We start from the raw sequence: 70,146 nt of genomic DNA on the forward strand, positions 1-70,146 counted from the left end.
AGTTGGTAGAGCATTGTCCTGCTACACCAAGGGTGCAGGTTTGATCCGTGGTCAGGGAACATACAAGAATCAACTAATAAATGCATAAATAAATGGAAAGACAAACTGATGTTTCTCTCTCTCTCTCTTTCCCTCTTTCTCTTTAAAATCAATAAAAAATTAAATAAACTATCATTAACTTTGTTCATTAGGTGATCATTCAATATTATTGTCATGTTGCAGAACGTTCTTTTATCTCAGGTCCCTGTAAAGTCCCATTCATTATTGTGATGCCCAGAAAACTCCCTTCAAATGTCCAAAATGCCCCCGGAGGAGCAATACTGTCCCCTTGAGAACCACTTGAGAACCAAAAAATAATGGCCCTCAATAATTTCCAAAATGTCCTCTAGGAGGCAACATCATCTCCTTAAGAACCAAGTAGAGCCTGACCAGGTGGTGGTGCAGTGGATGGAGCATCGGACTGGGATGCGGAGGACCCAGGCTCGAGACCTCGAGGTCGCCAGTTTGAGCATGGGCTCATCTGGTTTAGGCAAAGCTCACCAGCTTGGACCCAAGGTCGCTGGCTTGAGCAAGGGGTTACTCGGTCTGCTGAAGGCCCACAGTCAAGGCACATATGAGAAAGCAATCAATGAACAACTAAAGCGTCGCAACAAAAAACTAATCTCTCCGTTCCTGTCTGTCTGTCCCTATCTGTTCCTCTCTCTGACTCTCTCTCTGTCTCTGTAAAAAAAAAAAAAAAAAAAAAAAGAACCAGGTAGACTAATGATCACCTCCTAGCCTGGACTTCATTACTCCCTATCTTCCCAATAAATCCAAGGTTGGAGTAGCAAGGAAGAAAGGGGAAATATTATAGTTACTGGGTTGGCAGTCAGCAGGATGCAACACACCATAATGCCTCTCTTTGGCCAAAGGTCTCCTTTATTCCCCAGGGATTTCCAGAAGTTGGAGCCAGCTGCTGGTGTCTATAATCTGCTGAGTGTCTTCTCTGTAAAAAAAAGCTCAACCATGGCCACCTAGAGCAACCGAAGAATCTAGAAAAAGAAAACCCGTTGTCAGAGTCATGATGTTCCAAGAGCAAAAGGGAACAGCTACCACGGATGCATTGGTCAGACTTATGGGCATTATAGAAAGTTGCATCTCTGGAAAATACAGGGGCTGCCCTGGCTGGATGGCTTGGTTGGTTAGAGCGTCATCTACATACACAAAAGTTGCCAGTTCGATTCTGGTCAGGGCACAAACAGGAACAGATCATTGTTTCTGTCTCTCTCTCTCTCAAAATAAATAAATAAATAAAAATTATTATTATTAATAATAAATTTTTAGGTCTTGTCTCGTTGACTCAGTGGTAGAGTGTTGGCCCAGTATGTGGATGTCCTAGGTTTAATCTCTGGTTAGGACATACATGAGAAGTGACAACCTGCTTCTCTTTCCCTCCCTCTCCCCCTTCTCTCTCTCTTGACCCCTCTTGCAGCCAGTGACTTGATTGGTTCAAGGGTAAGTTCCAGAAGGGCGTTGCCAGTGAATCCTGGTCCGGGTGCATGCAGGAGTCTGTCTCACTATCTCCCCTCCTTTCACTTAAAAATGAATAAATAAATAAAATTTAAAAAATAATTAAAAATAACCTGAAATCGGCCTGACCTGTGGTGGTGCAGTGGATAAAGCGTCAACCTGGAACACTGAGGTTACTGGTCCAAGATCCTGGGCTTACCTTGTCAAGGCACATACAGGAGTTGATGCTTCCTGCTCCACTCCCCCCCCCCAAATGAATAAATAAAGTATTTAAAAAAAACCCTGAAACTCCTTTGTTAACCGGTGTCACCCCAATAAATTCAATAAAAATAAAAAGTACAGGGACCTGCCAGTTCAGAAATGTTTTGGAGATCCAGAGGAAGAGGTATATGAGAATATTTTTTTTCAAGATGAAAGTTGTTGAAACTTGAACTTTTACACACACATACAAAGAAAAAGCCACAATGCTTGGTAGTCCACTTGGAATTTTGGAGGCAATTTGTATCATGTTTGCTAGGTTTGCTCTCACTCATAAGCAAAGAAAGCTCTAACATGGGGCCTTAGCAAGAGGAGATTCTGTAGTTGGTCCAAGATGTAGTGCAAAGGATTTTGCTATTTGGGTCTTCTAACCGAGGTGATGCAGTCTATCGAAAACAGTGAATATGCTACAATTTACTGTCTGTTCTCCTATTGATGGGCACTTGTTAGTTCCCAGATAGGGTCTCTCTTTCTTTCTCTCCTTCTCTCTTTTTTTCTTCTTTTATTTTAGCATGTGTGTGTGTGAGAGAGAGAGAGAGAGAGAGAGAGACAAAGACAGGCAGAGAGACAGAGACAGAGACAGACAGAAATGGAGAGAGATGAAAAGCATCAGCTTTTTTGTTGTGGCACCTTAGTTGTTCATTGATTGCTTTCTCATATATGACTTCACCAGGGGGCTCCAGCTAAGCCAGTGACCCCTTGTTCGAGCCAGTGACCCCTTGCTCAAGCCAATGACCTTTGGGCTTAAGCCAGCGACCATGGGGTCATGTTTATGATCCCATGCTCAAGCTGGCAACTGTGCACTCAAGTTGGTGAGCCTGTGCTCAAGCCAGCAACCTCAGGGTTTCAAAGCTGGGACCTCAGCGTCCCCGGTCGACACCCTATCCACTGTACCACCACGGGTCAGGCAAGAGCAAATTTTTTAAAATATAGTTAAAAATTTGTCCATTGATTAGAGAGAGAGAGTAAGAAGGGAGAAAGAGAGAGGGCAGTGAGGGGGAAAAGGGGGAGAGAGAGAGAGATCAATTAATTGCGTTGTTCCATTTTATGGTGCACTCACGGCTTCTCTTACATATCCTGACTGGGGATTCAAACCACGACTGGACCTTGGTGCACTGGGAATACGCTTTTTTCACTGAGCCACCTGGCCAGGGCCTAAACTTTTATAAACTTATTTTAGAGAGAAAGAGAAGGACGGCGGGAGAGAGACATCCACTTGTTGTTGTACCTATCCATGTGCCCATTGGTTGTTTCTTGTATGTGTCCTGATAGAAGATTGAACCTGCAAACTTGGTGTATTGGGTTGATGCTCTAACCCACTAAGCTATTTGGCCAGGACAAGAGCAAATCTTTGAAAACAAATTTTTTTAAACAATCTTTTTTTTTTTTTTTTTTTTTTTTTTTTTTTACAGAGACAGAGTGAGAGTCAGAGAGAGGGATAGATAGGGACAGACAGATAGGAACGGAGAGAGATGAGAAGAATCAATCATCAGTTTTTCCTTGCGACACCTTAGTTGTTCATTGATTGCTTTCTCATATGTGCGTGCCTTGACCGTGGGCCTTCAGCAGACCAAGTAACTCCTTGCTCGAGCCAGCGACCTTGGGTCCAAGCTGCTGAGCTTTGCTCAAACCAGATGAGCCCGCACTCAAGCTGGCGACCTCGAGGTCTCGAACCTGGGCCTTCCACATCCCAGTTCGACGCTCTACCCACTGCGCCACTGCCCGGTCAGGCAAAAAAAATTTCTTTTTTAATTTATTGATTTTAGAGATAGAGGAAGGGAGAAAATGAGAAACATCAATCTGTTTTTCCACTTATTTATGCATTCATTGGTTGACTCTTGTATGTGCCCTGAATGGAGATTGAACCCACAACCTTGGTGTATTAGGATTTCTTTCTAATCAACTGAGCTACCTGGCCAGGGAAAGAGCAAGTCTTTTTTTTTTTTTTTAAGTGAGAGAAGAGGAGACAGGGGTTAGGCATATGCCTAACCAGGATCCACTTGGCAAGCCCCCAACAGGCAATGCTCTGCCCATCTAGGAATGTTGCTCAGCAACCAAACCTAAGTGGAGGTTCACCAAGCCATCTTCAGCACAGGGGGCCAATCTGTTTGAATAAATTGAGCCATGGCTGCAGGAGGGGAAGGGAAAAAGTGAGAGAGAGGAGGGGATGGGGGAGAACTTCTGTTTGCCCTGACCAGGAATCAAACCTGGCACATCCACACACTGGGTTAATACTCTACCACTGAGGAAACCAGGAAGGGCAAAGATTTTTTTAAATTTTTATTTATTTATTTTAGAGAGTGGAGAGAGAGAGAGAGGAGAGGAAGAAGCAGAAAGCATCAACTCCCATATATGCCTTCACCAAAGCACATCTTTTAATTGGTCTATAAGAGGGAGACCTTTCTTTCCCTGGCATGCATGATTGTAATAAAATGTTGGCACATTCTCATAACTAAATGGTTCCAAAAAAAATTTTTTTTAACCCACTAAGGGCTAGTAGAGCAGGGTTATGGGAATAGAAAGGAAAAATGCTGTCAATGGGTCATTATAGGAAAGTGTAAATGGTGTCATTCTATGCTTTGATTTCTGAACCCCATGTATTCTAATTACGGATAAAACAACACTGGTGAGACCATAGCCCACATCTAGGAGGACAGCACCTGTTCTTTCAAGATGTGGCCTACATCAGGTGCCATATTTGAAGCTTCAACAGGCCATCCCATAATTCTGGAGGGCCACCTCCTTTTAGGTAATGAGGAAAATGAAAACTAGTAAATCCCATTAGGCAAGATTTCTTCATGCTTTAACAATACCAAGGCCTTTGGACATTCTAGATGTTATTCTTACTACTCAATTGCCAATTAGGGTATAGACTTGTTAAAGTTATGGAAGCTTCTCAAGTTTCAAAAGATTTTTGTCCATCAGAAAACACAACCCTGAAAGACATTAGAGTTTTGTATCAAACTTTCCCACTTCATTTTGGCATTCTTTTTTCTCCACTGTCTATACATATGCATTACTCAGGGTCCTCCCTTGAACCAGCTTTATTTTTCTACTACTTCTTTCATTAATGGAAATAACATTATTGATGCATGCCCATAGTGTTTTTGTGTGAGGGGCATGCTTTTAACTTTTAAAAAGTTTTACCACATGACCAGGCGGTGGCTCAGTGTATAGAGCGTCAGACTGGGACACGCAGGATCCAGGTTTGAGACCCCGAGGTTGCCAGCTTGAGCGCGGGCTCATCTGGTTTGAGCAAATCTCACCAGCTTGGACCTAAGGTTGCTGGCTTGAGCAAGGGGTTACTCGGTCTGCTGAAGGCCCACGGTCAAGGCACACATGAGAAAGCAATCAATGAACAACTAAGGTGTCGCAACGAAAAACTGATGATTGATGCTTCTCATCTCTCTCTCCATTCCTGTCTGTCTGTCCCTATCTATCCCTCTCTCTGACTCTCTCTGTCCCTGTTAAAAATAATAATAATAATAAATGTATGTATATATTGTATTTTTCTGAAGTGAGAAGAGGGGAGGCAGAGACAGACTTCCACATGGACCTGACTGGGACCCACTCAGCAAGCCCACTAGGGGGCGATACTCTGCCCATCTGGGGCATTGCTTTGTTGCAACCTGAGCCTTTCCAGTGCCTGAGGCCAAGGCCATGGAGCCATCCTCAGCACCAGGGCCAACTTTGCTCCAGTGGAGCCTTGACTGTGGGAGGGGAAGAGAGAGATGGAGAGGAAGGAGAGGGGAAGGGGTGGAGAAGCAGATTGGCGCTTCTCCTCCATGCCCTGGCCGGAAATCGAACCTGAGACTTCCACACGCAGGGCCGACACTCTACCACTGAGCCAACCGGCCAAATAAAATCTTTTTTTTTTTTAATTTTCTTTTTTTTTTAATATTTTATTTATTGATTTTTAAGATACATTTATTTATTTATTTATCCATTTTTAGAGAGGAGAGAGAGAGAGAGAGAGAGAGAGAGAGAGGAGAGAGAGACAGAGAGAGAGAGAAAGGGAAGGAGCTGGAAGCATCAACTCCCATATGTGCCTTGACCAGGCAAGCCCAGGGTTTCGAACCGGCGACCTCAGCATTTCCAGGTCGACGCTTTATCCACTGCGCCACCACAGGTCAGGCTATTTATTGATTTTTAGAGAGAAGGGAGAGAGAGAGAGAGAAAGGGGAGTAGCAGGAAGCATCAACTCCCATATGTGCCTTGACCAGGCAAGCCCAGGGTTTCGAACCAGCAACCTCAGTGTTCCAGGTCGACGCTTTATCCCACTGCGCCACCACAGGTCAGGCAAATAAAATCTTTTTTTAAAAATCTGTTATGCTTATGGCTAACCCTATAACCTTGAGCCAAATATTTAAATACCAGGTTCAGTCTGCACTCATTAAATTAGCTCCCCTAAATATAGTTGTGTCAAAGGATTTTACGTTTTTATAATATTCCAACTGGCTCGTTAGTGCTTCTAAGTCTAGCATTTGACAATCTTCCACCTAAGACTCGCTTCAGGTTCTTGAACTCCAAGGCCCTACCAAAGCCCGCCCCTCTTGCACCGCCCAGGATGACGTCATCCACCGAGGTCCCTAATGACATCATCTCCCCGCCTGCCCGGCTCTATCCTCCCATTCTCCGGAACCTACAACTCCAGCACCCGGCCTCCGGTTTTAGGTTATTTTTTTCTTCCCGTAGCCCGAATTCCTTCCCTCCCATCTCCCCACCTAAAGCTTTCTACTCTTCCTGCCTTTCCTCAAGCTAGCAATTTTCGGTTCTTTCCGCTTTCTCTTGGGCAAACTACTCAAAATCGTTTACTCTTAATTAATCGCCTCCCTAGCCTGCTCTTTAGCTCCTTCCTTCTAAATCTCATTACTGGCGTGCGGCCTCATTCGGCTGTTTCCGCATCTTGCTACCCGCCCCGACGCCACCTTCGGCTCTTTCCGGATTACTGCAGTTCCTTGTTTCCATGTCCCGGTCCGCTTCGGCTCTTTCCGGCTTTCTGGGTCCGCCCACTTCTGTAGCTCCACCCCCACCAACACCTTCGGCTCTTTCCGTCTTTCCCTGTCTCCCGCTCAGCTTTTTTCGGCTTTTTCCGCCTTCTCTCGCTCTCACTCAGCCTTCGGCTTTTTTCGCCGGCCTTCGGGAGAGTGGTCTGTACCCCTCTCTTCCACGTGATGCGACCTCCGCCTCCTAGTTCCCCCTCCCACCTCGCCCTTCCTCCCTTCTCAGCCTCCCAGCCTGTCCAGGCCTCGCCGCCATTTTGTGTGAATTTCTGACTGCGGCGGGGGCTGGACAGCCGGGGCACCGAGGGAGGGCAGGCAGACAGACAGTCAGCCCGCTTCTCTCTCCCTAAAATCCCTTTTTTCTTAACTCCCCCCTCGCTCGCTTTCCTCTTTCCTCCTCCCCCCCCCTCGCTTGCTCCATCGCGCGCGGCCCGCGCTAATTACATCCAACCACCCACCAGTGTCCGTATACCCCGGGTGTCCCACTCCCGGGCCCGCGGGTGTTTTGGGAGGGGGGCTCTCGCCCCAATGAGAGCCCCGCGCCCGTGAGCGAGTGACCCAAGGGACGGGCTGCGGAGAAAATAGGCGGCGAGCGGCCCACCGAGGCCTAGGCCGCGCGGCTTACGAGGAGGTCGGCGCAGAGGTGATTCCGAAACCGAAAAAATATATACCCGTTCCTATCAGGAGCCCTCAGAGCTGAAGTGTGCCCCTCCCGCCACGCCCAAGCAGTCCTTTTTCGTGCATTAACATCCCCTCCCCCCCCAAAGGAACTATGGAGGCCGCGCCCGGGACCCCCCCGCCGCCGCCATCAGAATCGCCGCCGCCGCCATCGCCGCCATCAACGCCTTCGCCTCCTCCGTGTTCCCCCGACGCCTGCCCGGCCACCCCGCACCTCCTCCACTGCCTCCCGCTCCCTGACGACAGGTCAGGCCCCCGGCCCGGCCGGGGCAGCGTCCCCGGGGGGAGGAGGAGGAGGAGGAGGAGGAAGGGGGGCTGCCGCCATGTTGGGCCGGGCCACGGAGGAGGAGGAGGAGGAGGAGAGGGAGGAGGAGAGGGAGGGGGAGGGGGAGGGGGAGGGGGGGAGGAAGGGCGGGGTCGGTGGGTGTCTCTCGCTCGCTCGCTCTTTCTCGCTTGCTTTCTCTCCCGGCCTCATGCGTTCCCCCCCCCCTTCGCGGCGCTCGCCCGCTCTCCCTCGCTCTCGCTCTGTCTTTTTTGGGCGCCATGCTGAGGGGAAGGTGAGGAGGCGCCCCCCGGACCCCCCGTGCCCGCCCTGGGGAGGGGGCGCCGGGGGGCGCTGCGGAGGCCCACGGGGGGTTCAGGCTGCCCCTGCGCCCGGAGCTGGCAGCCACGGGCCCGCCTGCTGGTCGCCTGGCTTCAGGGAAAGGGAGGGGGGAGGGGCCCCCGGACCCTTTTTCGGCGCGGGGGGGGGAATCTTGAGCGACAGCCCCGCTCGTAGGGGTTTGGAGTTGGGGGTCTCCCAGCCCCCGGCAGTATCCTTTCTCCTGGGGGAGGTGTGCCTTACCTACTTGAAAAGGAGTCCTAGCTATCTTAGGAGGCAGAAAATGGGGCGTCGTTCAGTCCTTTCTCCATCCCCCTGCTGGGGGTGTTCCAGGAGGGGCTCTCTTGTACTTTTTTTTTTTTTGGCGGGAGGTGTTTCCTAGCTTTTCCTAGAGGGCAAAAGTGGGGGGATCGCTAGTCCCTTTGATGGCAGCCCCGGCCTCTTTTGGGGAAGAAGACCCTTTCCCATGTTTTTCCTTAAAGGGAGGGTTCCTTGCTTTTTTTTTTAGGTAGGTGATGCGGGTTTGGGGGGGAAGGGGGAGCGGGAGAGGTTTGGTGTCCCTGCCTTAACTGGAAGAGGAAGTTGGTCCCCTTTCTTCTGGGGTTCCCTCCTCTTTCGGACTGAAATGCGGCGCCATCCCTTCCGGGAGAGAAAACGAGGGTTCCTTGTGCTTTGGCACGGGTGAAAGAGAGCGCCCCCCTCCCGCGTATTAAGTGCGAAGTGGGCTCGCCCCACGTCCCTCTCTGGAGGGCGGTAAAGGGGCCAGCCCCACGCTGTCAGGGCTGGGTGAGGGCCTCGATCTCCTGCGCCAGCACAAAGTTGGGGAGCAGGGTTCGCTTACCCTTCCCCGGGAGGACGGAGAGCTGGAGTGGGGATGATTTGGAAATAAAGGAGGGTTTCAGCTGGCAGGAAAGCGCGTGTTGGAGGGGTGGGGAGGGGAAGGGAACTCGCTGGACAGATGTCTGCCCGTTGCTTCCCGGGCTGGGGAGTCGCCGAGGACCCTCCCCGAGGTAGGGGTCTCAGCGAGGGCTTCCCTGCAGGCACCACGGCCCCTTCTCCCCGCTCCCACCTCCCCGTTTCCCTTTCTCCTTCACAGACCATACTTTGCATTTTAAAAGAAATGCCACCCACATTCAAAGACACAAGTGCAGCAGTTTGGTGAGCTTTTACAAAAAAAAAATTTTTTTTTTTGGTTTTGTTCTGTTTTGTTCTAATTAAATGTATCGTCCTGGGAATCGCAGCCCATCGCAGCCTGACTCCAGTTCCAGGAAATAAACAGATTAGCAAAGGTCTGTTCCGCTAAGCCCACCTTGGGCTTCCTGGTCCCCTCTTGGGGGCAGGTGCTTTACTCAAAGGTGCTCACAGGCTTTATTCGACCTCTAAGGAGTTCTCTTATGTCAGAAGTGTATGTCTTACAATGGGGGGATGGTAAGTAGCTTCTTTTATTGAGTAATTCAATTATCTCCCTCTTTTTGTCCCTTTCTGCCTGCCTTCCTCCTCGCCTTTAGATCAAAGTGATGCTTGAGAGAGTGAATTTATGTTCAAATCAGGATTCGAACCCTGTTGAGCCCTTTTAGACTTGCACATCCTCTCATGGTTTAATTTTTAAAGTTTGATGTACACAGTTTTCTCCAAAAAAAAAAAAAAAAGTGTGTTACTGTAACATGACAAAAACCTATTTAAAAGGCCCATGTGTTTTCAAGCCCTTGGTATATCCCTCCTGTCATCTCAATTCATTACTTTGTCTCCAGCCTTCATCTTTGAAGAAAGTGGATCCTTCCAAGTCCATTTGTAGGAAACAAAGTTACTGAATTTGATTGATGATACTTGCCTTCAAGTTAATGCTCTCCCCTCTGTCCCCACTCCCCAAAAAAGACTGTTGTTCAAGTAGACCCAATTTTCTCATTTTACTCCAATGTCTCTTATGGTGATGGACGTTTAAATTAAGCAAGTCATTTGTAAAGTACTGTTTAAGCACCAAATCTGTAAAGTGTGTCAATACCCAATCTCTTCTCCTTGTCTCCACTGTTATTTGTTCGAAAGCACATGCCTGACCATGAAAAGTTGATGCAAACGTGTTACACGCCCAGTCATGGTGGAGAGAACACTTCCTTCAGCTCCCAGTCCCCCTCTCCTTCACGTACAAGGAAAAAACAGCAACAGAAATGACTTGCAGAATGAAACACTATACTTCTGATGTGTTTTACAAGCATAAGTTCTCCTGTTAAAAGACAAAACACGTTGAAGTTCCATTTTCCCCCTTGCCCACTTTTGGTCCCTGACATACTTTGTTAGAGAAAGCTTTTTAACACACAGCCTTCTTCCACTCCAAAAGCTCCTATTTCCTTTTTTCCGTTCTGAGAAGAAAAAGTTCACTCATGTTCAGATGAGAAAATGTGTAAATTGCAATTCAGTGGGCCACTTGTTCTTCCTCTCAATGTGTTCACAACTGCTTGGAAGTGGTGGTCTAGGTGTGTAAAGTCAGATGTGGGAGGAAGAAGTGTTCACACACTACAGTATCCTGCAAAAAAATGTCTGAAGCACAAACTGAACACACTTTTCCAGTGCTCAGGGTCAGCTGAAAATGAATTGCATTTGAAGTTTCCCCTCTAAAATTCCTCCTCTAGGAGCCAAGTGCAGAAACTGGATGCTAATGGATGACCTTCCAAGTTTCAGGAGCTACTAAGTTGTAGAGGGATACAAACTTTACTTTGAAATGTTAAGGAAATGGGATTTCTTTTTGTCTGAAAATTTGAGCAATTATTTATTGAACTTAAAAATATTTCCCTAAACATTTATAAAGTACTCAGGCATATTAACACAAGGGTTTATTGTTTTTTCATTCTCAAAAGAATCTCATGTATCAAATCTGAGAAACCCCAGTAATTATGTCAAACTGTATTTTGATAGCCTTTGTTTTTGAAATGTCACAGTACTGCCTTTTTTCTCCCCAAAACTGATGTACCAGTATTAAAATTCAAATTAATGGATGTTGCAAAAAAAAAGGAAAAAAAAGGGTGTCACTTAGAATCCCTGATTTAACAGGAACTCTCACATACTTGTAATCTTTAAAATTTTTATATGCTCTGGGGAGAGGTTTACTCTGAAAGCAAATAAAAATCTCCCAGTAGAAACAAAATCAGTTGTGACCAGGAAAACTTGGATATTCTGGTCTATCTCCCAGATAGGGTTTCAGTTTGCTCTGAAGGTTTAAAATGAGTTAAACACGTCAAAAAAAAAAATTATTTTTTTTAATGTAGAGCTATTTTTGAAAGCCACAAAGGTGACTTTTCCTTCGCCAGGATGGCTGATCCCAAGGGAAAAACTGTTTTGCACCTGTGGATGAAGGCTTCCCAGCTGTTGACTACCTGGCAAGTTAGAGATGAATGGTCAGCTCTGAATTTCTGTCCAGTTGAGTATAGACAGTTACATATTGGGCTGGTTCAGTAGTTTAACTTTGATAATGCCTTGACTTCTCCTTTTTCTTAGATATTATCTCTTCACTGACAGGAGAGAAATGGATGTCTCAGGGTTCCCTTATTCTGTTAACTTGTGTATATAGAGTCCCAAAACCCTCAAGTGTAGGCCTGATTCAGTTACAGTAAATACCTCTGTGGTGAAAATTGCTACTGAAACTATTTCCTAACCTATGTAGATGTGTTATATTCCAGAGAACCTAATTTTGGTCCCTGTGGATTAAATCCTTTAGTACCGAAGAGACTGGTTCTGACCCAGATTAGGAGTTTAAGTGACAGCAAATAATTCAGAGCCAATAGTGAAATGGCTGAGTTTCTAAGTGAACAGGCCTGTACTGTGGCAGCATCACTGACACAATAAGGAGAGAAAAGGATGGTGTCTGATATTTGTGGCACTTGGTATTTAATAAGCTGATTCAAGGACCCGCAGCAGCTGTCTGCTCAGAGGTGGAGGGGATCCTGTCAGAATCAGTGGTTTGAGGCCGGTTTCATAATTGAAACCTGATGGAAAGAGCGTACAAGCTGCCTCATTGTCCAGGTGGCGTATAATGTTCATTTGGATGAATTAAGGTACATTGTTTGAGGGGAGCCAGATTTCATGGGTTTGGCTTTCTAAATATCGGCCTGCTCTGCTGTAGACCCCTTTTGCTTTTGGTAGTTCATGGAGATGCAGTCTTGAAGGCAGTGTATGAGGTCTTTTTTATTCATTTAGTAAGGATGTGAGGTTACGTGGGCAGTTTTTAAATAAATTTCTAACTCAGTTGTGGTGAAATGAACATCCTGCTGTTGGAATAATTGTGTAGCAGAACACAGGCTCTTTGCTCAGAGCATAGTTTCCTTCTGGTCAAATTGCTCTGGTCAAGGTATATGAGAAGACCATGTACTTTTTTTGTCATTTCATATGTGTGTGATTTGGTGACTCAGCTCCCTATTTGTAAGGCAAGTGGTGGCGTCTTCAGAACATCGGAGGGGCAACAGGATATGAAGGAAGAGTGTGGGCTGTGGAGGCAGATAAGCTTATGCTCAGGCCTGGCCCTGCCCGCAGTGTACAGTGGGCTCTGATAACGCTCACTTCTCAGGGTCATTGCTGCCAAAGAAGAATAACACAGGACACTCAGACAAAGCCTGCATTCAGTGAGTCTTGGTTTGTGTCCCTGTTGTCCCTCCTAGTGAAAAATTCTAATTAGAAATTAAAGTTGGGTATGTAAACAGAAGTAAGAATATCATATGTATTTTTTAAGGAAGTCAGTTTATCTTTCATTTTGTCGGCTTCTGGTCAGCTGATTCAAAGGTGAGGAGCCAATTTGTGTTGAAACTAAGTGGAAGCCATCTTAAGGCATTTCTTGCTTGTGTAATGTACTCATAGATGCTAGAACAATCAGGCTGTTTTAAGCTTATGCTGACTGCCTTCCTGTACTCATTTTGCAGTTAGGATCTGAGTCAGTGCTACAACCTTGGTAGGCCTCCTGAGAACTGGGAAAGCAGGGCGGTAGCATCTCACACACTGCTAGCCAGTCACGACAGTGTAAGAAGTCCTTTACCCTCTCCAGAGCCTCTCAGAGAAAAGGGCCAGGTCTCTCCCAGCTCCAGGATTCTCCGACCCCTTGGTAATTTTGGCTGAGCCAGTTAAGGTTTTGTTCGTCCATTCAGTAGCCAGGCTTGTCCCGTGCTTTTCTTGGAACAGAAAAGTTTTTGGCGTGTGTGAGGAGCCCTTCTCTCCTGAGGACTTTAGAGTCAGGCAGAGGTTGGTGCCTACTTTCCCAGGCCTCATGTTTCCTCCCTATGTCTGACTTGATTTCTGCAGTTTCTGGCCACAGTAAAGAGTTGCAGCTACTATTGCAGCTCCAGATACCCAGCTGCAAGGTAGATCCTTTAGAAATAAATTGTAAGGTTAGATTAAGTGGCTAATCCCAGGCAGATCCATCAGCAAGAAGCTTAGTACCTGGTTCCCTACTCCCAGTTGTCCCTGTCCTGAGGTCCCAGAAACTCCAGGGCCATAAAGCTTGATAGAGTACGGGTGCTAGCTGTCCCTGCCACACCAGGATTGGCTCTCTTCTAGTAGAGAGAGGGCAAGGAGTGGGGGAGGGCCATGGATGTTGGAGGCAGGCAGGCCAGAAGTGACTCGTGAGTCAGTCCCCTGGCCCAGAGGTGTGACAGTGCCCAACTGTCATGTGAAGATTAGAGATTACCTGCCAGAGGCCTTCTGAGTGCTTCTGCATTGACTCATGCCAGCTCTATGCTGAGAAACTGAAACAAGTGAAGTCACTTGTCCAAGGTCACAGAACTAGTGGGTGTGCAGGCAGAGTTAGAACCCTGGTAACCAGTACTCAGAACTGAGCTCTATACCCATATGCCGTCCTTGATTTCTGCAGTTTCTGACCACAGTAAAGAGTTGCAGCTACTATTGCAACTCTTGGGTCTGGTATATTTTTCAAACTGCCGCATGCAGCTGTGAGTGGGGATGTGAAGTCCATTTATTGATGTGTCTTGTATTTGAAAAACAAAGAAATGAAAGAGGATATAAAAATTAGAGTACGGCAATGGTTAAATGTGACATCATGAACCTTGAGAGAAGTGTGAAGGAGGAGATGTGGGAAGGTCAGGATTTGAAAACCACTGCATATAGAACAAGATTGGGCAAACTATGGCTCTCTGGCCCTAGGCAGCCCACCTACCCGGTTACTGTAAGTTTTATTGGTACACAGCCATACCTATCGGTTTCTATCTTCCGTGGCTGTTTTTGTGCTCAACAGCAGAGTTCAGTAGTTGGGACAGAAACTTCCAAACCTAAAGTATTTATTTACTCTCTGGCCCTTTAAGAAAAAGTTTGTGTTGTTGCCTGACCAGGCAGTGGCGCAGTGGATAGAGCGTCAGACTGGGATGCAGAGGACCCAGGTTCGAGACCCTGAGGTTGCCAGGTTGAGCGCAGGCTCATCTGGTTTGAGCAAAAGCTCACCAGCTTGAACCAAGGTCGCTGGCTCGAGCAAGGGGTTACTCGGTCTGCTGAAGGCCCACGGTCAAGGCACATATGAGAAAGCAGTAAATGAACAACTAAGGTGTTGCAATGCGCAACGAAAAACTAATGATTGATACTTCTCATCTCTCCGTTCCTGTCTGTCCCTCTCTCTGACTCTCTCTCTGTCTCTATAAAAAAAAAAAGAAAAAAAAAAAGAAAAAGTTTGTGGCCCTGGCCAATTGGCTCAGTGGATAAAGCATCAGCCCAGCATATGGACGTCCTGGGTTCAATCCCTGGTTAGGACACACATGAGAAGCAATCGTCTGCTTCTCTTCCCCTTCTTCTCCCCTTTTTCTCTTCCCCTTTTGCAGCCAGTGGCTCAATTGATTGTCAGTCCCAGGCACTGAGGATAGCTTAGTTGATTCGAGCATTAGCCCCAGAGGGAGGTTGCTGGGTGGATCCTGGTCAGGGCACATGTGGGAGTCTGTTTTACTATCTTCCCTCCTCTCACTTAAACAAAAAAATTTTTAAAGTTTGCTGGCCCCTGCACTGGTATGATGTGCCCAGTGCCTGGTGTACCTTCACGGCAGCTGTGGTCATTTTTGTTGTGATTGAGGTGGAAAAGAATGGGAGGAAATATACATATTGCCTTTAAAGTTGGCCCCAGAAAGAATGGCGTGTGCTACTGCACCTCCGGGACCTGCTGCAGGTCTGTCATCCCTGTGTTCCATCCCTTCTGATGGATGTAGACACTCAAGCCTGGGCTTTCAAGCTTTTAAATTGAAGGGATTTTCGTTCATTAAAAGTAACTGGAGCCTGACCTGTGGTGGCACAGTGGATAAAGTGTTGACCTGGAATGCCGAGGTCACTGGTTCGAAACCCTGGGCTTGCCTGGTCAAGGCACATATGGGAGTTAATGCTTCCTGGTCCTCCCTTCTCTCCCTCTCTTTCTCTCTCTCTCTCTCTCTCTCTCTCTCTCATAAAATGAATAAATAAAGTCTTAAAATTAAAAAAAAAAAATAACTGGAGACTCTTGAAGCCCAGTATAGAAATGGATCATAACTAACATCCCCCACATGGCCTGACCCAAGGGAGCTGGGCCCAGACACAAGTGTCACTTGACTAAGTGTCTGTTGCAGGTGGTTTGGAGTATTGCCCTCTTCATTTTCTTAACAGACACAGGGCTTAGGTTTCCTTGGGATTTCAGGCCCTGCCATTGCTTGGGCCACCAGAACAATCTTGGGAACTGCAGCAGCCTCAACAATAAAGGTGGGCCAAATCCCTGAGGTGGGGGAGACTGATGGCCACTTTCGCCTATTCTGTTGATACACTGATCATGGATGGTATCTCCTCAGTCACCCTCTGGCCAATCAGAAAGCCCCAGTAAACACTTTGCAGCTAAGACAACCCCTCAATGACCTCATGAGAGTTTTGTGATCCAGGTTGCTGCCTGGGAAATGGTCCAATATCTGTGTTGATGAAATTGACAAAGAGGGTGTGGGCACCACCCAGTCTGTACCTGGCCCTGTGCTGGGAAACTTGGGGGTGACTGCCAGTCTTTCTTCTCGGCCTCCAGGAGCCCACAGGTGACCAGAAGTTAACAAATAGTTGTATACAGATAATTGCAGGGTTTTTTTTAAGGTTTCAAACGTACTTTATTTCTTCAGTCATACCATATTTAAGGGATACACAGTGCTTTCACTTGTTATCAATTATGAGTTGGCTTTGAGACAATTCATTATTACGCCAGCTGGATGACACAAATCTCTCCATTCCTTTGGGATAGCTCTGCCAATAGGGGACAGGCTCCATTCTATTCCAATTTGTGTTGCTGTAGAGGTCCACATAGCAATACGGAAAGTGACCCCACTAGCTAATCCAGAGTTATGGAAATCAGGTGTCTGTTTCTGGTGAATCTGCCTTGCCATTGTCTGCTGAATGCTTCCAACTGGGAGACGATTTAGTGTGTTTTTGGCCAATGGAGACATTGTAAAGCTGGAGACAGAACTGCAGCAACTGCAGCTGCTGGTTTGTTGGAACTTCATGTCAAGTACCCTTGCAAAGAACCAACTGCAGTTTTCACAAGAAACTCTTTAGAAGTGTATGGCGTCCTAGGCAGGAAGTCTTTTTTTTGTTTTTTGTGTTTTTTTTTTGTATTTTTCTGAAGCTGGAAATGGGGAGAGACAGTCAGACAGACTCCCGCATGCGCCCGACCGGGATCCACCCAGCACGCCCACCAGGGGCGACGCTCTGCCCACCAGGGGGCGATGCTCTGCCGCGACCAGAGCCACTCTAGCACCTGGGGCAGAGGCCAAGGAGCCATCCCCAGTGCCCGGGCCATCTTTGCTCCGATGGAGCCTTGGCTGCGGAAGGGGAAGAGAGAGACAGAGAGGAAGGAAGAGGTGGAAAAGCAAATGGGTGCTTCTCCTATGTGCCCTGGCCGGGAATCGAACCCGGGTCCCCTGCACGCCAGGCCGACGCTCTACCGCTGAGCCAACCGGCCAGGGCCTAGGCTGGGAGTCTTTCAAGAGGAAAATATTAGTACTTTGTCTTGGTTGAATGGAATAAAATTAATTCTTCTATGAAAATTATAGACAGAAGTCTTAGTTGACTAGATTTTTCTTTCTGGAATAATAGACATTTTGTGTCCTTGGATCTGAACCAGCATCTTTCTAGCTTTAAGCAATCTTACGCGTGGTCAGCATGAGAAGGTTAAGAAACTTTGTTGCTGAGAAGCAAATTTCAGGGGTTGATTGTCAGGAGAAACTTGGATAAGAGAGATTACCTTTATCAAGCACATGAGCTGTTTTCAAAACGAGTGGGAATGGAAGAAAAGCTACTCAGGCAAAGACTATGACACTGAATTTCTTGTAGCAGGCCAGGTTTTTTTCTTGGTCAGCTTGTTTGAAGTACAGAAATGTTTTGTACAAGTGGTTTGCATGCTTGGTTGGACAAACCCCAGTGTGGATGCGCACTTGGGGGTGAAGCATTCCTTCTAGCATTTAGGGGGCTTTGAATTTCTTTCCCTTGGATTCTCATTGCTTTCTGCTCATCTTGGGAAAGTCCCATTTTGTTTTTCACTGGGATTCCTTGGGCCATTCTGTGTACCGCATAGTCTCTTAGTGACCCACATGTCTTTGTTCAGATTTTTAATGCCCTAATTCCCCTTATTTGATTGTTGGAAGGACCGTATGTATTGGCCTCACGTCTTTGTATAGGGATAATTTTTACTCCAAAGCATTTATTTTGGGCCTGGTTGGTGCTATGCGCTTGACTCACATGGTCTCGGAAAGTCTTCCCACAAGAATTCCATTCATTCTGGAGGAACGACCACTGCCTTCTCTTCACAACTGAAATGGGAGCCCAGAGTGTTTAAGGAACTTGTCTCAGTACCTTACTTTGGCATTTCTTGGGATACTGTTTTATTTAATGTTTTCTGTATCTATGTCTTACTTTTTCCAACTCAGTTATAAATTTTAGGGGAGCAGTTATTTTGTCAGTTGGCCTAATTAATAAATTACACTTCTTTAAGTACTTTCTAATTGTTTCAAGGGTCGTAGTTAAAAGCTGGACCTGGATTTAGAAAGTTCTAGACACAGGTTCTGGTTCTGCTGCTTCCAGCATTGACCCTATGGGCAAAAATTTTCATCTCTGCACCTCAGTTTTTCTGTGAAATGGACTACTAACGAATTACTGTGGAATAGGTTAATGGGTTTCAGTAGAAGTGGAGAACTCAGCAACCTGGTGCCTGCAGGGAAGTTGCTACCACAAAATGTTTGGGATGAATGCTTCCTTCTGCACTCGGACTTTCTAAAACTCTCGAGTGCCCACCCAGGCAGTTGTTTTTTCTTTGTTTTTTTTTTTCCCTGGCAAGTGCTGTAGTTAAAGAAGCCAGGGCAGAGAGGTGAGTCCTTAGTGAGGAGTGGTAGAGGCCCCCACCCAGGACTCTAGCTCCCTGCTGGGAAATTCACTTCCTTGACACTCTCCATCTTGCTGAGATTATTCCTACATAGGGCATCTTTTTTTAAACTTTTTATTATGCAAATTTTCTAACATATTCAAGGGAAAAGAAAATGTCATCATAGATCACCAAATATTCTTCATCCAGCTTCAACAGTGATGTACACTCTGCCAGTTTGGGTTCATGTCACTTACCTCCATTTTCTTTGTGCACATTTTAATGTAGATCCGAGATCTTACCTCACTTCACCTGTAAATTCTTCAGAGTGAACCTCTAAATTAAAGATTTTTTTTTTTTTGTATTTTTCTGAAGCTAGAAACGAGGAGGCAGTCAGACAGACTCCCACATGCGCCCAACCGGGATCCACCTGGCACGCCCACCAGGGGGCCATGCTCTGCCCATCTGGGGCATCGCTCTGTTGCAACCAGAGCCACTCTAGAGCCTGAGGTAGAGGCCATGGAGCCATCCTCAGCGCCCGGGCCATCTTTGCTCCAATGGAGCCTTGGCTGCGAGAGGGGAAGAGAGAGACAGAGAGGAAGGAGAAGGGGAGGGGTGGAGAAGCAGATGGGTGCTTCTCCTGTGTGCCCTGGCCGGGAATCGAACCCAGGACTTCTGCGCACCTGGCCGACGCTCTACCACTGCGCCAATTGGCCAGGGCCTTAAAGATTTATTTTTAACATAACCAGGCTACCTGACTGGCAGTGGCACAGTGGATAGAGCGCTAGCCTGGGATCATGAAGACCCAGGTTTGAAACCTTGAGGTTGCCGGCTTGAGCATGAACTCATCCAGCTTGAGCGTGGTGTATTGGTTTGAGTGTGAGATCATAGATATGATCCCATGGTCACTGGCTTGAGCCCAAGGTCACTAGCTTGAGTAAGGGGTCACTGGCTCAGCGGGAGCCCCTCAGCCAAGGCACATATGAGAAAGCAATCAATGAACAACTAAGGTGCCGCACAAAGAATTGATGCTTCTCATCTCTCTACCTTCCTGTCTGTCTGTCCCTGTCTGTCTCTCTCACAAAAGACAAACAAACAAATAAAACCCATAACACTATAGTCATACCTAATGAAATTAGCACTAATTAATAACTCCAATACCCAGTTGGTTTCAGATTTCTCCAGTTGGCCACACTGACTTCTGGCAGTAGGTGTGTTCATCTCCAGGTCCTGGCACTGGGCAGACTGTCCTGCTCACATTGAAGTGGCGCGTTCAAGGTGCTCGTGGTAGGGCTTCTCTTCTGTCATTGGTCTGTGCTTGCAGCCTGGGTGGTGTCCGTGATGTGAGCATGTTACCATGGAAATGGTGTGATGTCACAGAGCCAGTTTTGACCACAGCTGGGAATGTTGAGGGAAAGGGAGACATAGCCCATTTGCTCTTGATTTCTGGTCGATGAACCTAGGTTGTAAGGACACTGAAAAACATGTGTAAGACCCAGAAGTTTATTTCAAGAATTTTCATGCCTCTGAAAATCCCTCAGTGAGATTCCCCTCCTGGGGTTGCTTCGCATCTTAAATTGAGGGAAGGTCTCTGGGGCCTTCCTCAGGCACGAGCCCTGAGCAGATTTTCTAAAGGAAAGTCTTTGCTCCTAGTAAAGGATTGTCCCGCCAGATCGGATTTGGGTTTCCTGAACGTCTGCATTTAATCCTGTCCTTAACCATTTGAAGAGGCAAAGTCTCCTTGTAATTTTTGTAATTTTGTCCCTAGTTAATGGGTCATTCAGAGCCTACTCAGGCAATTTGTTGAGAGTTTGGACAGTTAATGATCCTAACCCTGACCTTCACATTAACCTAACTGCCTCTTGTCAAGGGCTCTCATGATCATCAGGTAATAGTCACTGGTCTCATGAGTTTACATCTTTTTTGTTGTTTCTCTCTCCCTCGCCCTCTCTTTCTCTTTTATTTTTTTGGTATTCCAGGTGGATCCACAAGTCTAGGCACCTTTCAACATCCAAATCTGTTTTCTAGAGAATTTCCATGTTGACAAGCTTTGTTTCTGTAAGGCACTTTGTTCCTTCTGCCTGGCGCTCAGTCTCCCTGTGCCTTTCCCTCCTGGTCAGCTACTTGGTTACTTTCTGGTACCACTAGATTAGAGCTGAGGAAGGGGAGATGCGCATTTGTCAGTTTCTTCAGGATTTGTTGGGAGAGGACCCTGGATGCACAGTTGGATCAAGAGAAATGGGACCTTGTTGGCCAGCACTTAGCAGTGGTCCTTAAGGGAAGTTGGCTATAGCTTTTCTTTAGAGAAAATGCTTCCCAATTTGCATTCAGCCAGTAATTTAGGGTTCTGTACAGAGGTACACTCATGCTAGCTAGTCCTTAAAGCAGTGCCTACTGTTTGTCTGGTACTTTGTGCCTGCCCCTGCATCAAGGTCTTTATCCATTATTATTATCTCCTTTAACCTTCACAACCCCTGGAAGTGGGTACTAGTTATCCCATTCTATGATGAGAAAACCAAGGCTGAGGTTATGTGTATTGTGAACAGTAGGGAAGAGGAAGAGTTAGTTGAGTTATTGGTCTGCAGGAAAAAGTCAGATGTCCAAATCTGTAGGGTGGTGGGTAGGGCCAGCCTACTTTGAAACAGTAAAAGTACTGTTTTTGCCAAGCCCATGGTTTGAATTGAACCCAACATGCTTCTGTGACCTGTGCAATTGGCTGGATAGACATTCCTTTGACCCAAAGGTGGAGCTGGCTGTTACCAGCTCTGTGTCTAGCAACTTAAATGCCCCAGAAGCTTACAAAGGCAGATCTGACTCCAGGCAAAGTGCTGGCCTCTTTCTTGGTGACTGGCACGCCGGCCCTGGTGCAGCCATCCTGGGGCATTGCTCTGGGAATAGGTGTTCTCTGCCCAGGCCAGCACTGCAGGGTTTCTCCCACATGCTGGTCTCAGGAGGGCTTGGCAGCTCTTGATTGAAATGATTAGCACAGTGGGGCTTCCCCCACTTTTCTTGGGGGATTATGTCACGGTCTATTAAGCGTGTTCCCTCGGTATTTAATCCCGCTCTGACACGGATTTTGCTAGCAGCCTGTTAAGTGGTGCCACTTAAACCTGGTTGCTGTTTTGTGGAGACTGCCTTTGTGCAGCTGTGTCCATGGCCCACAGGGTTTCTACCCTCTGTCCCAGTTGCTTTGATTTTCTTTCTGTTGAATATTCGAGTCTGAAGAAAATAGACCCCATATTCATATAGGATGTTTAGCTGGGACTCCACTGTTAGCAAAGGGCATCCCTTCAAGTGACCTGGGGTTAACCCAGGGCTCTGAGGAGTTTGAGAGTATAGTGTGGCCAGATGTCACTGAGAATGCGCAATGGTCAATTGAATATCATCATCCCAGTGTCCCTTCTAGTTATCCTGGTTCATAAATCACCGGAGATTTTTTTTTTTTTTTTTTTTTTTTTTTAGAGAGAGAGAGAGGAAGGGAAAGAGATGAGAAGCATTTATCATCAGTGATTTTTTTTTTAATTTTATAAATTTTAATTTTTATTTTTAAAAAATTTTTTTTTACAGAGACAGAGAGTCAGAGAGAGGAATAGACAGGGACAGACAGACAGGAATGGAGAAATGAGAAGCATCAATCATTAGTTTTTTATTGCACGTTGTGACACCTTAGTTGTTCATTGATTGCTTTCTCATATTGCTTTCTCATAGCCTTGACCGTGGGGCTACAGCAGACCGAGCAACCCCTTGCTTGAGCCAGTGACCTTGGGTCCAAGCTTGTGAGCTTTGCTCAAACCAGATGAGCCCGCGCTCAAGCTGGTGACCTCGGGGTCTTGAACCTGGGTCCTCCGTGTCCCAGTCTGACGCTCTATCCACTGCGCCACCACCTGGTCAGACGATCATCAGTGATTTTTAAATCATATTTATTTTTCAGCTTCTCCCAACTCTAAGGAAACAGTTTCAAGTATTCACTACCTATCTTGTAAAAGTTGTCTGGAAAGTACTATGGTAGATTCTCACTAAGCCCAGATATGACTGGGGCTATTAACATAGCTAATACAGAGAACTCCTCTTTGGCTAAAAGTCTTTGTAGGACAGACTTGTCTTAGTAAGTCCTTTGGAATGAAAGGCTTTCCTTTGCACTCATTCCTTTTTTTTTTTTTTTTTTTTGAGCACGAGAAAGACAGGAAGAGAGAGATGAGAAGCATCAACTTGTCATTGCATCATTTTAGTTGTTCATTGATTGCTTCTCATATGTCCCTTGACCAGGGGGCTGCAGCCAAGTCAGTGGCCCCTTGCTCAAGCCAGCAGCCTTTTGGCTCAAGCCAGTGACCATGGGGTCATGTCTGTGATCCCATGCTCAAACCTGCAACCCGTGCTCAAGCCAGTGACCTTATGATTTTGAACCTGGGTCCTCAGCTTTCCTAGGCTGACCCTCTGTCCACTGTACCACCACCAGTCAGGCAAGAGAGTAATGCACTTTATAGCTTTTCTTCATGGCTACCAGCCTCTACTCTGATGTGTCTCTGGGCTTTCCCCAGCTCCATTGTGGCTGTCTGTCTAGTCCGTCTCTCTTAGTATTTCTCCTGAGATGTAGCTCCCTGGCCTGCCCCAGTCTTCCCTTCAGGGGCACTCATCTTGTTGTCTCCAGTAACCACTTTCCCTGTATCTTTCTCAATGCCTGGAATTTGCCATACCATTGAATAACAACCTCTCCCTTGGGTTGGCAAGCTCGCCCAAACCAGTTTCCCCAGTCAGGTGGCACTTTGACTGTGGGTGAGGCCATTCCAGCAGAATGACCTTCATCTTATGAGAGCTTTGCTTGGTACCGCCCCTCTTTCTGTAGGCCATACCTGAGCGGCAAGGTGCTTCACTTGTTAGGAATGCTGCCTTCTCCAAAGTTTACTGTGTGTCTTCCTGTGGGGCCAGCCAGCCCAGGACCACCTGGCCCTTCACAAGGAAACAGCATGAAATGCACATCAGTCACCTCTCTCTGTGTTGTTTCCTTTGAAACATCAGAGTTTTGTGTCCTGCATTCTGTGTTGAGTTCTGCCCTTGACCTCTGCTGGAGTATCTGCAGGGCTGGTACACTTGAGTTTTAAGCTGATCTGATCTCTTTGAATTGGGAATGAAAGTTAATGAGAGTTTATACGGTTCCTTTTGAAAGTGTTGATGTTTAGGGAGCAGCACCGAGACAGACAAAGGGAGTGATGCAGTGAAAGGGCCATGAAGGACCCTCGGAGAAGTGGTCAGTTTATTTTTCCCCACAAAGCCTGATGGAGCTGGGGGCTCCCGGGCAGCTGTCTGATGAGCTTGTTCCCATACTCATCTCAATCCTATTTGAGTGGCCGAGGCCTTTTCTGCCTACGTTAGTTCACTTTGTCATTAGCCTTTGGATCCTAGGTTTATTACGTTACTCTTTATATTATCTTCCTTCAATTTGGGTCCTAGTTAATAGATAAGGCTTTATTTTTTTTCTTGTGGGAGAGACCGAGTCAGAGAGAGGGACAGATAAGGACAGACAGACAGGAAGGGAGAGAGATGAGAAACATCAATTCTTCGTTGCAGTTCCTTAGTTGTTCATTGATTGATTTCTCATATGTGCCTTGACCGGGGGGCTACAGCAGACCAAGTGACCCCTTACTCGAGCCAGCGACCTTGGGTCCAAGCTGGTGAGCTTTTGCTCAGACCAGATGAGCTTGCACTCAAGCTGGTGACCTCGGGGTCTCAAACCTGGGTCCTCCACATCCGAGTCCGACGCTCTATCCACTGTGCCACCACCTAGTTAGGGCATAAGGCATTTTTATGCTCTCACATGTACTTTTCCATGTCATTCATGAAGAAGTTTGGGAATGTTTTAAATTTTTTTATTTTTAAAAACCCGACTTCTGTACATGTGAGAACTGTGTCTGTGGGTTTTGGCTCAAAAACTGGACTCTATTCCCAGCTCTTCTTTCCTTAATCCCATGTATCCCCTTACCCCACCCCACCTCATCGCCATTTAGATAGAATCCTACTGACAGCATCTGTTTTTGGTTTTTTTTGTTTTTGTTTTTTTTGTATTTTTCTGAAGCTGGAAACGGGAGAGACAGTCAGACTCCCGCATGCGCCCGACCCAGCACGCCCACCAGGGGCAATGCTCTGCCCCTCCGGGGCGTCGCTCTGCCGCTATCAGAGCCACTCTAGCGCCTGGGGCAGAGGCCAAGGAGCCATCCCCAGCGCCTGAGCCATCTTTGCTCCCGTGGAGCCTTGGCTGAGGGAGGGGAAGAGAAAGACAGAGAGGAAGGAGAGGGGAGGGGTGGAGAGGCAGATGGGCGCCTCTCCTGTGTGCCCTGGCCGGGAATCGAACCCGGGACCTCTGCATGCCAGGCCGACGCTCTACCACTGAGCAAACCGGCCAGGGCCTGACAGCATCTGTTATGTTGGGAGAGTGCTTCTGTTTTTTAGGAACTAGGGATTGGGGTGATATTTGAGGGAGTTGACAAAGTCAGGATATCAAGGCTGGGGAGCCAGAAGGGATACCCAGAGGTGAGGCGTGTCAGGTGAGAGACAAGGGGCCAGCAGCCAATGGGGGCTGACCCCTTTTGCAGTCACTCTGACTGGTATCATGTGAGAACCACAAGAGGGGTCTGGGGCCTGGGACCCTTCCCCTCACCCTGTTTAGTCACTAGGCCCCCTTACCTCCAGCCCAGAGCCATAGAGCTGATGGTGTGGACCAGACCCCACAGTCTGTTCTCTAGTGAGTCTTCGGGGCTTTTGTGCCCTCAGGCCTGCCTGTCGGTAGGGCCCAGGAATCTGTGGGCCAGCTGTGGCCTTCTCATCACTGTGCCCAGCCACCACCTTTAGCTCACAGGGCACAGCCACAGGTCTGGGCCCAGTGCTGACCCCTGGCCCCTGCACACTGGGAGGGATGCTGGTCTGTGTTCCCTGAAAGAAGCAGCCTATGTGGTCAAGTGAATTTCAGAAGTGCTCTGAAGCCGAGTTGTATAGGTTTCTTGACTGTAGGGACTTCTGGGGACTTCTGTTACAGCACTAAGCTTTGTGGTTCCCCAAGGTGGGGAATCCCTCATTCATTTGACCATAGGACCTGATCACTTTTCTTCTTAGAATTCTGGTCCTAAGGAACAGTTTGAGAAATATTGCTCCAATAGTGTTGGAGCCTGTCCCTTCCCCCAGCCCGTAGCTAGGTTAGCTGGGAGCAGATGAGTCATTTGGGGAGGAGGTGAGGGTGGGATGGGAGGCAGTGGACCCCACATCCTTCCAGGGCTTCTGGCAGAGGTTACAGGTCTCTTTCTCAGCAGTCAGTCCGCCGTTTTGTCAGTCCTGGCCAGCCCAGAGTCCTTGGAGATCTCTCAAACCTATGTTCATGTTGGCTTTGGGGTTGATTTATAGGGAAGATGGTGAGTTGGAAGAAGGTGAACTGGAAGATGATGGGGCGGAGGAGACCCAGGACACCTCTGGAGGGCCTGAGAGGAGCCGGAAGGAAAAGGGGGAGAAGCACCATAGCGATTCAGATGAGGAGAAGTCCCATAGGAGGCTGAAGCGGAAGCGGAAGAAAGAGCGGGAGAAAGAAAAGAGGAGAGCAAAAAAGAGGAGGAAATCTAAGCACAAGGTAGGTCTGGAGGGTTCACATGGCCCTGGGCCTGGCCAAGAGCCCCAGGGGCCAAACTTGTCCTGTCAGGCCTAAGAGCACTCTTAATAGTGTTGTTTTTTCCTTCTCCAAATTGGATAAAGACTTTTTTTTTTTTTAAGAGTCTGTAGCTCATGCTCCATTGACGCTAAATGCCCCAGGTGAGATGTTTCTCAGAGAGCACAGAGCCCTCTGGCACATGCTAGCAGTGCGTATACCGGGGCTGTCTGCCGGAGTGGCCTGCCTGTAGTAGAACCACTAAGTCTCCTTCCTCTGTCATTGCAGCGCCATGCGTCTTCCAGTGACGACTTCTCCGACTTCTCTGACGACTCAGATTTCAGCCCCAGTGAGAAGGGGCACCGCAAGTACAGAGAGTACAGCCCCCCGTATGTGCCGGTGAGTGACTGCTGGTCGGGCTCTATGGGGTGAAACTGCTGTGTTTCCTAGGCGCTTTGCCCTGTGCGCGGTTTCCTTATGTGGCACTTGACATGAATTTTAATCCTGCAAGGTTAGGTATTGTCTTTATCCCCACTTTACGCATTAGGAAACTGAGACTTAGAAACCTTCAGCCAGGTTGCCCAGCTCAGAAGTGCAGGAGCAGGGCTGTAAGCCCATCAGTGGCTGATCTTGCTAGGCCGTGCCATTCGTTAGCACTTCTCGAGGCTTCTGCTTTCCATGGCCTTGGCAGTGTGTCTCCTGTTCTCAAGAAGGATGCTGATTTTTCCCTGTCATAGTTGACCGCTTTCCACTATTCAGAAATGACTTTTGTGGAAAATTGGAAAGAGAATGAAATGGTTTCAGGAGTAAATTATATCTCTGACCTTAAACATAAAGTTAAATTATTTGTTCAGTTTGTACACTATTTTTCCTCCAGCAAAACTGGTAAGAAAAGACATCAACATAGATTTTCAAGTTTTCCCTTTTTTTTTGGTATTTTTCTGAAGCTGGAAATGGGGAGGCAGTCAGACAGACTCCCGCATGCGCCCGACCGGGATCCACCCGGCATGCCCACCAGGGGCGTTGCTCTGCCGCAATCAGAGCCATTCTAGCGCCTGAGGCAGAGGCCACAGAGCCATCCTCAGCGCCCGGGCCAACTTTGCTCCAATGGAGCCTCGGCTGCGGGAGGGGAAGAGAGAGACAAAGAGGAAGGAGAGGGAGAGGGGTGGAGAAGCAGATGGGCGCTTCTCATGTGTGCCCTGGCCGGGAATCGAACCTGGGACTCCTGCACGCCAAGCTGACGCTCTACCACTGAGCCAGCCGGCCAGGGCAGATTTTCAAGTTTTGATAAAACTTTTGAAGCTAGTACCTCATAACTGTGTCTCGGATATCATACGAGTCAGCATCCATCATTCATCATTACAGCTAATTGTTTGTGAGCTACATTGACATTGATGTCCTCACGGAGACTCAGACTGAACGTGAGGGAAGCTGGGAAGGGAGGGAATGCCGTGAGCTTTCTTCATTGGGAACTGGGCATTGAGGCATTTTAGAATCTGCTGAAGTAGTTGTGTGTGTCTGTCTACCTATGTTGTGTATTTTCTTCTCTTATAATGAGTGTGGGTTATTTTAAATTTATAGACTTTATTTTTTAGAGCAGTTTTAGGTTTATAGAAAAGTGAGTAGAGCCCTGGCTGTATAGCTTGATCAGTTGGATGGAGCATTGTCCTGAAGCTTAGAGGTTGCCAGTTTAATCCCTGGTCAGTCAGGGCACATACAGGAACAGATTGATGTTCTTGTCTCTTTCCCTTCCTCTCTCTCTGAACTCAATAAAATAAACATTAAAAAAAAAAAAGAAAATTGAGTAGACAGTACAGTTTCCTAACTACCCCATCCTGTTCCTCTTGTTATTAATATCTTGCATTAACATGGTACATTTGCTGTCATTGAGGAGCCAATATTGACATATAACTATGTATTGGAGTCCATACCTTTATATTAGGGTTTTACAGTTCTTTGGGCTTGGACAAATGCATAAAGTTATGTAATCATCATGCACTATCACATGAAATAGTTTCAGTTCCCTAAAAACCCGCTCTGCTTTACTTCCTCGCCCTCCCTCCACGCTGAGCTCTTCGCAGCCACCTGTCTTTTTATTGTCTCTGTAGTTTTTAGCCTTTTCCAGAATGTCATAGGATAGGGCTCATACAGTATGTAGCCTTTTCAGATTGGCTTTTTGTAATTAGCAGTATGTGTTTACAGTTCCCCTGTGTCTTTCATAGTTCATTTCTTTTAATTGCTGAATAATAAATACTCCATTGTTTGGATGTACCACAGTTTGTTTTTTCTTTCACTGCCTGAGGATATTTTGGTGGCTTCCATTTATATATATGTTTAACTTCATCCAGTATCCCTTGGCACTAGCTCACTTTGGAAAGCAACATTTAAAATGGCTTCCTAGTGCCCAGTGAGGAAGTGAGAGCTCTTCTGGGATCGCTTGTTCTCCATGAGTTTGCCTGAGGGTTGATCTCTGGGATCATGCAGAAAGCCTTGGAAGGAGATTTGCTGTGGAGGATGTCTTCTTCCGGGAGGGGGGAGAGGAGCCCCACATGTCAGGGGAGAGTCCCTGTAATGATATCTATCTTAAGGACCATTCATCAAAGCGGAGGGAAGTGTCCACAGGGAGTCACTGGGGGTTGGATGGGTACCTCTTCTTGGGGAAGGGGTCACTCCTCTACTAGGTATTCCTCTGGGCTCTATGTGGGCCAGTCCTGACTCTGACTTTCCACTCATCCTCGATTATGGTCTTCCAGAATGCCCAGGTCAGAGATGTCTTTGGAAGAACGTGAAAGTGAAGCCCAAGGTTCTTGTTGGGTGTTTCTGCTCCTGGCCAAGAGTTGGAAGAGAGCTGTAGGTGGGGTGGGCAGGGAGTAGGCACAGTTCTGCTTTGTTGTTTGTCTTCCTAGTTGTAACTCCTGTTTATCAAGAGCTTGTTCCCCATGTTTTGAACACTTTATGAAGAATAAAAAGTTCACAGACAAAAAAAAAAAAGTAAAAAAAAAAAAAAGTAAAATGGCTTCCTAGTTTGGTTGCCAAGCAGGTATTGAATTGAATTCCAAGGCCCCAGAAAAATTTTGACCAAGAAGCACCCCTCTTGCCTACCAGGCCCCCTCCCCAAATGAGATTGCTCTAGATCCCTGGGAAATACCTCCCTTCTCTTTTCTCCCTGATTCTTCAGGCATCATGGGTTCTGTGTTTCTCAATTTTCTTTCAAGCTGTTGCCCTTTCTGAAGAACAGAAACATTTGGACCTACTACTGTTCAGATCTTACTCAGGTGGGAACCAGTCCCAGCGTGGCTGGGGGCTGGCATCTCTTACCAGGGCAGCAGAGACACCCAGACAGTCAGTCAGTTCAGGGAACAGTGGGGATCTTGGTGGTCTGTACCCAAGGCCCTGGGGCCTGATCACCCTTCTTTCCCGGTCAGTCCCACCAGCAGTACCCACCGTCGCACAGCACAGCCCTGCCCAAGAAGTCCTACTCCAAGATGGACAGCAAAGGCTACAGCATGTACGAAGAGTACGAGAATGAGCAGTATGGAGAGTATGAGGGCGATGAGGAGGAGGACATGGGCAAGGAGGACTATGATGACTTCACCAAAGAGCTGAACCAGTATCGGCGCGCCAAGGAGGGCAGCAGCTGGGGCCGAGGTGAGACCCTGCAGCTTCTCTGGGGTGTCTGAGCAGACCTACTGGGGGGCAGGAGTGGGCAGGGCAGAGCCAACAGTCCAGATCAGCTCAGTGCTCATGAAGTCTCAAGTCCAGGTCATTTAGGGCTAAGATAAGTGTGCAAGGAGAAGTTCTGGGGAGTTAACCCCATCGGAAGAGGGGCCAGTGCTGAGGCCCTGGTTGGGATAGAGCCCAGCTGGTCTGAGGCAGGGCGAAGGAGGATTCATTGCTGGTCAGCTGTGAGGAGAGAGGAAAGGGACAGATTCTCACCTCTGGGCCAGGGTGCTGCCAGCTGGCTGCCCCAACCGTCAGAGGCTCCCTCCCCCATTTTCCCAGCTCATATCACCTGACAAGGTGTGGGACTGCCACACCTCTGAACCTTGAACTGTGGCAGTTAGGAGAATGGTGAGGGGGAGGGCAGAGAAGCCTGGCCTCTTAGAACCATCTCCTGCCACTGAGATTTCCCACTTCAAGGGGGCTTCCAGAACCTTCTAGCTCAGCAGTTCTTAGCCCTGCCTAAGGCCCAGCTTGTTGTTTGAGTGGCCATTCCTTTTTTTTTTTTAAGGTTTTAGTTACTGATTTTAGAAAGAGAAGAGTGAGAAAAGAGGGGGTGGGATCAGGAAGCATCAACTCATAGTAGTTGATTCCCATATGTGCCTTGACTAGGGAAGTCCAGGGTTTTGAACTGGTGACTTCAATGTTCCAGGTCAACACATTTATTTATTTATTTATTTATTTATTTTAGAGAGGGGAGGGAGAGAGAGAGAGGAGAGACAGAGAAAGAGAAGGGGGGAGGAGCAGGAAGCATCAACTCCCATATGTGCCTTGACCAGGCAAGCCCAGGGTTTCGAACCGGCAACCTCAGCATTTCCAGGTCGACGCTTTATCCACTGCGCCACCACAGGCCAGGCCCATTTTTTCTTTCAGCAGCTGTCTTTTGTGGACACCTCCCTGGGCAGGCCCTGCTCTTTGGGGAGATTCTAGACTAGTGCTGTCCGGTAGAAGTAGAATTCAAGCCACTGTGCCATTTAGTTTTTTAGTAATCACAAAAAAAAGTAAAAGCAAACAGCCTGAACTGTGGTGGCACAGTGGATAAAGCGTCATTCTGGAATGCTGAGGTTGCTAGTTCAAAGCCCCGGGCTTGCCTGGTCAAGGCACATACGAAAAGCAACCTACTATGAGTTGATGCTTCCCGCCCCCCCCCCCTCCTCTCTAATATCAATAAATAAAATCATTTAAAAAAATTTTAAAACAAACAGATGAAATTAATTTTTTTTTTTTTTTTTTTTTTTTTTTTTTTTTTTTTTTTAAATATTTGTTTTTTTATTTTTGTTTTTTTATTTATTCATTTTAGAGAGGAGAGAGAGAAGGAGAGAGACAGAGAGAGGAGAGAGAGACAGGGGGGAGGAGCTGGAAGCATCAACTCCCACATGTGCCTTGACCAGGCAACCCAGGGCCTCGAACCGGCGACCTCAGCATTTCCAGGTCGACACCCCATCCACTGCGCCACCATAGGTCAGGCCAAAAACAGATGAAATTAATTTTAACAACATATTTTATTCACCTAATACATTCAAAATCTTATTTTAACATGTAAGCAGAAGAGGCAGATGTGATATTTGACATTCCCTCTCTCTTTTTTAATGAAGTATATGAACTTCAGCTGTGCTTTACACTTATTAGCATCTCTTAGTTTGGGCATCCACATTTCAGGGGCTTAGTAGCTATGTGTGGCTGGTGGCTACTGGATTGGATGGACAGTGTGGCTTTCTGTGAGTCATGTGACCTCAGTGCTGAGACGCCCCCGTCGAGGGATCAGGGGCGCTGTTAGTCTGCTGGGGAAGCTGGGAAGGCTTCTCAGAGGAGAAGGAGGATGAAATGACTGACCTCAGGGACAAACAATGGGTTAACATCTCTCTTGTTGGTGGGGTCTGCTCCCACTCAGGCTCTCACTTTCTGAATCACCGTGCAGGCAGCCGAGGCCGTGGCCGGGGATACCGGGGCCGAGGAAGCCGCGGAGGGTCTCGAGGCCGAGGTATGGGCCGGGGCGGCCGAGGCAGGGGCAGAGGATCCATGGGAGACCACCCAGAGGACGAAGATGACTTCTATGAGGACGAGATGGATGTAAGGTTTTCTCCCACCCAGGAGGTGGGGGTGGCCATTAGGCTGTGTGTGCTATTGTGGGTGGCCTGCAAGACTGAGGAGGAAAGAAAGCCTTAATGGCAGGTTTGCATGTTTTAAATGTTCATGTGTGATTGGATGAGAAAAACCTTCCTCTGGATCAAAATTGAAAAGATATCAAAGGATAAGCTGTGGAAATTACGTCTTCCTCCCACTGCTGTCCCAATGACTTAGTTCCCGTCCCTGGAGACAAGGGTCCTGAGTGTGCTCTGGAGATGTTTTAGGTCTTTGTAGTGCTTATTTATTCACCACCCCCATGTGCGCGCACACACAGCCACACGCATGTTCACACACACCCCTCCTCTCGCAGAAGAGAGCTACCACGCAGTATTCCATCAAGACCTTTTTGTGTGTGCTTTGTTACAGCTGCCCATTGTGTACAGAGGTGCCCCTAAGGGATTTGACCGGGGGATGGGTTTTAAGAATGAAGACTGTAGGGAAGGGATTAGGACCACCCACTGCTTGTTGGGGCATGTGAGGAGGGGGCACAGGCTAGAGACCCAGGTCATTCACCCGCTCTTCTGTGTCTGGAGTTGCCTTTGAAAACAAAAAGGCAAAGGGGGCAGAATCTCTAGTTAGGGGCAGTGTTCATTGTTCCCCACATGACTGCCTTTCTTTCTTCCTTCTTTCTGACATTCCAGTATGGAGAAACTGAGGAGCCAATGGGAGATGAGGATTATGACGACTATTCCAAGGAACTGAATCAGTACCGCCGGTCAAAGGATGGTAGAGGACGAGGTGGGCACGGCTCCAGGAGGTGGTGACGAGTTGGTGTGGCCCCTTCTGGCGGCTATTGGAGTTGGGTTCTGGGAGAAGCACTGGTTGACCCCATTTCTCTCCTCCTCAGGGTTAAATCGAGGCCGTGGCCGGGGTTCCCGAGGACGAGGCAAAGGGATGGGCCGGGGTCGCGGTCGAGGCAGCCGAGGAGGAATGAACAAGGGTGGAATGAATGATGACGAAGACTTCTATGATGATGATATGGGCGTGAGTCGACTCTTCATTCTTTATTATTATTTTTATTTATTTATTACAGAGACAGAGAGTGAGTCAGAGAGAGGGACAGACAGGGACGAAGAGAGATGAGAAGCATCAATCATTAGTTTTTCATTGAGTGTTGCGACACCTTAGTTGTTCATTGATTGCTTTCTCATATGTGCCTTGACCGCGGGCCTTCAGCAGACCGAGTAACCCCTTGCTGGAGCCAGTGACGTTGGGTCCAAGCTGGTGAGCTTTGCTCAAACCAGATGAGCCCGTGCTCAAGCTGGCGACCTCGGGGTCTCGAACCTGGGTCCTCTGCATCCCAGTCCGACGCTCTATCCACTGTGCCACCACCTGATCAGGCAGACTCTTCATTCTGATCTGATGTATTTAGCTAAGGCCCCTCCTTCAATTTTTTTTTATTCTTTAATGAGTTGTCCTCTGAGGCTGACTCTGTCCCCCTACTCTCAGCAGCCATTCCCATAGGGCCAATAAACACTAATAGTCTCTCAGGGGGATCTGCTGCTGGTGAGACCCTCTAGTTTTTTTTTGTTGTTGTTTGTTTTGTTTTTATTTGTTTTTACAGAGACAGAGAGTTAGATAGAGGGATAGACAGGGACAGACAGACAGGAACGGAGAGATGAGAAGCATCAATCGTTTAGTTTTTCGTTGCGCATTGCAACACCTTAGTTGTTCATTGATTGCTTTCTCATATGTGCCTTGACCGCGGGCCTTCAGCAGACTGAGTTACCCCTTGCTCAAGTCAGCAACCTTGGGTCCAAGCTGATGAGCTTTTGCTCAAACCAGATGAGCCCACACTCGAGCTGGTGACCTCGGGGTCTCGAACCTGGGTCCTCCGCATCCCAGTCCTACGCTTTATCCACTGTGCCACCGCCTGGTCAGGCCCCTCTAGTTTTATGTGTGTGGTGTTTTTTTTATTTAGTGAGAAGAGGGGAGGCAGAGATAGACTCCTGCATTTGCCTGACCGGTATCCACCCGGCATGCCCACTAGAGGGCCATGCTCTGCCCATCTGGGGCTCTTGCTCCTTAGCAACTAGAGCCATTTATTAATGCTTGAGGCGGAGGCCATGGAACCATTCTCAGCGCTCAGGGCCAACTTGCTCCAGTCGAGCCATGGCTGCAGGAGGGAAGGAGAAGAGAGGGAAGTGAGGGGCAGGAGTGGAGAAGCAGATGGGTGCTTTTGTGTGCCCTTGAACCTGGGACTTCCACACACCCAGCCAACGCTATACCACTGAGCCAACTGGCCACGTCCAAGTCCCTCTTGTTTTGTTTTGTTTTATTTTATTTTATTTTATTTTTTGTGGCAGAGCCAGGGAGAGCCAGAGAGAGGGACAGATAGGGACAGACAGACAGGAAAGGAGAGAGAGAGATGAGAAACATCAATTCGTTGTTGCGGTTCCTTAGTATTCATTGATTAATTTATCATATGTGCCTTGACCGGGGGCTACAGCAAACCGAGTGACCCCTTGCTCGAGCCAATGACCTTGGGCTCAAGCTGGTGAGCCTTGCTCAAACCAGAAGAGCCCACGCTCAAGCTGGCAACCTTAGGGTCTCAAACCTGGGTCCTCCACATCCCAGTCCGACACTATCCACTGCGCCACTGCCTGGTCAGGCGGCCCTCTGTTTTTAAAACCACGTGTGTATTGCCTGACCAGGCGGTAGTGCAGTGGATAGAGCATTGGCCCAGGATGCTGAGGACCCAGGTTTGAAACTCTGAGGTTGGTAGCTTGAGTGCAGGCTTGCCAGCTTGAGCATGGAATTATAGACATAACCCCATGATCGCTGGCTTGAGCCCAAGGTTGCTGGCTTGAGCCTAAGGTAACTGGCTTGAGCATTGGTCAGTGGCTCAGATGGAGCCCCCAGTGAAGGCACAGATGAGAAAGCAATCAATGAGCAATTAAGGTGCTTGCAACAAAGAATTGATGCTTCTCATATCTCTCCCTTCCTGTCTGTCTGTCCCTCTCTCTGTCTTTCTGGCTAAAAAAAAAGGAAAAAAGAAAAGCATGTGTGTGTAGCACCTGCAGTTACTTGTAGTGAGTTTCTAAGATTTGGAAGATTCTAGGTGACCCACCCACCTAGCCTTGGAGAGCCTTGCAGGAAGGTGCGTGCCTCTGCCTTTGGGAGATGGACATGCTCCTGCACAGGTGTATGCATTCGAGTCTCCATGGCCACCAGGTTGGAGTGCTAGAGCTTTCTTGTCTGAGCAGCAGCGCTCCATTCCGTGGGGCTCAGACCCTGCTTGGCCTTGGTGTCAGGTGAAACTGGCTGGTCACTGACATGAAGACACTTCTGTCATCCCCTCCAGCCAACTCCTGTTTCTCTTATTCACTCAGACACTGTCTCCCTGGCCCACACATGGCGTCAGCGCCCTCCTTGTTCATCCCCTGTACATTCACACGCTGTGTTCCTAACAGGATGGCGGTGGGAGCTACCGGAGGAGTGACCACGACAAGCCCCACCAGCAGGCTGACAAGAAAGGCAAAGTCATCTGCAAATACTTTGTGGAGGGCCGTTGCACATGGGTAAGGGGCCAGTCAAAGAATGTGGTGCCTGGAACAGGACAGGACAGCAACCTTCAGAGGATACGTGGGCCCCTGGGAATGTTCTAGAGGGGCAATGCTCAGGGGTGGGAGTGGTTGTCTGACTACCAGGAGGTGCCTGCGGGGCCTGGAAGACTCCTTCTCTTCTCCTAGGGAAGGATGGGCCAGAGCAAAATGGCACATTTGGGTTTTTCTGATTGGGAGAAGTGGAATTTTTTTGGCTAGAATTTTCAACTAATCCATATGGCCTCAAATGTCAGATTAGGGCCGATGCTAATGCAAAGATATATAGCACATTGTGGTTATTGAACTTTAATGTTAGAAAGGGAATTATTAAGATATCCATAGAAAAGGAGGGGTGGGAATCAGGCCAACCTTGAATTTCACAGCAGAATTTAATGCCAGGAGATGGACCAGTGACCACAGAATTTGAAGGCAACAGCGTGACCCAGTGTTAGTTCAGTCGGCCTGCTTTTCATTTGCTTTGAATGGCAGTGGATAGATCCTGGGAAACACGCACCCAGGGAATACTGCACCTATGTATGTCTTAGGAAAAAAATATGTATTTCAAACAAATGTGTATGTGCATATAAAGTTTTCCTTATTACAGTCACAATTCATTTTTTTTTTTTCTGAAGCTGGAAATGGGGAGAGAGAGTCAGACAGACTCCCGCATGCGCCCGACTGGGATCCACCTGGCACGCCCACCAGGGGCCACGCTCTGCCCACCAGGGGGCGATGCTCTGCCCCTCCGGGGCGTCGCTCTGCCGAAACCAGAGCCACTCTAGCGCCTGGGGCAGAGGCCAAGGAGCCATCCCCAGCGCCCGGGCCATCTTTGCTCCAATGGAGCCTTGGCTGCGGAGGGGAAGAGAAAGACAGAGAGGAAGGGGGGGGTGGGGTGGAGAAGCAAATGGGCATTTCTCCTATGTGCCCTGGCCGGGAATCAAACCCTGGTCCCCCACACGCCAGGCCGACGCTCTACCGCTGAGCCAACCGGCCAGGGCCACAATTCATATTATTTTTAGGAAGTTGTAATACATATAAAGAAAAATGGGTAGCCATTCCTGAGAGTAAAGTGAAACTGATGGACAATTTCTGTCTTTAGTTCACCTGGGTGTTTTATTTGGATTGTGTCCAGCTGCACATTATGAAAACGCAATTCCACTGGCTTAAACACACAGTTGCTCCTCCCTCAGAGCAGAGTCTGGGGCCTGTAGACAAGACAGGGCTGGAGCAGTGGTTAGTGGCACCCTGGGGGACCCAAGCTCCTTTCTAGTGTTATTCTGCCATTCTTAAGCATGTGGCTTTTGTCTTGGTCACATAATGGCTGTTGTTCCTCGGGGCATCACATCTAAGGGTAAGAGGAAGAAAAATTAGTGGAAGGATTTTATAAAACTTGAGGCAGGGTTGCTCTCCCTGGGGAGAGCACTTTTGCCTGCTACACCTATGGCTAGAACTTTAAGGGAAGCTGGGAAGTGGAATGTTTTTAGCTGGGCGCATTCTTCCCCAAACAGATTTGGAGTTCTGTTAGGAAGAAGCATAGGACTGGATACCGGGTATCATGTAGCAAATAGTGAAAAATAGTAGATAAGAGAAAAGAGAAAGAGGAAAAAGATAGGAAGGAAGAGTGAGAGGGAGGCAGTGAAAGGAGGACTAGCAGACCAAAGATGGGAGGAATGCGGCCATGGGGGAGGGAGGCTCGGCCTGAGAGGGGCACATGTATGGTCAGAAGTAGGAAGTTGTGGGAAACCTGCCCCTTCCCTGAGGGAAGGTGGGGTTCTGTCGTTGACCTCTCTGTGCTTCACTGGTGACATTTCCTTTGCAGAAGGAGTAAGCAAGAGCTTCCTGCATCCCACGTGATCTTTCTATTGATTCTCTTCTAGGGAGACCACTGTAATTTTAGCCACGACATCGAGCTACCAAAGAAGCGAGAACTGTGCAAGTTTTACATCACTGGATTTTGTGCCAGAGCTGAGAACTGCCCCTATATGCATGATATCCTTTGGTGCCCACATCTGATCTGATTGAGGGGACAGAACTCTCCTTGTTGGTAATAACAGCTGACCTCTAGTGCGCTCGCTCCCTCCCTGCTAGCGCTGTGTCAAGAGCTTTCTGTGCGTCTGCATCTCATTTAACCTTCCCATCTGTCCTGTGATGGGCCTGCTGTTCTCATTCTGCAGATAAGTAAACTGAGGCACACATATGTTCTATTTACATATATTCTTGAGACTGGCCTCTACCATTGCCTGTTACCGTTCTGAAACTTTTCCATCTGGCTCTGTAACTTCGGGCACATCGTTGAACTTCCCTAATCCTGTTGAGTGATGATTCGAGGACACAGCCCCAAGGCCAGCATGTTGAGGCGGGAAGCACTCTGGAGCTGGAGTCTTGAGAACTGGGGTGTCATCTTGAGTCTGCTGCCAGCCCACTGTGCAACCCTGAGCAAGTCACTTCACCTCTTTGGGCTTTATTTTCCTCATCTCCAAAACACAGGGGGTTGGATTTTGCCCTCGGGTGGGTTCCATGAGATAAAGTATTTGCCTTAATTTGCCATGAACGTGATTTTCCATGTAAGTTATACCACACAACTGGGAACTGCATCAATGGTGATGACTGCATGTTCTCCCACGACCCTCTGACTGAGGAGACAAGAGAGCTCTTGGATAAGGTAATGTCTGGGGGTAGCATCACCACAGCTGATGAGAACAGGAGCTGTGCTTTCTATTGACTTGGCTTTGTAGCCCGTCTGGCTGGCCTCTGTGCAGGACGAGAATTCCCAGCTGCACTGATCTGGAGTTGGGCCATTTAAGAAGAAATGGGGCCTGTGATCTTGCTTACAGGGAGAGTTGACGTTGTCACACATGTATCTTACCTCCAGCCAGCACAGTTTTCATTGGGGCGGCTACATGAGAGGAGTGTTACTTGGTGTGTCTCCAAACATATCTTGTGATTTCCTGGTTCTCCTCTAAAGCAAATCCGTGGTACACGGAGAAGAGACTTGGGATGGTGTTATATTTTGATGGAAGTGTCAAATGTTTCCTCCCAAGTTTTAAGGATTCTATTAAGCAGTAAAAAAGCACAGGAAAGCCTGACTAGGCGGTGGCGCAGTGGATAGAGCGTCAGACTGAGATGCAGAGGACCCAGGTTCGAGACCCCGAGGTCGCCAGCTTGAGTGCGAGCTCATCTGGTTTGAGCAAAAAGCCCACCAGTTTGAACCTAAGGTCGCTGGGTCCAACAGGGGTTACTTGGTCTGCTGAAGGCCCGTGGTCAAGGCACATATGAGAAAGCAATCAATGAACAACTAAGGTGTTGCATCGTGCAATGAAAAAGTAATGATTGATGCTTCTCATCTGCCTCCGTTCCTGTCTGTCTGTCCCTGTCTATCCCTCTCTCTGACTCACTCTCTGTCTCTGTAAAAAATAAATAAATTAAAAAATTCAGAAGCTGCCTGACAGGTGGTGGTGCAGTGGATAGAGCGTCGGACTGGGATGCGGAGGACCCAGGTTCAAGACCCCGAGGCCAGCTTGAACTCGGGCTCATCTGGCTTGAGCAAAAAAACCAAAAAAGCTCACCAGCTTGGGCCCAAGGTCGCTGGCTCGAGCAAGGGGTTACTCGGTCTGCTGAAGGCCAGCGGTCAAGGCACGTATGAGAAAGTAATCAATGAACAACTAAGGTGTCTCAACGAAAAACTGATGATTGATGCTTCTAATCTCCATTCCTGTCTGTCTGTCCCTATCTGTCCCTCTCTCTGTCCCTGTTAAAAAAAAAAGGCACAGGAAAATATGAGAATCAATCAGTGATCAACTAAAGTGAAACGACTATGAATTGATGCTTCTTATCCCTCTCCTTTCCTGTCTCTCTCTCTCTCAAAAAAAAAAAAAAAAGTACAGGGAAATCAGAGGTTCAGGGCTGGTGGGAGACTTCTTCCCTCGGGTGAGGTGTCAGGATTTTCTGACTCACCAGGTGGCATTTGAAACTCATCCTAGTATCTGTTCTCCCTGAGAAGTTATTAGGACTCTGGGAACCCCAAGGTCCTCCTGTCCTTGTTTTCCTGCTGCATATAAGGGGATGAGAGAGAGAATGTACCCCTTCAAATAAAGGCTTTCCTGCTGCCTTTTTTTTTTTTTTTTTTTTTTTTCTTTTCATTTTTCTGAAGCTGGAAACAGGGAGAGACAGACAGACTCCCGCATGCGCCCGACCGGGATCCACCCGGCACGCCCACCAGGGGCGAAGCTCTGCCCACCAGGGGGCGATGCTCTGCCCATCCTGGGCGTTGCCATGTTGCGACCAGAGCCACTCTAGCGCCTGGGGCAGAGGCCACAGAGCCATCCCCAGCACCCGGGCCATCTTTGCTCCAATGGAGCCTTGGCTGCGGGAGGGGAAGAGAGAGACAGAGAGGAAAGCGCGGCGGAGGGGTGGAGAAGCAAATGGGCGCTTCTCCTGTGTGCCCTGGCCGGGAATCGAACCCGGGTCCTCCGCACGCTAGGCCGACGCTCTACCGCTGAGCCAACCGGCCAGGGCTCCTGCTGCCTTTTTTAAATAATGGAAAGGATCTCCTGACTTAGGGTGGCGCAGTGGATAACGTGTCTACCTGGAATGCTGAGGTCGCTGGTTCGAAACCCTGGGCTTGCCTGGTAAGGCACATAAGGGAGTTGATGCTTCCTGTTCTTCCCCTTCCCCTTTCTCTCTTTCTCTCTCTCTCTCTCTCTCTCTCTAAAATAAGTAAATTTTAAAAAATGATAAAATTTTAAGAATAGAAAGGATCCAGTTCATCAGCCAGTGTGAAGAATCCATCTATGGGTGACTGCCATGTTTAAATGGCTGCTGGTGCTGTCTGAGGGGTTGAGGGGAAGCCCTACACAGGCAAAGCAAGAGAACACCTGCCTGCCTGACCAGGCCGTGGCACAGTGGGTAGTGTCAACTTGGGATGTTGAGGAACCCTGGTTTGAAACCCTGAGGTGGTTGGCTTGAGTGTGGGCTTACCCAGCTTGAGTGTAGGGTTGCTGGCTTGGGCGTGGGATCATAGACATGACCCCATGGTCACTGGCTTGAAGCCCAAAGTCACTGGTTTGAGCAAGGGGTCACTGGCTCAGCTGGAGTCCCCTGGTTAAGGCACATATGAGAAAGCAATCAATGAATGACTATAGCGGTGCAACTATGAGTTAATGCTTCTCAGCTCTCTTCCTTCCTGTGTTTGTCCCCCACTCCCTTTCTCAAAAAAAAAAAAAACAAAAAAAAACAAATAGAGAAAGAACATCCTCATTGGCAGAGGAATGGGAAAAATTGGAAAAAAGTTATTATTTGGCCAGGTCCTTTGTGGAGCCTAATATCCTAGGACTAAGTTTTTTTTTGTCTTTCTCTTCAGTAGACATTAGAGTGTGAGTTTTTTCACATGGTAAGTATTGCAAAAAGTCAGGGTGACTTCCATTCCTCATTTGAAGAGCTGAGCAATATCTGACTGAGGCCTGCCCCCTGCTGGAAGTTCAGAGTTTGCGTCTAGACCAGTACTATCCAACAGCAAACTGTTGGAACAAAAAATAATTTTTTTACACTATCTACCTAGTAGTTCTACAGCACAATTTAAAAACGTTTTTTTTTCCCTTTGATTTGAGAGTGAGAGAGAGGGAAACATCAGCTCATTCTACTTAGTTGTTCCATTAGTTGTGCACTCATTCATTGCTTTTCACATAAGCCCTGACTGGGGAACGAACCTGTGACTTGGCTATGTTGGGAGAATGCTCTATTCACTGAGCCACCAGCCAGAGCCAAAACAGATCAATTTAATTTTAACAATGTATCTTATTTAGCCTAATATATTCATATTGAAAATATCATTTTAGCCCTGACCTGTGGTGGCGCAGTGGATAAAGCGTCGACCTGGAACGCTGAGGTCGCTGGTTCGAAACCCTGCACTTGTCTGGTCAAGGCACATATGGGAGTTGATGCTTCCTGCCCCTCCCCCCTTTCTCTCTCTCTCTCTCTCTCTCTCTCTCTCTCTCACTCTCTCTCCTCTCTAAAATGAATAAATAATTAAAAAAAAGAAAATCTCATTTTAGCAAATAATAAATGATGGAAAAAAGGTAAGATATTTGGGGGGGTACTATGTCTTCAGAATTGTGACTATTGAGTGCTTGAAATCACATTTCAAGCACTCAATAGTCACACAAGGCCTGTGACCACCATATTGGACAGCATAGCTCTAGACCCCCTGTGAAAACCTAGAGCAAACAAGGTAGTACATTTCAGCTTCTTCCCACAAACATTTTGAAACCATTGGTATCATCCCCTGTATAAGGTCAAGTTTCAGTGGGTTGAGCAAGGGGTCACTGGCTCAGCTGGAAACCATAGGGATGGAAAGTATCTGTAAATCAGGGCACACATGAGAAGTGCCCATCTGCTTCTCCACCCCTCCCCCTCTCCTTCCTCTCTGTCTCTCTCTTCCCCTCCCGCAGCCAAGGCTCCATTGAAGCAATCAAAGGGAAAAAATGTGTAGAACCTAGAAAAACTATTCTAGAATCACATTTGTATGGTCAGAAAGTTAGACTTACAATATGCCTTTAGGACGGGCCTAGACTAACCCTGATGAAGGCATCTGGTCAGCCATTTTCTTCTCTCCCAATGGAGTTGCAGCTAGTCCACCAGGGCTGGGGCCTGGTGTCCGAGCTGTGATGTCCCTTATGACTGGGCCTTAGCCACCCTGTCCTGAAATGTCTGTGCTCTTGACTTCTTGCTTTATTTTCCTACTTCTCAGTGACACTTCTGTCTCTCCAGGCACTTACTTTCAACCGTCCATTCTAGGTTTGGAAACATGCCTGCCTTTGGGGTTGGTGATGTATTTTATGGGAAAGCAATTGGCAAGAAAAACAAAAAATTCCCTCTACCAGATTCATCTGTTAAATAGTATTTTGCCCTATTTGCTCTATCACTTGTTCTCATTTTAGTTTATATTTGTGTGTGATATATTTTTCTCTTGAACTACTTGAAAGTAAGTTGTATATATTATGGTTCTCAAGTCTACCCTGCAGTCCTTCGGTTACACGTCCGTGTGCTATGGTCAGGTTTGTTGAGGTATAGTTTATATCTAGTAAAAATGCCACTGCTCAGTGTATAGTTCCATGAGTTTTGACAAACAGAAAGTCATGTAGCCACCTTGAAATTCAGACAAGAGGGAATTCATTCCATCACCCCAAACTCCTCTGTGCCCCCTTATGGGCCACACCTCCTCAGCTCTTGAGCTCTTGAAACCACTGGTATGTTTTCCATCCCTATGGTTGGCCTTTTTAAGAGTATCGCATAAGTACATTTATATGGTATGTAAGTTTTAGATATAGGTGCGTTTACACAGCCTTTGAATCTGGCTTTTTTCACTTGGCATCATGCATTTGAGATTTATTCGTGTCATCAAGAGCATAGTAGTAGTTCATTACTGTTTGTTGCTGAGGGATATGCAATTGTATGGATGATTTAAGTTTTTTTCCCAGCCATTAATTGAAGAACATTTGGGTTGTTTCCAGTTTGGGGTAATCACTTTAAAAAAAAATTATTTTGGCCCTGGCTGGTTGGCTCAGTGGTAGAGCATCAGCCTGGCGTGCAGGAGTCCCGGGTTCAATTCCCAGTCAGGGCACACATGAGAAGTGCCCATCTGCTTCTCCACCCCTCCCCCTCTCCTTCCTCTCTGTCTCTCTCTTCCCCTCCCGCAGCCAAGGCTCCATTGAAGCAAAGTTGCCCAGGTGCTGGGGATGGCTCCATGGCCTCTGCCTCAGGCGCTAGAATGGCTCTGGTCGCAACAGAGCGATGCCCCAGATGGGCAGAGCATCGCCCCCTGGTGGGCATGCCGGGTGGATCCCGGTCAGGTGCATGCGGGAGTCTGTCTGACTGCCTCCCGTTTCCAACTTGGGGGGGGGGGAATATATATATATATTTTTTTTTTTAAAGAAAGCCCACTGAAACTTCAGGACTTCACATTTGTAAATCTGGTATACTTTCTGCTTGAATGGACTCTTAGATTTCCTTATTTTTATTTATTTAATTAATTTTAGAGGAAGAGGAAGGAAGAGGGAGAGAGACAGGAACATCAGTCTGTTCCTTTATGTGCCCTGACCAGGGATCGAACCTCTGCACATCAGAATAACACTAGCCAACTGAGCTATCCAGCCAGGGCAAAAACTTAAAATTTTTTTTTAATTGTATTTATTAATTTTAGAGGAGAGAGAGAGAGAAAGGGGTTAGGGGAGCAGGAAGTATCAACTCGTAGTAATTGTTTTTCTTGTGTACCTTGACCGGGCAAGCCCAGGGTTTTGAACTGGCAACCTCAGTATTTCAGGTCGACGCTTTAGCTACTGCACCACCACAGATCGGGCTAAGCTTAAAATTTTTAACCAGCTGACCTGAGCTTGCTTCTCTGGCCTGATGGACCTTGGCCCACATGCCTTTGTGTGTCTGCAGATATGCCTATCCTTGTCTGTTGAGATTACTTTTGACTTTCGGAACCGCCTGGGATCACTCGGAATCAGTCCTGGTAGGAGCGGTGTGGGGCCTGGTAAGGCCCTGTTTGTCTCATCGGTTGAGAGGGTGCTGGGAGCCCTAGTTCTTACTGACAGGCCCCTCTCCAGTGTCTGTGAGGAAAGGCTATGCGGCTGGTTTGGGTCAGCTTTTCTGGTGGGAATGTTATTGCACTTATGCTTCACACATGACACGTGGTGTATGTGTCAGTGTCCTGGGCGCTCTCGAGACCCTGCATGGGAGCCAGTGAGTGGGTCCAGCAGGGAGCTGGGCTGCCTGAGAGGAGTCCTCATCAGGACATTGTGGGGTCTGAACTAGGAGTGGAGAAGCCACTGGGATGGGAGGAGGTGTTCTCCAGCCAGCCAGCAGGCTGTGTGTGAGGGAGGATGGAAGCCCAACTGCAGGGCAGGGGGGAAGCTGAGTGTGCAGGTGCAGGGTGAGTGCTTAGGAGCGTCACCGCCCTCACACTGATCTGCTGGTGAGAGCTTCAGTTTGTTTGTTCACTGTGCATCTGTTAAGGGCTCTTTGTGCAGAGCACTGTGCTTAGTGCTGGAGAGTGGCAGGCAGAAGACCACAGCCTCCATGCCCGGAGCTGACGGTGTGATAGAGAAGGGGATTGGCTGGTGTTTGTATGTGCTGAGCAGTACAGAGAAGCGCAGCTTGTTCACCATGGGCACATTTGGGAGGCTCACAGGAGGCTGGTGTCAGGAGAGGAGAGGAGAGAAGGAAAGATGGGCATCGCCTGGGGGTGGGGGGTGGGGGCAGGTGACGTGGCAAGAAGGGAATGAATGAGGCATTCTGGTGGGAGCTAGGGAAGCAAAGAGAGTGTGGCACATTCAGGAAAGAGATTGTGGTCAACTTTGCTCCTGTTTAGTAAAGTATAACCTTTTTAAGTTTTGCCTTTCACCGAGGGCATTGAATTGCTACTGGAAGGATCTCTGTGACAGGAGGTTGCTCCGCCAGTGTGTGGGGAAAGATGGAGAGACTACACAGGAGACTGGAGCAGGGTGCTAGACGGAGAGAGTGAAAAGGCCGAGGGTCAGATGAGCAGATGGACCACTTAGGAGGGCCGGTGACAGCTCCAGGCCAGTGTTGGGGTGCAGGGATATAGAAGGGAGGAGTCGGATGGTGCCCAGATCCTGGCTAGGGTGGGGAGGCAGACCTTGTGTATGAGGTATGACCACATGGAGATGGTACCTACCTCTCAGATTAGAGAGCAGCAGTAACCACAGGGCTTGGGGCCAGGGCAGGAGGCGATGTGCAGGCAGGTGTGACCCACCTGAGAGAAACACCAAGCAGTAGTCGGTCAAAGCCTTAACTCCTTTATGCCTGTGCACTACCTCCCCCACTGCTCCCATTGTGTTTGTTGTCCTTGCTCATTACCCATCAGACGTGGCAGATTCTAGGCACTGGGAAACACAGTGACACGATCCAGTCATCAGGCAGGAGCAGGGCAGCAGAGAGGATGTGCAGGGAGCCCTGAGGCTCTCCAGCAGGCTGACATTTAGGGAAGGCTCACTGAAGAGGACACTGCGCCAGCCCCTGGGTGAGTGGCAGGCAGGAAATAAAGAGGGAGGGAGGCACGTGCCAGGCAAGGGTCACAGTATAAGCAGCAGTTGCACACTCAGTAGAGGAACCAAAGGGGCCAACGCATCAGGAGGGAGGGAAAGAGTTAGAAGTTAGAACAGGGGGTCACGAAGCAGACAGGACCCCCCAACCCCCACTGGGAGACTCCATGGTTCTGGGCTCTCCCCAGCGTGGCTAGTCTTGGGCAGTGTTTGCGCACTGCAGTGGGCACATGTTAAAATGTGATTCAGGTTCAGCAGATCCCTCTGTGCTGCTGATTCCCACACAGGCCACACCTTCAGTAGCAGGACTTGAAGGGGCAAATGTTTTCTATTGCTTAGCTTCCCAAGTTTTCCGTCCCCCTCAAAGTCAAATGTTTCTTGGACCCTGATACCATTGCTGATCATAAGAAGGGAGAATAGCCAAGAACTGCCTGACACTTGCCAGGAGGGTCTGCCTCTGCTACCCGTATCCCCACCATCCCTGGGTAGGTATACATTAGGGACTCAGTGCCCAGGGTGTTTAGTGGGGGCTGTTCATGTGTGTAGCCTCTGCCTGGCATGTGTCAAAATTCAGATGCCCAGAAGGAAAGGGGGTCATGTCCAGCAGAAAGCACATCATTTGTGGAGTTTAGGTACAGGGAGCCCCTCTTAGCAGTCAGGAATGCTAGGAGCCCTCCCGAAATCCAGGTTCACAGACACCAAAGGCCAATATTTGCAGGTCCTTCCAAGGAGAGCTGTCAGGCTTGCCATGTTTTTTCTGCACAGGATCCTAACTGGTTAGATACTCTGCTCAAATCCAGACTTTGCAACCTGTCTACCCTGTATCAGGCCCTGGGGGTACCTCAGAGCATAAAACACTCCTGCCCTCATGGAGTTATCCGTCTTTGGGTGAGCTAGGAATAAACAAGGTCACAACCAAACTTAGTTTTGCAGAGCTTGGGCAGTGCTTTGAAGGGAGCGAGTGGTGTTCCAGTAGTGAATGCAGGAGACCAGGACAGTCGTCACTCTGTTGACCTTTAGCCCTTTGAGTGGTGAGTTTTTTTCATGCTCACTGACCCCCAGGAGTGAGGTGTTTTTTGGTTTTTTTTAATGAGTTTTATTTTTTTTTATTTTTTGTATTTTTCTGAAGCTGGAAACGGCGAGAGACAGTCAGACAGACTCCCGCATGCGCCCGACCGGGATCCACCCGGCATGCCCACCAGGGGGCGACGCTCTGCCCCTCCGTGGCGTCGCTCTGTCGCGACCAGAGCCACTCTAGCGCCTGGGGCAGAGGCCAAGGAGCCATCCCCAGCGCTGGGCCATCTTTGCTCCAATGGAGCCTTGGCTGCGGGAGGGGAAGAGAGAGACAGAGAGGAAGGGGGGGTGGAGAAGCAAATGGGTGCTTCTATGTGCCCTGGCTGGGAATCGAACCCGGGTCCCCTGCATGCCAGGCCAACGCTCTACCGCTGAGCCAACCAGCCAGGGCTTTAATGAGTTTTAGTTCCAGGGTTTTTTTGTTTTGTTTTTAATTTTTTTTTTTACTTATTTATTCATTTTAGAGAGGAGAGAGAGAGAGAAGGGGCAAGAAGCATCAACTCCCATATGTGCCCTGACCAGGCAAGCCTAGGGTTTCGAACCCGTGACCTCAGTGTTCTAGGCTGACACTTTACTGCGCCACCATAGGCCAGGCTCAGTTCCAGTTTTATTAACTTAAAATCATGTTTGTTTGATAACCAATTTATGGAAACAAAAAGAACATACATTTGCCTTTATTAATGTTGCCTTACACATTTTTAAAATAAAAATTTTTGTACAATCATACTCTGTATGGTCAGAAGGCACAAGGACGTAAATCAGCGGTTCTCAACCTGTGGGTTGCGACCCCGGCAGGGGTCAAACGACCAAAACACAGGGGTCGCCTAAAGCCATCGGAGAACCGCTGGTGTAAATGGACGTTTGTACTACTCAAAGGGTTAAAGAGATTCCCTCCATGCGGGACATGGAGCCACACAGGAATAGAGGGAAAAACAAGTGCTGGGAGAAGCCTGGTCCAGGCTGGGCCCTGCAGGGGAGAGCTTGGCTGTTGGCAGACTGGCATGGGGCTGGGTGCTTAGGGCCCAGGAGTCTGGGGCTCCGTGGAAGGAAGTAAAGGTGCCAGGATGCCGTGCAGCCCTGCTGTCAGGCCCTACGGGTCACGGTGAGGAGTTGGGGTTGGACGGCAGGTGCAGTGAGAGGCCCTGACAGTCCAAACAGGATTGTAAGTGCATATTAGCTGCCACAATAGAGGACAAATGCTACAGTGTGGGTGGACTTTGAAAATGTGCCGAGTGCAAGGAGCCAGAAACAAAGGATCCCATGTTGTAGGATTCCATTTCTGTAAAACGTCCACAATCGGGAAATCTCTAGAGACAGAAAGCAGATTAGAAGTTGCCAGGGACTGGAGGGAGAGGGAATGGGGAGTGACAGCTTATGGGTAAAGAGCTTCTTTTGGGTGATGGAAAGTTCTAGAACTAGACAGGTGGTGGTTGGACAACTTTATGAATGTACTTAGTGCCACTGAATTGTGCACTTTAAAACGGTGAAATCATACATTTTATGTTACGTGTATTTTGCTGCAGGACAGGTGTGGCTCTCCCTGCCCCACTGGTTACAGAGGACGCAGCAGTGGTGTGGGGAGATTTTTGTGCCAAAAAAGCTTCATGGTCATTGGCCTTGTGCTGTAAGGGCTTCACTCAGGGTCCTTGTGATTTAGAGTTTTCCTCAGTAAATCTAGCTCTCCACACTGGAGGGGTCCACTTGGCCTGACGCCCACCTTGTCCTGACTGTCATTCCCTTTCATCCTTTCCAACCGCAGATGTTGGCAGATGACGCAGAAGCGGGCGCGGAGGATGAGAAGGAAGTTGAGGAACTGAAGAAGCAGGGCATCAACCCCCTGCCCAAACCGCCCCCTGGTGTGGGCCTCCTGCCCACCCCACCTCGGCCCCCTGGCCCGCCTGCGCCGACCTCTCCAAACGGCAGGCCTATGCCCGGCGGCCCCCCACCACCACCACCACCTCCGCCCCCGCCCCCTGGACCTCCGCAGATGCCCATGCCAGTGCACGAGCCACTGTCTCCACAGCAGCTGCAGCAGCAGCAGGACATGTACAACAAGAAGATCCCCTCCCTGTTTGAGATCGTGGTCCGGCCCACAGGGCAGCTGGCTGAGAAGCTGGGTGTGAGGTGAGTGCCAGCACCTGTCGTTGAGAGCCTGGGCAGGGCAGGCACTGCCTCTCTCAAGAACTGTTGGAGGCCTAGTCTAGAGCCCTGCATTACTCCCCACGTGGAGGCCTCCACATCTTCCCAGGGTTGTGAACCTCACCCTTCCTCTGCAGCCCCTCTCACAGGCACCATTTCCTCCTTCTCCTAGGTTCCCTGGACCTGGAGGACCTCCAGGGCCTATGGGCCCTGGGCCCAATATGGGACCCCCAGGGCCAATGGGAGGTCCGATGCATCCTGACATGCACCCGGACATGCACCCCGACATGCACCCGGACATGCACCCGGACATGCACCCCGATATGCCGATGGGCCCTGGCATGAACCCTGGCCCGCCCATGGGACCTGGCGGCCCCCCAATGATGCCCTATGGTCCTGGAGACTCCCCACATTCTGGAATGATGCCCCCCATCCCACCAGCTCAGAACTTCTATGAAAACTTTTACCAGCAGCAGGAGGGCATGGAGATGGAGCCAGGACTCATGGGGGATGCAGGTACGCAGGGCTCGGGTGGAGCCAGGCGGGAGCCCGCTGGGGCCGCTGGGTTCACACAGAGAAACATAGTTGGGCACGGTTTCTCCTCTCCCAGTCTTTGAAAGCATGAATCCAACTCCATCTCTGTCCCATAAGTGGGTGAATGTTTTTCATGACGGAGTCACTACCCGTATTGAGGCCAAAAGGAATATTATGATTATTATCACTGTAACTAACTGCTTACACATTTTGCTTGCTGTTCCTGGAATTGGGAGTGTGGGAACTTAGAGGGCTAGTTGTGGAATGGTGTTGGGCTAAGAGGCTGAAGAGACCTCGCCAAAGCAGCCAGATGGTTCTTGGCTTGGGGCTGCCGGTGTGTCAGCCTTGTGATTCTGCTTGTTCTGTCCCCACATCTGACCATCTTCCTTCCTCCTCTCCTTCCTTTCTTATTACAATAAGAATTTGTATTGGTAACAGGGACACTGTGGCCATAGGAGGTAGTGTGCAGCTTTCAGAAAGGTATGGGGTGTGCTCCTTGCTGCCCAGTGCCCGGCCTTCTCCTGCCCTGGGGTCAGAGCCTGTGAAGCAGCCCCAGTCCTTGCCATAGCTGCATTTGAGTGGAGGGAAGCAGGCAGAAAGTGTATAAATAAGTACCAGCGCTCATTTCAGCCTCGGTCATTGCTGGAAGGGACAGGCGCTGCGGGAGAGTGGCGGGGCAGAAGGGCTGCGCGCGGTGGGGTCCGTGGGCAGAGGCCTCTCAGACACATGACTGGGAGTGAGTTGGGACATGAAGGGGAGGAAGAAGCCATGGGATGCAACTGAGGCAGGAGGCACAGCAGCAGGCAGGGCCCTGACTGGTCAGCTTCTTTGAGAAAAGCAAAGGCAGAGGATGCCTTTGAAAGTGAGGACAAGAGAGAGAAGTCCCAGTGCAGGGACTGCGACACCATGCAAGGTGACCTCATTGGGAGACCGACAGGGTATCAGCAGAGGAATGAGGGCGGTGAGTGGTAGAGGTGGGAGCGGAATCGTGGAATAGTCTTGGGCACAGGGGAGTGGGGTGGCAGGCGGGAGGTAGTGGGAGAAGCAGGCCTTGACTTCTCAGTTTGGAGACGGTGCCATGGGGCTAGCGTGGCTCCTCATGTGCATTACAAGGTGGGCAGGCGTGAATGGGGTGCTGGGCTTGGGGCACAATCTCTGAGGGTACTGATGCCAGCCCTGACCTGGGAGACCCGCTGGAAGGAGTCGAGTTTACGTGGGGGCAACACTTCTGCTTGGGCCACGTTAAGTATGAGATACCCATTTGACAGCCATGCGGACATGTTGAATGGTATTGCAGACAAGCAGGCTGGAAGCAGAGCGTCTTTGGTGTTCAGGTGGTGTTTGAAGCCATGAGAAGGTGTTTGGTGTGAGGAACAGAGGCTTTAGAAAGAAGAGTGATGTGTTCTCAAGTGAGAAAAATAGGCTGCTTGAGGGGGTGATGTGGTTCTGCACTGTTGCCTCCCATTTTTAAAAATGTATATAAAATGTGCATGGCGAAAAGTCTGGGCGCAGAAGGAGGGCGAGTCTGTGAGGCTGTCACCAGTGCTTAGCCCTGGAGTGATTCGCTCCCATCAGGAACTCTGCCCTTTTAGAGGGTGCCATTCAGTGGCTTTTAGTGTCCAACAGGTCCTCAAATAATGTTTTGTTTAACGTTGTGCTGTTATAATGTTACTGAGGCGTTCTAGAACTTAGTTCTTGTTTGTATTAGGTAAAGTTGGTTTCATCATATTTTGCTTAAAGACACAGAACCTATCCACAACATTGAGGCTTGCCGTATTCACAAGTGAACAATCATTGAGTGAGTCACTTGTATGACAAGTTCAGTGCAGGAGAACTGGGACTGCTCACTGAGTGTCCCCAGCCCCAACCAGGCTGTGGCATAGATCAGGCTTGCTCATCAGGTTCATGTTTAAAGGTCAGTGGCTGGAAGAAGGTGACCTTTCCCTTTTTGCCTGTATGTGAAATATTTACCCATTTAATCATTTTATTCCTATATGTTTAATTTAAATTACAGAGGCACTGTCTTGGTAGGATTGGCCATATTTCAACTGCTCACTAGCCTCATGAGGATAGTGGCGGATATATGGCACATTTTATCATTGCAGAACATTGTACAGGGGGCAGTGTTAACTAGACATTCTTCATCTCTGAGAGGGACACGGACACACACACACACACACACACACGGTCTCCAGCTATGTTGTCCCCCCACCCCCAGCCTTGCTGTGTCCCCTCCTTATAAGCAGCAGTTCATGAACAGCCACAGAGTTCAGAAACCCACAAAGTGAGGAGGAGGGGGGTCACCCATGAGTTTCTGGGTTGACATGTGGCCATAGCAACATGTTGGTGTATTTTCTTCTTTACTAGTCTCGTTCCCAGTGGTTAAGCTCTTGTTATGACCTCACAGTGTGACACTGTTTTTCTTTATTGATTATTACAAACCATAAAACTAGTGCTCATGGCAATAGTTAAAATAGGTTAGAGCATATGGAGTAAAAAGTGAAAAGATCTCTCTCCTGAATCTCATTCCCAAAGAGACTGTTTTCTGTCTGTCTTTCCAAAGCCTTCCCTTTGCATTTTATAAACATCTGTATGACGTTTCGTCCTGTTTTCACGTCATGAGCATTTGCCCCTGTCACTAAACCTCACTGTGAACCCCGTTCTCATCCTGGCTGCATCCTAGGTTGGCTGCTCCGTTCCCCGCTGTTGGGCTTTCTGTGGGGACCCTCCTGGGAGGGTAGGAAGGGACAGGCTGCACATCCTCACCCATCGCCATTGCCATCAGGGTTGGTTCTAGTTGAGGGCACGGGGGGGGGGGTTGGAGCTGACATCTCGAGGCCCTTCCCGACACGACCCCTCGGTTCTTCCCTGCCACAGAGGACTACGGGCACTACGAAGAGCTGCCAGGGGAGCCTGGGGGGCCCCTCTTCCCCGAGCACCCTCTGGAGCCCGACAGCTTCTCTGAGGGAGGGCCCCCAGGCCGGCCGAAGCCGGGCACCGGTGTCCCCGACTTCCTGCCCTCAGCCCAGAGGGCCCTGTACCTGAGGATCCAGCAGAAGCAGCAGGAGGAGGAGGAGAGAGCGAGGAGGCTGGCTGAGAGCAGCAAGCAGGACCGGGAGAATGAGGAAGGCATGTGTCCTCCCCGGGGCAGGGGCTTTCCCTGACGGCCTGCCCCCAGGCCACCGTGCAGGGGAGAGGTGGGAGACACCTAGATTGGATTTTGTCCCAGAAAGGAGCCTGTGGTCACGGAGGACCCCTCCCTGCCTTGGGCTGTGAGGTCAGATTGGGGCTGCTGCATGTCCCTGAGAAAGTTGAGTGTCAGGGCTGTGTCTTGGGGGTCGGGAGAGACCCTGATCCCATCAAAGAGGGAAGAGGGCTGGTCCCTGGAGGAGATGGCCGCCAGCTCAGTTTACCCCTGTGCCCCTATAGAGGAGGGTGTAGGGGGTCGCTCAGTCCCCCTTGCCCCCGACCTGTTCTCAGAAAGCCAGCTGATGAGAGCTAGTTGATGACATAACCAGTAATGATCACAGTCACACGTTGCTGTTGAGGGCCATGGGGCTGCTCAGTGACCTGGACAAGTTGTGTTTAGAACCTGAAGCCAGAGGCCATGGGTGGCCATAACAGCCTGGGAGTGAGTGGGGACAGTGGGATGAGGGCGCACCCCCTCCCCTGGTGGGTCTAGTTTTATCTGCTTAAGAAGTTGGACTTGGGCTAATTTCTGTGTCTGCCCACCTGGCCTCGCCTCTTAGCCGGTGACTGCCCTTCCCTGGGACGTGGTAATGTTTCAGGGGCTTAGGGACTAGTGTCTGTAAGCCCCAAGCACAGTGAGAGCGGAGTCAGTGGTAGCTGCTCACAGACTGCCGCGTGAGGCCTGAGCCCGCCCAGGGGGTGAGGAGGTGGGGGCAGATCCCAGGCTGGTGGTGTGAGCTCAGCCCCAGCTCTGCCCCTGTTGCAGGGCACCGTTCAGGCCTCCACTTTCTCATCTGTCAGATGAGCCCGACAGTGACGCTCCCCTGAGTGGCTGTGAGGATTGATAAGTCAGAGCATTCAGAACAGTGCTGGCACATGGGGAAGTGCCCAGATGTTAGCCAGGGGCCTGCTGGGGCAGAGCTTTGCTGGCCTGAGCTCCCTGGCTCTTCGTGGCAGGGGAAGAGGGTTCTTAAGAGAGGAGAAACTGAGATTCTGAGAGGTAAGAGGAGTAGAGGAGTCATTCGCTAGTGGCTGCTATGGGGTCCAATAGAGTTGGTGGCAGATGTGATGGTCACTCATTCCTTCCCTGCTCCTCTGCTCTTTCTTAGGTGACACTGGAAACTGGTACTCAAGTGACGAGGATGAGGGTGGGAGCAGCGTCACCTCCATTCTGAAGACCCTGAGGCAGCAGACGTCCAGCCGACCCCCGGCATCCATCGGGGAGCTGAGCAGCAGTGGGCTGGGGGATCCCCGCCTCCAGAAGGGCCACCCCACAGGAGGCCGGCTGGCTGACCCCCGCCTCAGCCGGGACCCCAGACTCACCCGCCACGCTGAGGCTTCCAGCGGGGCAAGCTCAGGTGACACGGGGCCCTCTGACCCTCGGCTCGCTCGCTCCTTGCCGGCCCCCAAGCCCGAAGGCAGCCTTCATTCCAGCCCCGCTGGCCCCAGCAGCTCCAAGGGGTCTGGCCCACCCCCTGCCGAAGAGGAAGAAGGGGAGCGAGCCCTGCGGGAGAAGGCTGTGAACATCCCCCTAGACCTCCTCCCTGGGCACCTGCTGCGGGACCCACGGTCACAGCTGCAGCAGTTCAGCCACATCAAGAAGGATGTGACCCTGAGCAAGCCGAGCTTCGCCCGCACTGTGCTTTGGAACCCCGAGGACCTGATCCCCCTGCCCATCCCCAAGCAGGACATTGTGCCCCCTGTTCCCGCAGCCCTGCAGTCTATGCCTACCCTGGACCCCAGGCTGCATCGGGCCGCCACGGCAGGGCCCCCCAACCCCCGACAGCGCTCTGGCACCTCTACGGACCCCGGCTCTTCCAGCTCCAACCTGCCTGACTTTGAGCTCCTCTCTCGTATCCTCAAGACTGTCAATGCCACAGGCCCCTCTGCTGCCCCTGGCACTAGCGACAAGCCCAGTGACCCCCGGGTGCGGAAGGCCCCCTCCGACCCTCGGCTGCAGAAAACAGCAGACTCCGCCGCCTCCTCCCGCACTGCCAAGCCTGGCTCTGCCGAAGCACCCTCTTCAGCTGCCAGCTCCAGTGGGGAGTCCTCGCCCCCAGCCACCGCCCCCTACGACCCCCGAGTGCTGGCGGCCGGTGGGCTGGGCCAGGGCAGCGGGAGCGGGCAGAGCAGCGTGCTGAGTGGCATTAGCCTGTACGACCCCAGGACTCCCAACGCGGGCGGTAAAGCGGCAGAGCCCGCTGTGGAAATGGCTGCCCCGCCTAAGGTCCCCGAGGGCAATGGCAAAAGCTTGGCTGCCAAGGCCAAGGAGCCCCCATTTGTCCGCAAGTCTGCCCTGGAACAGCCTGAAGCCGGGAAGTCCGGTGCGGATGGGAGCTCGGCCACGGCCACGGCCACGGACAGATACAACAGCTACAACCGGCCTCGGCCCAAGGCGGCTGCAGCCCCGGCCCCTGCCACGGGTGCCCCGCCACCAGAGGGCACCCCGCCCCAGCCCGGCGTGCACAACTTGCCAGTGCCCACCCTCTTTGGGACCGTGAAACAGGCGCCTAAGACGGGCTCCGGAAGCCCGTTTGCTGGCAACAGCCCAGCCCGCGAGGGCGAGCAGGACGCAGGGTCACTGAAAGATGTTTTTAAAGGCTTTGACCCCACCGCGTCCCCCTTTTGCCAGTAGTGTTAAGCTGGAGTCCAGCGCTCCCTGTACTCCACCTTTCCCAGGGCGACATTTAAGTGCAGCAACCAGAGTTGGGAACTTGGGGGGAGGGGCGGTCTGGGTGTTCCTTCTTTATTTTTATTTTTTTTCTTTTGCGCTCTCTCTCTTCCTCCCCTCCCCCTTCCCTCCCCCTCTTCTCTTGCTCTCTCAATTAGTACTTTCTTTTTAAAGCATATAAATTGTATATAACCATCTTCAGTTCTGGTCAGTGCTGCCAGACTCCGAGCTCCCACCTGGAAAACCGCCGTGTGCGTGTAAACAGTAGCAAGTCTCCAGCTGGTGCTGCCTGGCCAGCCCGATTTTCAGGGACCCCTTGAAGGCTTCAGTTCTGGTGGGTTTTCTGGGTACAGCTGGGCCCCTCCTCCTACCCCCCCAGAAGGAAGGGAACATGGTAGGCGTTGAGGAGGCTCAGAGTCTTGCTCACTCGTGCTGCGTGTGGAGGCGAGATGGAGCCAAGACTGGCAGGACCTGCTTCAGGGGCTGGTGGGAGTGAGGCAGTGTCTGTCCCAGAGGGAAGCACCCCCCTGGGAGCTGTCCGGGCTGGAAGGAAGGAAGCCCTTTCTGCCACCGTTTCATCTGGATTTGCACAGTCCTGCCCTCACCCTCCACCCTTCGTCCAGAGTTCCCCCTGACCCTGCACCCCTGGCCCTCATCAGAAGACTCCAGGGTGAGAGATGGACCCCATGCTGTTCCCGGGAGGTGGCCTCAGCGGACCCCCTGTTTTCCGTCAGTATTAGCTCCTGTCCTGTCATGGCCGGGCCCTTCTCCCCTCACGCCAGGGGCTGTCCTGGTGGTCCTCAGAAGCCAGTATGCCGGCCCTGACGACTGGGGACAGCTCAAGGATCCGTGGCATGGCCACCCCACCAGGCTCCCAGCAGGCGAGTCCTGGCTGGTTCTTGGCAGTGTTCCTGCTCTGCTCTCCGCCCCTCCTCATACCACACCTTTAGGGCCTGTGGTCTCAGTGTTTGCTTTTCTTGTAAGTGACAGGTGTATGGGTTCAGAGGCATGCCAGGGGTTGGCTTTGTGAGCACTTCCATACGGGGCCTGAGGGAAGGGCTGGGGAGTAGCCATAGCAGGCTGGGGGCTGCTGGGCCCTCTGTAGGAGAGGGATCAGGACTCCCCTGCAGGTGACAGTGTGACCCCAAGAGCCTGTGTCCTGTGCTCCTCCACTGGCTGAGCCGGGAAGGGAGCAGAGACATCTGCACCAGCACCTTGGCCAAGGTCCAGACCTGTCCAGAGGGCTCCAGAGGTGGCCCACCCTGTGGACATGGCCTCCGTGGGGAGACTGGGCGAGACCCGTGTCCCTGGGGCCCCTCCCACCTATGTGTCAGTCCTCACCTAAGCCCACTGCCTCAGCTGCCTCCCTTCAGGCCCTGTCTCCCTTGCTAATAAAGAGAAAACCTGGCGACCCAGCTAAAGGCTCCCTTCTCAGCTCCTCAGCGAGGCTGCTATACCAGACTCCTCTCCCCAGAAAAAAGTTGAGTTTGGGGCCAGAAGAAAGGGCAGGACAGGCAGCCGCACAAGCTCAGTGCGCCGTGATCAGGTTGGTTTGGTCTTTGTGTTTTTGTTTTTTTAAACAGTGACATTTTTCTTCAGCCACCAGTGTTGGCCTTGAGCAGAGGGCTGCAGCCCTTGGTGTTTGTACAATAAGTAAGAACACAGTGTGGCCGTGGGGTTTTTTCCTCCTTTGAGAATTTTTTTTTGTAAAAGCAAATTAAATACTTTTTTTAAAACAAATTTGTGGATGATATAGAAGCTGAAGTCCTCTGGGATATTCAGCCTAAGAACCTCATGGAACTATGAATTCACTCAGAATTTTCATTTGCCATCAGGCAGAGCTTTTAAAGAAAAAATTGTTCTCTAACCAGGATTGTAACAAAAGTGTAAATACTTATTTCAGAGTTGAAAGTTGATGGTGCAAATATGTATATAATGTACTGTATTTTTACAATGATTGTCGCATGCCTCTATTCCACCCCCTTTTTGTACTCTTATCTGTCTTCCAGAAATGTCATCTGCCCTTTCTCCCATGGTCTCTTAATCCAGTAATTGTATTACTGCCATTAAAGGATGCAGTTATTTTAAAAAGCTGTGGATCTTGTGTCTCTCCTGCTCTGGCCATCTGTGCCCTGAGACTAACAAGGGTGGGAGATGGCCCTGAGGGGGCTGGAGGGTGAAACTTGCATCTGTTTTCTCAGTGGCCAGCCCCAGGATGAAGATGACACTATGGGAATGGTGCCTTCAAACAGCCGGAGTTCCTTCATCCCTTGGTTTCCGAGCTCCCGCTTTGGGCCAGTCTCAGCAGACAGGCACTGTTCTCCCTGCACACTGCTCACAGGACAGATGGGGTGGCTTCCAGGGATGAGAAGAAAATGGCACCCTAAGGACGAGGGACTAAATGTTTGTGTCCCCACAAAGTCAACACAGTGAAACCTTTCCTCCAGTGCGATGGTATTAGGAAGTGATTAGGTCTGGAGGGTAGAGCCCTCATGGAATTAGAACCCTTATAAAAGGGACCCCTACAGAGCTGTCTCCTCTGTCCTTGGTCCAGTCCGCCACTTGAGAAGGCAGCTAGAATATGGCCATCTGTAATTGGGAAGCGGCTCTCACTAGGCCAAATCTGCCAGCGCCTTGACTTTGAACTTCTAGTCTCCAGGACTGTGACATTTTGTTCTAACAGCCCAAGCTGACTGAGACACCACCCACGTGTTAACCAGGGTCTTATCTGAGGAAGCCACTTGGCGAGCATGTGATGGGTGAGCAGGACTGAGCTGTATCTCTTGTGGACTTACTGTGGCTTCTGCGTTTCAATGGACCTCTGTTAGTCGACTGCTGTATAAATTATGCAAACTTAGTGGCTTAAAACAAATTTGTTGTGTGACATGGGTCTCACTGGCAAAAAAACACAACTGTTGCCAGGGCTGCATTCTTTTCTGGAAGAACAGTGAGACCGGTTTCCTTGCCCTTTTCAGGTTCTAGAGGCCACCTTCCTTCCTAGGCTAGTGGCCCTCTTCCTCTGTCCTTAAAGCCAGCCAAGTCACGTGGCTCTGACCCTCCATCGTCACATCTCTGACCACAGCTGGAAAGGCTCTCTGCTTTTAAAGACCACTATGAAGCCTGACCTGTGGTGGCGCAGTGGATAAAGCATCGACCTGGAACGCTGAGGTCGCAGGTTTGAAGCCCTGCACTTGTCTGGTCAAGGCACATATGGGAGTTGATGATTCCTGCTCCTCCCCCTTTCTCTCTCTTTCTCTCTCACTCTCCTCTCTAAAATGAATAAATAAATAAAAAAAAATTTTTTAAATAAAGACCACTGTGATTAGATTGGGTAATCTAGGACAATCTCCTATCTCAAGATCCTTCATCACATCCACAAAGTCCCTCTAACTATGTAAGTAACATATTCATGGGGTCTGGGAATTAGAACATGGACGTCTTTGGGGGACCATTCTGCTCCCTAATTGGGATTCCCAAATATTTGTCAAAGAAGAGTTCTCCTTGTGTTTATATTGGTGGCTGGTCTAAGCAGGTAAGCTGTAGGTTTTTGTCAAAATTCAGAGCACCATCTTGGAATTTCTTCTAATCGATCCATATTGAGTAAGAATGATTTCACCTGTAACTCAAAACTCCAACTCAACAGCCAGGAGTCCATCCTCTGAGGTAAGAATGCCCACAGGGCAGCTTCAGAGTTGGTAAAGTCTCAGTGAACTCCAAGATATGGGCCATCTTTCCATACCGCTGGTCTGGGCATACCGGCAACGCCCCTCGTGACTGGAACAGGGCAGAAGAATCTTCAGCGTTCACCTCCTTTACCCAGTGAGGTGCAGAGGCAGGAATGGAACTGGTCTCCTGCATCTCTGTGAGCAAGTAAACACTTCCTGGACTTCCCACTGTCTTTAGTAAATTAACTTTCTGTTTGAATTAGCAACGAGAACACTATGTACAGATGGGAAGAGTGTGGACTGCTCAAAAAACAATTGAATATACAAGTCTGGGTTGAAATCCAGCTTCCATTAAACTCAGCAAGTCCTATGCCCTCACACAGGCTGTATCTGCCAGGCAGGGCCCTGCCGCTCCCATTGCTCAGGAGTACAGGAAAAGGTGGGGAGAAGGTACTGTGAGCAGGGGAACGACCCAAACGGCCACGAACTGATGAATGGATAAATAAAATGTGATCTGTCCATACAATGGGAAGTCAGTCATAAGATGAAGTGCTGATCCTCGCTACAATGTAGATAAACCTTGAAAACATTATGCTGAGAGAAAGAAGACATAAAGCTGTATAGTTTATGATTCCATTTTCCTATGAAATATCCAGAATCAGCAAATCCACAGAGATGGAAAGTGAGAGAGGTTGCCAGGGGCTGCAGGAGGGGGTAAGGAATGAGAAATGACTACTAATGGAATGGAGTTTCTTTGGGGACAAAATGTTCTGGAGGTAGATTGTGATAATGGTTGCACAGCCTTGTGAATATTCTAAAAAACCATTGAATTGTACACTTGAAACAAATGGATTTTATTGTATGTGAATTATATCTCAATTTTAAAAATCAATAGCATTCTTCTTTAGCCAACTGGGAAATTAACAGATAATCAGATAATCTTCCCAAAAGCAATAAAAGCTATAAAGAATCTAGGAATTAATAAAGAACACAGGCGAGCCTTATGGAGATGTCGGATAAAAACAGATCCAGCCTGACCAGGCGGTGGCGCAGTGGATAGAGCATTGGACTGGGATGCGGAGGACCCAGGTTCGAGACCCCGAGGTCGTCAGCTTGAGCGCGGGCTCATCTGGTTTGAGCAAAAGCTCACCAACTTGGACCCAAGGTCGCTGGCTCGAGCAAGGGGTAACTCAGTGTGCTGTAGCCCCACGGTCAAGGCACATATGAGAAGCAATCAATGAACAACTAAGGTGTCGCAACGAAAAACTGATGATTGATCTCTCTCTGTTCCTGTCTGTCCCTATTTATCCCTCTCTCTGACTCTCTCTCTGTCTCAAAAACAACAACAACAAAAAAAAAACCCTGGTCGTTTAGCCCTCTGGTCCACTCTTGTGCCCATCTCTGACATCTGGTCTGACATCTGGTGAGCTCTTTTTTTTTTTTCCATTTTATTTATTTATTTATTTAATTTTTTTTGTGGCAGAGAGAGTTAGAGAGAGGGACAGATAGATAGACAGGAAGGGAGAGAGATGAGAAACATCAATTCTTCGTTGTGGTTCCTTAGTTGTTCATTGATTGCTTTTTCATATGTGCCTTGACCAGGGGGCTATAGCAGACCGAGTAACCCCTTGCTCGAGCCAGCGACCTTGGGCTCAAGCTGGTGAGCCTTGCTTAAACCCGATGAGCTCGCGCTCAAGCTGGCAACCTCAAGGTCTCAAACCTGGGTCCTCTGCATCCCAGTCCGTAGCTCTATCCACTGTGCCACCACCTAGTCAGGCTCTGGTGAGCTCTTGATAAATATATATATATTTAACAAAAAAATATTTTTACTTATTTTTAATTTTTAGGTCAGGGGAGGGGAGATACTGAGGCAGACTTGCTTGTGCCCCGACCTGGTTCCACTGGGCAACCCCATCTGGGCCTGACGCTCAGACCAACTGAGCCACTGGCTGCAGGAAGAAAAGAGGGAGATAAGGGCAGGAGAGAAGCAGATGGTCACTTCTCCTGGGTTCCCTGACCAGGAATTGAACCCGGGACATCCATATGTTGGGCCAATGCTCTATCCATTGAGCTTCCAGCCATGGCCAACAAAAAAATTTTAATTGAGATATAGTTGACCTTTATAACATTGTATAAGTTTAATTTGTACAAAATGGGGCTGTGGCCAGTTTGCTGGCTCAGTGGTAGAGCATCTGCCTGGCATGTGGATGTCCTGGGTTCAATTCCCAGTTAGGGCACACAGGAGAAGCGCTCATCTGCTTCTCCACCCCTCCCCCTCTTGCTTTTCTCTCTCTCTCTCTCTCTCTCTCTCTCTCTCTCTCTCTCTTCTCCTCCTACAGCCATGGTTCAATTGGAGCAAGTTAGCTCCGGGTGCTGAGGATGGCTCCATGGCCTCCACCTCAGGTGCTAAGAGCTTGGTTGCTGAGCAATGGAGCAATGACCCAGATAGGCAGAACATTGCCTCCTAGTGCTTGCGCAGTGGATCCTGGTTGGGGCACATGTGGGAGTCTGTCTCTGCCTCCTCTCCTAGTACTGAATTAAAAAAAAAAAAAAGGGCCCTGGCTGGTTGGCTCAGTGGTAGAGCGTCGGCCTGGCATGCAGGAGTCCCGGGTTCGATTCCCAGCCAGGGCACACAGGAGAAGCGCCCATCTGCTTCTCCACCCCTCCCCCTCTCCTTCCTCTCTGTCTCTCTCTTCCCCTCCCGCAGCCAAGGTTCCATTGGAGCAAAGTTGGCCCAGGCGCTGAGGATGGCTCTGTGGCCTTTGCCTCAGGCGCTAGAATGGCTCTGGTTGCAACAGAGCGATGCCCCAGATGGGCAGAGCATTGCCCCCTGGTGGGTGTGCCGGGTGAATCCCGGTTGGGCGCATGCGGGAGTCTGTCTGACTGCCTCCCCATTTCCAACTTCAGAAAAATACAAAAAAATGGGGAGGCAGTCAGAAAAAAAAAAAAAAGCCTGACCGGGTGGTGGCGCAGTGGATGGAGCATCAGACCGGAATGCAGAAGGACTTGGGTTCGAGATTCTGAGGTCGCCAGCTTGAGTGCGGGCTCATCTGGCTTGAGCAAAAAGCTCACCAGCTTGGACCCAGGGTCACTGGCTTGAGCAAGGGGTTGCTCAGTCTGCTGAAAGCCTGTGGTCAGGGCACGTGTGAGAAAGCAATCAATGAACAACTAAGGTGTCACAACGAAAAGCTGATGATTGATGCTTCTCATCTATTTCCATTCCTGTCTGTCTGTCCCTGTCTCTGACTCTTTCTCTGTCCCTGTAAAAATAAATAATTTTTTAAAAATTAAAAAAAAAAAAAAGTTGTACATGTTGGTTTGGCCCACGTTTACAATTATATATTGCAACATGGTTACCATAGCTTTAGCTAACACCTCTATCCTGTCACATAATTATCATTTCTTCTTCTTTGTGACAAAAATATATTCACAGAGACCCTGGCCAGTTAGCACAGTCGGTTAGAGCACTGTCCTGAAACGCCAGGGTTGCAGGTTTGATCCTGTCAGGGCACATACAGGAAGTGACCAATGAATGCACAACTAAATGACCAATGCTTTCTCTCTCTCTCTCTCTCTCTCTCTTCCTTCCTCTCTGTCTCTCTAAAATCAGTCAAAAATTATATTCATTGGAAAAGAATACTGGTCAGATACTGACTGTGTTGGTCTGGGACAGGGCTGGAGCATTCGTATTTTGTTAAAGCTGCTGATTCGAAGTAGAACCACTGATATAATCGCAAGTACAGAGGCATCCAGCCAGCATTAAGATCTGTCTCTTTAAGGAGAATTTGTTTTCTCTGCCCTGACCCTTTCTCGCATTCAGTTTTTCCTTCCTCCCCCAACCTAATCTATTTACCAGCCAAGAATGTGAACAATGCATCTCAAATATTTTCAGTTCCCACTTAATCCCATTAATGCTGAGCATTCATTGCCAGCAGGCAGGCTATCTACTATTACAGCCCATTGGAACTCCCTCCCCAACCTCTCTGACCTGTTGTCCCCTCCATAAAATGCAAGCTCTTCTCAGCAGGAGATGGAGAAGCAGAGGTCCAGGGCCCGGGGCCAGCAGGCCTTGTAGCCAGGGTTCCAGAGGGTGATGGAGAGATATGGAAGGGTTTAGAGAGAGACATTATTAGATAATTCATGTGAAACATCCTGCCCTGGCCAGATAGCTTAGTTGGTTAGAACGTTGTTCTGATATTATGCCAAGGTTGCGGGTTCTGGCTAGAGCACATGTGAGAATCAACCAATGAATGTATAAATAAGTGGAACAACAAATCAATGTTTCTCTCTCTCCCTCTCTTCCTTCCTCACTTGTTCTGTAAATCAGTCAAAACACTTGACTAGGGCTGGCGGGTTCCTCACTCTACCACTTCCATGGTTTTTTTTTTTCCTCTTTTAAGATTTTCTTGCCTGACCAGGTGGTGGTGCAGTGGATAGAGCGTCAGACTGGGTTGCAGAGGACCTAGGTTCGAGACCTCGAGGTCCCCAGCTTGAGCACAGGCTCATCTGGTTTGAGCAAAAGCTCACCGGCTTTAGCCCTGGCCAGCTGGCTCAGTGGTAGAGCGTCGGCCTGGTGTGCAGAAGTCCCGGGTTCGATTCCCAGCCAGGGCATACAGGAGAAGCGCCCATGTGCTTCTCCACCCCTCCCCCTCTCCTTCCTCTCTGTCTCTTCCCCTCCCGCAGCAGCTGAGGCTCCATTGGAGCAAAGATGGCCCGGGCGCTGGGGATGGCTCCTTGGCCTCTGCCCCAGGCGCTAGAGAGGCTCTGGTCGCAGCATAGCAATGCCCCGGAGGGGCAGAGCGTCGCCCCCTAGTGGGCATGCCGGGTGGATCCTGGTCGGGCATATGCAGGAGTCTGTCTGACTGTCTCTCCCCGTTTCTAGCTTCAGAAAAATACAAAAAAAAGCTCACCAGCTTGGACCCAAGGTCGCTGGCTTGAGCAAGGGGTCACTCGGTCTGCTGAAGGCCCACGGTCAAGGCACATACAAGAAAGCAATCAATGAACAACTAAGGTGTCACATCGCACAACGAAAAACTAAGGATTGATGCTTCTCATCTCTCCGTTCCTGTCTGTCTGTCCCAGTCTATCCCTCTCTCTGACTCTGTAAAGCCAGAAGCCACGGCTACCATCATAGCAGCCGGCTGGCCCATGCAGGTTCGCATTGGATTCGGACAGTCGGTAAAGAAACAACAGAGCCAGCCTGACCTGTGGTGGCGCAGTGAATAAAGCGTCGACTTGGAAATGCTGAGGTCGCCGGTTCGAAACCCTGGGCTTGCCTGGTCAAGGCACATATGGGAGTTGATGCTTCCAGCTCCTCTCCTCTGTCTCTCTCTCCTCTCTCTGTCTCTCTCCCTCTCTCTCTCCTCTCTAAAATGAATAAATAAAATAAAAATTAAAAAAAAAAAAAAAGAAACAACAGAGCCAAAAACTGGTGGGCCATAGTATTTAATTCTAGCTTGCACCTGGCGGGCAAGTAAAACACACACTGGGCTCCAAAACCCACTCACATTCAGTGCTCACAAAGCTACTGACTTATCCGAGTTTCCTAGAATCAAAGGTTTCTAGCTCATCAGACTTATTCACCTCTGTTCCCCATCTCCTTCCTTCTCCAGCGTCAAACTGCACAAACTGGCCTTTCACTCAATACTCCGCCATCTTGGCTGCTTCTCCTGGCCACATGGCCTCTTTCTGCTTTCCTCTCTGCTCTCTCCTCTAATGATAATCTCAGGAACCAAGAGCAAGCTCTTGTTCTGCCCCCATTTTATAGTGTAGATTCAAAACCTTTAATCCAATATACAAAATAGGGAAGTCTCTAATACAGTCACTTCTCTGAGGCATGATGGGATTGTACCACCCCACATCAAAAAGGGTAGGAAAGGCTTAATCCCAAAACCAAGCCCCAGGCTACAACGATCCTGCCTGCCCACAGAGACACACATTAATATCACCTGGGCAACGGCCTCCACGTGGGCAGCGGCGCCATCTTTAACAAAGTGAGCATAATACATTTTATCTGCCCAACAGACTCTTTCTGTCTCTGTAAAAAAAAAAAAAAAAAAAAAAAAAAGATTTTCTTTATTGATTTTAGAGAGGAGGGGAGGAGCAGGAAGCATGAACTCTTAGTAGTTGCTTCCTATATTTATCTTGACCTGGCAAGCCCAGGGTTTCGAACCAGCAACCTCAGCATTCCAGGTCAACATTTTATCCACTGCACCACCACAGGCCAGGCCACTCCCACAATATTCTGTTGATCACAGAGACCAGCCCTGACTGGGTGTGGGAGGAGACTACACAAAGTGTAAGGTTACTGGGGTCCTCTTGGAGGTTGGCTGCCTCACTCTCTTATTCTCTACCTCATCACCTTGGTGTATATATTTTCTTTATGGATTTAACACTTCATTGATTTTCACGGTAATTCTTCTTTTGCTCTTCTTCCCAAATAGTGTCACGCCCATAGGCTGGGTTGCATCCCATTTTTGTGTGTGTTTTGTTTTGTTCAGTGCTATTGATCTATCCTTAGTGTCTCAAATAGAGCTTAGATACTCAACAAAGATTTCCTGAATTAGTAAATAGAGAATGTACATTGAGGGGATCTGGAGACCAGAGTGGCCTGGTTACAGCTGCTCGGGTGAAAGATAACAAAGGAACAGAGAGCGTTGCTGACAGGCTTACCCATTCACTTTTCAGTTTCCTGTCTGCCCCTGCTATAACCCATCTTGTTGGGGGGGGTATTTTGTGTGGGGTTTTTTTATTGTTGTTTTTATTTCATTCATTTTAGAGAAAGGAAGGGAGAGAGCGAGAAATAGAAAACCACCACCACCAGTCAGGCTAGTGATCTTAACAGCTAAATGAATATTTTTTTTTAAATGTTATTATTATTATTGATTGATTTTTTAGAGAGAGGAAGGGAGGGAGGGAGAGAGAGAGAGAGAGACAGGAACATCAAGCTGTTCCTGTATGTGCCCTGATGGGGGACCAAATTGGCAACCTCTGTACTTCAGGACGATGCTCTAACCCAGTGATCCCCAACCCCCCGGGCTGTGGACCAGTACCAGTCTGTGGGCCATTTGGTACCGGTCCACAGAGAAAGAATAAATAACTTACATATTTCTGTTTCATTTATATTTAAGTCTGAACGATGTTTTATTTTTAAAAAATGACCAGATTCCCTCTGTTACATCCGTCTAAGACTCACTCTTGACGCTTGTCTCGGTCACGTGATACATTTATCCGTGCCACCCTAAAGGCCGGTCCGTGAAAATATTTTCTGTCATTAAACCGGTCCGTGGCCCAAAAAAGTTGGGGACCACTGCTCTAACCAACTGGGCCATCCGGCCAAGGCAGATAAGTTGAATATTGTCTGCTCCTTGCAGAAAATTCTTCAAGATGTCTAGTGCACAGACAGGATCAGGAGTTAAAAGTGACACAGCAACTGCCTGACCAGGTGATGGTGCAGTGGATAGAGAGTTGACCAGGGATGCTGAGGACCCAGGTTCAAAACCCTGAGCTCTCCAGCTTGAGCACGGAGTTTTGAGCTTGAGCATGGGATCATAGATTATCCCATGTTCACTGACTTGATTCAAAGGTCACTGGTTTGAAGTCTGAGGTCGCCCACTTGAGCAAGGGGTCACTGGCTTGGCTACAGCCCTGGTCAAGGCACGTATGAGAAGCAATCAGTGAACAACTAAAGTGATGCAACAATGAGTTGATGCTTTTCATCTCTCCCTTTCTGTCTCTTCCTCTCAAGCAAAAGAAAAAAAAGACCCAAGAACTGAATGGAACTACGGTGGGCAGAGAACTGTTGTTTTGGACTCAAAAGATCTCTACACATCTCTAGGGCATCTCAGAAAATATAATTGTCACAGCTGCCAACAGGTAAACAAGGAAACCAACTTGCAATAGAAAATAATTGGAGTGCATTGTCTCCTACACTCACCGTCAGCTTTCTTGCATCCCAGATTGTTTTCTGCAGGGCTCTGAACACTCTTGACCTGGTCTGTACCTCCTCATAGCTCAGGGTTCAATTCACACACCCCTGTGCTGACCCTATATCCCGACAGCCCTCTCTGGGCTCCTCTAGCCCCTGTCACTTTCCCTAAAATTTACTTGTTATTTTAAAAATTTACTTATTGATTTTGGAAAGTGAGAGAGATACATCAGTCTGTTTCTGTGTATTGAACTGGCAACCTCTGCGTATAGGGATGATGCTCTAACCGACGTAGTTATCTGGCCAGGGCAAGAATTCACTTATTTAGCATGTTTCTTGTTTATTTTCTGCCAATCCCTATAGAATGTATGCTCCATGAGAGAAATGATTTTCCAATCCATGACTGTGGTATGTTTCTTCACTTATTTAAATCTTTTTAAACGTGTCTTAGCAGTATTTTGTAATTTTTTAATTAATTAATTAATTTATTTATTTTTGTATTTTTTTCTGAAGTGAGAAGCAAGAAGGCAGAGAGATACAGACTCCCACATGCTCCCAGCCGGAATCTACCCGGCATGCCCACCAGGGAGCGATGCTTTGCCCATCTGGTGCGGTTGCTTATTGCAACTGGAGCCATTCTAGCACCTGAGCCCGAGGCCATGGAGCCATCCACAGCGCCCAGGGCCAACTTCGTTCCAATGGAGCCTTGGCTGTGGGAGGAGAAGAAAGAGAGGCGAGGGGGAAGGATAGAGAAGCATATGGGCGCTTCTTCTGTGTGTCCTGGCCAAGAATTGAACCCGGGACTACCACACGCAAAACTAACGCTCTACCACTGAGCCAACTGGCCAGGGCCTAATTATTTTTTGTTGTTGTTTTTTAAATTTTTTATTTTTTTATTTATTCAGTTTCAAAAGGAGAGAGAGAGAGAGAGAGAGAGAGAGCAGGAAGCATCATTCCCATATATGCCTTTACCAAGCAAGCCCAGGGTTTCAAACTAGCAACCTCAGCATTCTAGTTCAACGCTTTATCCACTGTGCCACCACAGGTCAGGCAGTATTTTATAATTTTCAATGTAGAAATCTTGCATGTCTTTTGTTAAATTTAGCCCCAATATTGTAGAGGGGATTCTTTTCTTCTCTTTTCTTTAGAGAGAGAGAGAGACTGAGAGATAGATAGGGACAGACAGACAAGAAGGGAGAGAGGAGAAGCATCAACCTGTAGTTGTGGCACTTTAGTTGTTCATTGATTGCTTTCTCATGTGTGCCTTGATGGGAGGTGGGCTACAGCAAAGCAAATGACCTCTTGCTCAAGCCAACGACCTTGGGCTCAAGCCAGTGACCTTGGGTTCAAGTCAGCAAACTTTGGTCTCAAACCAGAGACCTTGGGGCTCAAACTTGGGTCCTCAGCATCCCAAGTTGATGCTCTATCCACTGCACCACCGCCTGGTCAAGCACTTTTTCTTTTTTTTTTTTTTAAACTTAATTTTTTTTTTTTTTGCCTGACCTGTGGTGGCGCAGTGGATAAAGCGTTGACCTGGAATGCTGAGGTTGCCGGTTCAAAACCCTGGGCTTGCCCGGTCAAGGCACATATGGGAGTTGAAGCTTCCTGCTCCTCCCCCCTTCTCTCTCTCTCTCTCTCTCAAACTCTCTCTCTCTCCTCTAAAATGAATAAATAAATAAAAAATGGGAAAAAAAATTGGACACCTCTTTAAAAAAAAAACTTAATTTTTTAAAAAATTTTATTTATTCATTTTAGAGAGGAGAGAGAAAGGGAGAGAGAGAGAAGAGAGAGACAGAGAGAGAAGGTGGGGAGGAGCTGGAAGCATCAATTCCCATATGTGCCTTGAACAGGCAAGCCCAGGGTTTTGAACCGGCAACCTCAGCATTTCCAGGTTGACGTTTTATCCACTGCACCACCACAGGTCAGGCACTTTTTCTTTTTTTAAAGGGCATTGTAAGGCAGCTGTGTTAGGCTTGCTCACGGGGTTACCAGCTCCAAGCACTTTGCCTGATTGGTACATGAGTGTGTGGCTGTTCCATGTGTGTGTGACTTATATAAGGCTATGGGTGCTTGCACTCAAGCGAAATTGGGGATTGTGAATGAAGGATTGCCTGCATGCCACTGTGAGGGCCATTCTTGCTGTTTGTGTGCTGGAGAAGAGGTTTCCCCCGACTTGTGCTTGTCTGCCATTGTGAGACTATTAAATGGAATGGCCCAACACTTTACAGACCCACAGTTTTTCTACCATCTTCCCAAATTCAATGTGGACCTGCCTGTCCTTGACCTCCAGCATTGCATGTGGCTAGTGGGCAGGATTTGGAGCAGATGGGGATGAGCTGCAGCCACCCTGAGGGGTGGGGCAGAAGACTGGTGGTTGTTATGACTCCCCATGGCTGTCCTTTTGGGGACTGTGGGCTGGTTGTTTTATACAGTCGAGAGCTCCAGAAGAGCTGCAGAGCACCAACAGCGCCTAGAACTGGAGTGATCTACAGGTTTGTGAGCTGCAGTTTGCTCTGGAAATTGAATGTTGGGAGCGGCAGTTGTTGGAGGAACAACTGCAGGTTTAGCTTCAGGGCGAGAGCCAGCAGCTACAGGAGCTAAAGATGGAGCTATGCTGGCGGAGTGGCTCTGAGTCATAGGGAACAGGTGTTTCTAGCTCCTCTTCTAAGGATGAATAGTCTCAGGCTGAAGCTGTCATCAGCACACTCAGAGCTTGGCCAGAGGTCATTCAGAAGGTAAAAACCCAGCAGCAAAGAGTGCCTACTGAGCCCCTGCTAGGCTTGCTGTGATTGTGGGACATAGGGGTAGATGGTATCTGTTGGAATCCATGGGAGTCCGAAAGATCAGAGTAACAAGCTTTATTGAAAAGAAGAAAGGAACCCTGCTGGGCACTTCTCTGGGGGAGAAGAGCACCAGCTACAGACTAGGGGCGAGTTAGATAGTGTTTTGGAGAGCCTGAGGGGATAATGAGGCAAAAGTCCTGGTATGTCCGGAGCCCCTCCTTGGGGCAGCTTGTCAGTTTCTTGGAATTCCTCTGTCTCAGGGGCGATAGTCCAGTAAGGGTGAGGTCTGACAGATAGCAGAACATCAAGAGGGCAGTTTGGAATTTACATATCTATCATTTCTCAACTCTGTGGTTACATATAAAAGAAAGGCAGTTATTAATTTTATAATATATGGTGAGGGGTGATGAGAAAGAGGAGAAAAAATTGGAAAATTATTGCTTCTTCTGGAGAGAACTCAAGAAGGGATCTTGCCAAACCAAGTCCCTCATCCAGTTAAGGAGGTTGTCAATTTCCATGCTGTAAGGTCTGAACCAGGTGATGTCTCCAAAAACCTGAGTGAGGAAGTAAAAAAAATTTGTGAGGGCCCTGGCCAGTTGGCTCAGCGGTAGAGCGTCGGCCTGGTGTGCGGGGGATCCGGGTTCGATTCCCGGCCAGGGCACATAGGAGAAGCGCCCATGTGCTTCTCCACCCCGCCCCCTCCTT

The 70,146-nt window shown here is 49.0% G+C and overlaps 1 protein-coding gene and 1 pseudogene across 5 annotated transcripts; one reads left to right on the plus strand and one right to left on the minus strand.

Annotated features, from left to right (window-relative positions):
• Nucleotides 1-6,138: 6,138 nt before the first annotated feature.
• Nucleotides 6,139-57,157, plus strand: ZC3H4 (zinc finger CCCH-type containing 4). Of its 5 annotated transcripts, none has more exons than XM_066271714.1 (15): nt 6,139-6,441; nt 7,538-7,694; nt 25,769-25,988; nt 26,292-26,402; nt 29,429-29,651; nt 31,615-31,793; nt 32,492-32,588; nt 32,698-32,834; nt 35,264-35,371; nt 37,273-37,384; nt 37,948-38,057; nt 48,293-48,657; nt 48,845-49,188; nt 52,084-52,335; nt 53,505-57,157. In XM_066271714.1, exons 1-15 carry the CDS (start codon nt 6,360-6,362, stop codon nt 55,028-55,030), a joined length of 4,023 nt encoding a protein of 1,340 aa, XP_066127811.1. In that variant the 5' UTR covers nt 6,139-6,359; the 3' UTR covers nt 55,031-57,157. The 5 variants fall into 5 exon arrangements, with proteins under 5 accessions (XP_066127811.1, XP_066127815.1, XP_066127812.1 ...); XM_066271715.1 differs by having other exon boundaries at nt 6,140-6,441; nt 31,642-31,793; XM_066271716.1 differs by having other exon boundaries at nt 6,375-7,413.
• LOC136328875 (cytochrome c oxidase subunit 7B, mitochondrial pseudogene) lies at nt 16,194-16,469 on the minus strand (annotated as a pseudogene).
• Nucleotides 57,158-70,146: the final 12,989 nt, after the last annotated feature.

The sequence above is a fragment of the Saccopteryx bilineata genome, chromosome 3 (assembly GCF_036850765.1).
Source record: "Saccopteryx bilineata isolate mSacBil1 chromosome 3, mSacBil1_pri_phased_curated, whole genome shotgun sequence".
Lineage (NCBI taxonomy): Eukaryota > Metazoa > Chordata > Mammalia > Chiroptera > Emballonuridae > Saccopteryx > Saccopteryx bilineata.

Coding starts and splice junctions, on each gene's coding strand:
- ZC3H4 (XM_066271714.1), top strand. CDS start 6,360: ATGACATCATCTCCCCGCCTGCCCGGCTCTATCCTCCCATTCTCCGGA. Junction 26,403..29,428: donor ACAGCCCCCCGTATGTGCCG/GTGAGTGACTGC, acceptor TTTCCCGGTCAG/TCCCACCAGCAGTACCCACC. Junction 49,189..52,083: donor AGGACTCATGGGGGATGCAG/GTACGCAGGGCT, acceptor TCCCTGCCACAG/AGGACTACGGGCACTACGAA.